The sequence below is a fragment of the Rhinopithecus roxellana genome, chromosome 8 (assembly GCF_007565055.1).
Source record: "Rhinopithecus roxellana isolate Shanxi Qingling chromosome 8, ASM756505v1, whole genome shotgun sequence".
Taxonomy (NCBI): Eukaryota; Metazoa; Chordata; class Mammalia; order Primates; family Cercopithecidae; genus Rhinopithecus; species Rhinopithecus roxellana.
Window position 1 is genome coordinate 1,899,974 of NC_044556.1, and position 68,869 is coordinate 1,968,842.

At 53.2% G+C, this 68,869-nt stretch overlaps 3 protein-coding genes across 6 annotated transcripts; 2 read left to right on the forward strand and 1 right to left on the reverse strand.

The window, feature by feature from the left end:
- The first annotated feature begins 658 nt into the window (after positions 1–658).
- NDUFB7 (NADH:ubiquinone oxidoreductase subunit B7) lies at positions 659–6,633 on the forward strand. The gene is made up of 3 exons (XM_010361563.2): positions 659–859; positions 5,786–5,954; positions 6,447–6,633. Exons 1-3 carry the CDS (start codon positions 748–750, stop codon positions 6,577–6,579), a joined length of 414 nt encoding a protein of 137 aa, XP_010359865.1. The 5' UTR covers positions 659–747; the 3' UTR covers positions 6,580–6,633.
- Positions 6,634–6,729: 96 nt separating this feature from the next.
- Positions 6,730–42,193, reverse strand: TECR (trans-2,3-enoyl-CoA reductase). 4 transcript variants are annotated; one of them, XM_010361565.2, is made up of 13 exons: positions 42,061–42,193; positions 10,035–10,085; positions 9,369–9,420; positions 8,923–8,967; positions 8,722–8,825; positions 8,528–8,643; positions 8,338–8,443; positions 7,867–7,939; positions 7,732–7,775; positions 7,600–7,657; positions 7,436–7,524; positions 7,047–7,092; positions 6,730–6,966 (listed from the first exon to the last, which is right to left on the reverse strand). In XM_010361565.2, the coding sequence occupies exons 1-13, from the start codon at positions 42,073–42,075 to the stop codon at positions 6,839–6,841; spliced, it is 927 nt and encodes a 308-aa protein (XP_010359867.1). In that variant the 5' UTR covers positions 42,076–42,193; the 3' UTR covers positions 6,730–6,838. The 4 variants fall into 4 exon arrangements, with proteins under 4 accessions (XP_010359867.1, XP_010359866.2, XP_030791033.1 ...); XM_010361564.2 differs by lacking the exon at positions 42,061–42,193 and adding an exon at positions 26,647–26,721; XM_030935173.1 differs by having other exon boundaries at positions 7,436–7,657.
- Positions 42,194–55,406: 13,213 nt separating this feature from the next.
- DNAJB1 (DnaJ heat shock protein family (Hsp40) member B1) lies at positions 55,407–59,211 on the forward strand. The gene is made up of 3 exons (XM_010361566.2): positions 55,407–55,832; positions 56,922–57,502; positions 57,803–59,211. Exons 1-3 carry the CDS (start codon positions 55,622–55,624, stop codon positions 58,031–58,033), a joined length of 1,023 nt encoding a protein of 340 aa, XP_010359868.1. The 5' UTR covers positions 55,407–55,621; the 3' UTR covers positions 58,034–59,211.
- The last annotated feature ends 9,658 nt before the right edge of the window (positions 59,212–68,869 follow it).

Sequence of the window (68,869 nt, forward strand, 5' to 3'; positions counted from 1 at the left end):
TATTGTGCCTTTTTTTTTTTTTTTTTTTTTTTTTTTTTTTTTGAGACGGACTCTGGCTCTGTCACCCAGGCTGGAGTACAGTGGCGGGATCTCGGCTCACTGCAAGCTCCGCCTCCCGGGTTCACGCCATTCTCCTGCCTCAGCCTCCTGAGTAGCGGGGACTACAGGCGCCCGCCACCTCGCCCGGCTGATTTTTTGTATTTTTAGTAGAGACGGGGTTTCACCGTGTTAGCCAGGATGGTCTCGATCTCCTGACCTTGTGATCCGCCCGCCTTGGCCTCCCAAAGTGCTGGGATTACAGGCATGAGCCACCGCGCCCGGCCGATATTGTGCCTTTTTAAAGAGAAATGTTAATGTTTTAGAAGAAAAAACTTTTTGGAAAATGATATGAAAAATAATTTTAATATGTGCTTTAGCCTCGGGCTACTAGAAGAGCCCCAGATAGGGTCGAGGGAGGCCTCAGTCCTACATCTTCCCCTTTTACTTTGCCCAGATGGATTTCCACGCTCAGGGAAGTCCCCTCTAGGGTCCAACCACATCCTGCGAGGGGACGCAGCACCTGTCCCGCCTCCGCCCGTCCGCGAGGTGACGCCAGGCGGACCGGAGAGATCCTCTGGAGTCCTTCATCTCTATGATCTCCACAGCGGCCTAAGCGACCCGGAAGCCGTGTCTGGCTGAGGGGTCAGTGGTTCCGGGTAGGAGGTAGGTGACCCTCGGCTGCTGCAGGAAACTGCAGCGACTGCAGCCATGGGGGCGCACCTGGTCCGGCGCTACTTGGGCGATGCCTCGGTGGAGCCCGACCCCTTGCAGATGCCAACCTTCCCGCCCGACTACGGCTTCCCCGAACGCAAGGAGCGCGGTGAGGCCCAATGCGCAGGCGCGACCAGAGGGCGTGGGGCGCGGGAGCCTGAACCCCCGAACCCCTGGAACCCCAAGACTGGGCTCTAACCTCAGGTGTTGTGTCTGGTTTTCGGTCTAGACTAGGAGTCCAGAGGACGTGCGTGACCCCGCCTGAGGGTGGAGGCATTCCAGGCCAAGGGCACGGCTTGAGCAAAAGCCAGGGTGCAAAAGTGAGACGACAAGTAGGGGATCGGGCAGGGATGCGGCGCGCAGAGCTCAGTCGAGTCTTTTTTTTTCTTTTGAGACAGAATCTCGCTTTTTCTTTCAGGCTAGAGTGCAGTGGCGTGGTCTCGACTCACTGCAGCCTCCACCTCCCAGGTTCAAGCGATTCTCCTGCCTCAGCCTTGCCAGTAGCTGGGATTACAGATGTGTACCACCACGCCCGGCTAATTTTTTGTATTGTTAGTAGAGACGGGGTTTCACCGTGTTAGCCAGGATGGTCTCGATCTCCTGACCTTGTGATCCGCCTGCCTCGGCCTCCCAAAGTGCTGGGATTACAGGCGTGAGCCACCACTCCCGGCCTCGGGCCGAGTCTTGGGAGACGTGGGAAGTCACGGGAGGGCAGGGACATGTTCATTGTACCCCTTTACTAATGTCGCTGCAATTGTGGTGCATGCACAAGAAAATAAGATTCGTGCCGCGAATACCATCCTGCAAAGTGCTTTGTTTTGCTTTAAGATGGGATCTTGCTCTCTTGTCCAGGCTGAGTGCAGTGGTGCCATCACAGCTCACTGCATCCTCGACCTCCTGGGCTCAAGCTATCCTCCTGCCTCAACCTTCCGAGTAGCTGGGACTATAGGAGCGTGCCAGGATGCCAGGCTGATTTTTTATTTTTTGTAGAGATAGGAGTCTTGCTATGTTGCCCAGGCTGGTGTCCAACTCCTGGGCTCAAGCGATCCTTCTGCCCAGCCTCCCAAAGTGCTAGGATTGCAGATGTGAGCCACTACGCCCGTAGGACGGTTTTTTGGTTCGTGTGTTTGTTTTTGCTTTTAATGTAGTAATATCACAGGCATACCGAGAGCCAGCTCTGGGCCACGTCCCACATTAGGAACCGCGGATACAGCAGGGAACTGGAAGAATGCAGGCACTGTCTCCAGAGAACTCACAGCACAGTGGGAAGGATGGTGGAATCAGGCAGGGTGGTGTCAAGGCAGGCTTCCAGTAGGCAGCGGCTGGAAACAAAGACGTGAAGGGTGGCCGGGCGCGGTGGCTCATGTCTGTAATCCCAGCACTTTGGGAGGCTGAGGCGGGCAGATGACCTAAGGTCAGGAGTTCGAGACCAGCCTGGCCAACATGGGGAAACACCGTCTCTACTAAAAATACAAAAATTAAGGCCGGGCACGGTGGCTCATGCCTATAATCCCAGCACTTTGAGAGGCCGAGGTGGGCAGATCATGAGGTCAGGGGTTCAAGACCATCCTAGCCAATATGGTGAAACCCTGTCTCGACTAAAAATACAGAAATTAGCTGGGGGCATGGTGGTGTGCACCTGTAGTCCCAGCTACTCAGGAGGCTGAAGCAGGAGAATCGCTTGAACCCAGGAGGCAGAGGTTGCAGTGAGCTGAGATCACACCACTGCACTCCAACCTGGGCAACAGAGCAAGACTCCATCTCAAAAAAAAAAAAAATACAAAAATTAGGCTGGGCACGGTGTCTCACACCTGTAATCCCAGCATTTTGGGAGGCCAATGCCGGTGGATCACCTGAGGTCAGGAGTTCGAGACCAGCCTGGCCAATATGGTGAAACCCCGTCTCTACTAAAAATACAAAAATTAGCCAGGTGTGGTGGTGCGTGCCTGTAATCCCAGCTGTCTGGGAGGCTGAGGCAGGAGAATTGGCTGGAACCCGGCAGGCAGAGGTTGCAGTGAGCCGAGATAGGGCCACCACACTCCAGCCTGGGTGACAGAACGAGACTCTGTCTGGGGAAAAAAAAAAAAAAAAAAAGATGTGAAGGGGCACGAGTAGGGGTTGACCAGAGAGAGGTGGCAGAGCCAAAACTTCTAAGCAGAGGAGGGACACAGTCAGGTTTGGTCAGTCAAAAGGTCCCGCTGTCTGCTGAGCGGGTGACAAGCTTGAGACAGACCTCTAAGCAGCCTGGATTTGAGAGAAAGTTGGGAGATGGTATAATCACTCCAGTGTCCTCACTCCAGGTAGTCCTTCCGCCCCAGCTGAACCTGCAGTCCATTGGTCCGTCCACCTCCCTCCCATTGCCTCACATACCTTGCTTTGCCCAAGATCAGCTTTGCAAACGCTAGCAACCCGCTGCCCTTCTCTCTCGCTTACTCTGGATAAACTCACCTCTTTCCCTTCCTTGGTGCCTATCCCCGTGCAACTGAACATGATGCGGGGGAGATAAGAAAAAAAGAGCTCTAAGCTAGGCAAAATGGCTCATGCCCAATGCTTTGGGAGGCCAAGGCAGGAGGAGTGCTCAAGGCCAGAAGTTCAAGAATAGCCTGGGCAACATAGCAAGACCCTGTCTCTACAATTATTATTATTATTATTTTTTGATTAGCTGGGTGTGGTGGCACATTCCTGGAGTCCCTGCTGACTGGTCTCCCGATTGGTTCTCCAGTGGACTCTTCATGCTGCCTGGCCTTTCTATTATCTCCCTCCCTCCCTCCTAGACCACTGTCCCCTGCCCTCTCTTTCCTCCTTTCCACCCCCTTTCAGCCAGTCACTTTGCTAACTGCAACATCCGCCTTCCTGGTTCAAGCAGTTCTCCCGCGTCAGCCTCCCGAGTAGCTGGGATTAGAGGTGCGCACCACCGCACCTGGCTCATTTTTGTATTTTTGGTAGAGACAGGGTTTTACCATGTTGGCAAGGCTGATCTCGAACTCCAAACCGCAAGTGATCCACCCGCCTCAGCCTCCCAAAGTGCTGGGATTACAGGCATGAGCCACCGCGCCCGGCCCATATTTATTTATTTGTTTATAGAGATGGGCTCTCACTCTGTTGCTTAGTCTGGAGTGCACTGGTGCGGTTACCACCCACTGCAGCCTCAAACTCCTGGGTTCAAGGGATCCTCCCAAGTAGCTCTGCCTTCTCTGTGTGCACCACCGTGCCCAGATAACTTTATTATTTTTTCTAGACATGGGATCTTTCTGTGCTCCCCAGGCTGGTCTCCCTGATACTTAAGCACTGCCAGACACGCTGTGGTGCTCTGTCTTCTGTCTGTTCTGTGTCTCCCTCCCAGGGCAGGGACACTTGTGTGTCGTGTTCCGTGCTGTATCCCCACCACTAAGCACACAGTAGGCGGTCTAAAGTCCTTGCTGCTAGCTGATTATAAGTTTGAGACAAAAGAGGGAGGAGTCTAGGATTGCCACCTGGAGCTCCAAGTGCTGATAGGGAACAGCCAGGGGCTGCAGGTGATACCCAGGCCTGGGGCTCAAGCGAGGTGTGGGGTGGAGGGACCACATCGGGCTCATCTACATAAGGGGTGGCAGCAGAGAAAAAGGCTCTCAGTCTGGACGCGGTGGCTAACACCTGTAATCCCAGCACTTTGGGAGGCCAAAGTGGGTGGATCACCTGAGGTCACGAGTTCGAGACCAGCCTGACTAACATGGCGAAACCCTATCTCTACTAAAAATACAAAAAATAGCCAGGCATGGTGGTGGACGCCTGTGGTTCCAGCTACTTGGGAAGCTGAGGACAGGAGAATCGCTTGAACCTGGGAGACAGAGGTTGCAGTGGGCTGAGATCTTGCTACTGCCCTCCAGCCTGGGTGACAGAGTGAGACTCCATCTCAAAAGAAAAGAAAAGAAAAGAAGAAGGCTGTCAGAACAAAGCTTAACGTAAGGCAGCCATAGAGATGGGAGGAAACCTGGGAAGGCGGGATGTGGGAGGAGCCACAGGAAAGAAGGAAGTGGGAGGCTGGGGTCCTGGGCTGTTGGGTGGCCCTGTGAGAGCCCCTGTCTGGGCAGTGAGAGGGTGGGACAGAAGCCAGAGAATGGAACAAGGGGCAGGAGAGGAGGACCTGGGCCTGAGTGGGATGAGACAATCACAGCTGGGAAGCAGAGGGGAGAGAAGCCAGCCTGGGATGACTGCCATTGAGATGTGAATATGTCTCCTCTCACTTGCGCAAATGGGAAAGAGCTGGGACCAAGAAAAATGTGGACGTCAGGAGGGCTAGGGAGGCTGGGTCTGAGGGAGGCAGCGGGGAACAAGTGCAGGATCGCCAGGCACAGGCTCCGGGGTGGATGTCCAAGGTTCCTCAGGCTCCCGTCAGCCTCCTGAAGGTTGATTTGTCCGGAGTCGGGTTTGCTAGGTGAGTGGGGCACTGGGACCCAGATACTAGTCCAGCTGTCTTCTGAGCCCACGCCTAAGGATCTTACAGGTACTGTTAGCTCAGTGGATGCTCAGGTAACTTCCATGACCTGACAGTCAGTTCTGAGGCTCAGAGAGAGGCCACGCCGCCGGCCAGTGCAGAGCTGGGACTCAGGCGGGTTGCAGACAAGAAAGGCTAGGAGTGCTGACTGGAGCTCCAGGTGCAGGTGGAGAGTCTGAGGGGGTACTCTGGGAGAAGGTGGATTCTGAGCTTGGACTCTGGAGAGCGGGGCTGTAGAGAGTTAGGGACGGGCATCCCTGCGGGAGGAGAGGCAAGGATCCAGCGCAGGATGTTGAGGTGCCTCAGGGTGATGGGGAGCCACCTTCTCCTATCTGGGCTTTGGTGTCTGGAGTTGCCTTTGTGCAAATTAGAAAAGGAGGCCCCTTCAGGACAGTGCGTCCGTCAAAGGCGTCTGCTATCCACTACCATCTGCCACCTGGATGTTAATGGGGGACACCCTGAGCTGTGGCTTCCTAATGCCGTGTGCCTCGGTCCCCTGGGGATCCCTGGAATTGGGGTGGGAGGCCTTCAGCCTGGTTGAGCCCCGTCCACTCCCTGCAGAGATGGTGGCCACACAGCAGGAGATGATGGACGCGCAGCTGAGGCTCCAGCTGCGGGACTACTGTGCCCACTACCTCATCCGGCTGCTCAAGTGCAAGCGCGACAACTTCCCCAACTTCCTGGCTTGCAAACAGGAGCGGCACGACTGGCACTACTGCGAGCACCGCGAGTGAGAACCCCCACACCAGCCCCCCAACACCCTCGGCCCGCAACACCCCACACCCCCAGCCTTCCACAACCCCGGCCCACCCAAGCACCCCATACCCCCGGCTCACCTGAGCCCCCTGCCAACCACCACAGCCTGCATGCCACCCAGGCCCTGGCCTCTGGCAGGATGTGGCTCCAGAGGCCAGGGACCTGAACTGCCACTGAGGTTTCTAGCCAGGCCCCACCTTAGTCCCAGAGAGGGCTTTCTAGGGGCCTGTTGGATGGGGACAGGGCAGGTGGCTGAAGCCACCTAGGGGAGTGGCCAAGCCCAGGTTCCAGTGGGAAGCCCTGCCATCTGCGTGGACAGACCCCAGACCTAAACCACAGGCACTCGGGTCTGTCGTCTTCAGAGGCCTCCCCCACAGTGCTGTGGGACAGCCCCTTTACTTCCCAGGGCTTGGAGGGCGTGTGCTGGCCAGGGACCCTGACAGCCCCTCTCGTGCTTTTCCCTCAGCTATGTGATGCGCATGAAGGAGTTTGAGCGGGAGCGGAGGCTCCTCCAGCGAAAGAAGAGGCGGGAGAAGAAGGCGGCAGAGTTGGCCAAAGGCCAGGGACCCGGGAAAGTGGACCCCCAGGTGGCCCTGTAGGGGGTGCACTCCCCACCCTATGGACCAGTCAAATAAAAGCCTTCAGGCCCCTCACCAGAGTCCACTCTTACGGCGCCAACGCGAGGGTGGGCAGAGAGCGAGGGGCATGTGGTGGTCCCCACCCCCGGACAGAAACACACACAGCCCGAGTCCGACAGGGGCAGGCGGGGTTTATTCCGAGTGCTGGAGAGCTGTGGGCCCCACTCCTCCCCCAGAATGCCACCCGGGTGAGGGGCTGAGCCCCAGCAGGGATGAGCGCTCAGAGCAGGAAGGGGATGATGGGCATGCGCAGGGGTGGGTAGTCCCGGAACTCCTTCAGGTAGCTGCGGTGCTTGCCCTTGGCCCAGATGGTCATCTGGGTGAAGCCCACCAGGGAGAACAGGGCCACTGCAGGAAAGAACAGGCGTCAGGGAGGAGCTACAGGCCTGGAGGGGCAGGGCCCCGCCGAGGGAGGGCGGCAGGCTCACCTGGGAGACACTGCGTCATGATGGCGAAACCGATCCAGGACCCCACCTGTGGGCAGGGGCGGAGGGTGAGGGTGGGCAGGGCGGGACAAGGCCCGCTGTTCCGCCAGCCTCGCACCCTGTGGCTGTTCTGGACTCAAGTCAGCCACCTCCCCCAGCCCCTGCTTTCTGAGTCAGGGATGGGAACCCAATTCCAGTGGAGGCGGGGCTGTATACTGCGAAAGCCCAATGGAACACGCCTCCCGGTGCCTACAGCAGGGAGGCCGCAGTCTCCACCTCCCAATGCTCCCAATGCAAAAGCAGCTGCCCAGCCAGGCGCCCCCTCCTAGGGGTTGGCCCCTCCATATGGGACTCCAAGTCCCAGGGCAGAGAGGGGTAAGGCATCCCCTCACCTCGTAGGTATAGTTGGGGCAGGACACCAGCAGGAAGAGCCACGTGAAGGGGTTCTTGGTGGGGTATGGGATCTTCCGGGTCTTGGACCCTGGAAGGCAAGACAGGAGAAAGTCAGAGCCCCTCACCCAGCCCAGCTGTCCCCCTGCCCCCAGCAGGCACTCACCAGCGGGCCGCAGGTCCCGCAGGGCCATGTGGATGGAGAAGTTGCCGAGCTGGCAGATCTGTCAGAGAAGCAGGATCAGCCTAGGGTTGCCCAGACTCCCCCCCAACCCGTCCCCACACCCAGCCTCCTTACCACAAAGATGGCGAGCGCCAGTTTCACCTGCTGAGCTCCATAGGCTGCAGAGGAAGCAGAGAGGGGAGGCCAATGAAGGGAGGACCCGGTGGGTGGGGGCTGTGGGGGAGGGAAGGACGGTCTGAGGCCACTTACTAGGGGGCGTGTAGAGAGGGTGGTTGATGTAATAGGCCATCCACGCGGCGAAGCCCCAGTAGTAGGTGCAGTTCTGAAAGGGAGCGGGGCAGGGATGGGACCTGGGCCAGCGCCGGGCAGGGCAGATTCTGTCTCATCCCTAGGGGCCTAGGAGCATGGTGGGGAAGGGCAGGAGGGGCCTTGGGGCGGGACTGGGGAGGATAGGCAGGGCCAAGGGGTGAGGCTAGAGCAGGGTTCTATGAGGGTGTAGTGGACAGGAGGGGCCTAGGGGTAAAACTGGAGCGGGGCTGGGGAGGACGGGCAGGGCCTAGAGACTCTGCAGGGGCGGGGCTGGGGAGGTTAGGCGGGGCCTAGGAGTAGGGCTCTGCGAGGGCGTAGTGGAAGATAGGAGGGGCTATGGGGTAGGGCTCGATGTGGACGGGGTGAGGCCGAAAGGCCGGGCTTAGGGGTGAGGCGGGGGCGGGCTCTCACCTTGAAGATGTTGCGCAAAGGCATGGTGCCATGGGAGAAACGGTGAACGAAGAGCGTCTCCAGCAGGCGCTTGACGTAGTGGAATGAGTGGCAGATGCAGGCGAGGCTGGTAGGGGGGAGCGGGCTCAGCTGGGGCTGGTCCAGCAGGTCTTCTGCCTTCCCCTACCCTCCTCCCGCCTGCCCCACTTACTGCACCACCGTGTGCCGACTGGACGTGAAGTCGTATTTGTGGCCATAGATGAAGGGCACTCGGAAGTAGAAGAGCAGGTAGATGAAAAGGGGCCCCGCGTACTCTGTTAGGAAGACCTGAGGGAAGAGGGAGGCAAGATGAGTCACCCAATGTGTCTGATGGGAAAGGAGGCCGTGGGTAGGGTCAGGACTCACCGTCACCCAACTGATCTGGGCCCCCAGGTCCCGGAAGTAGAGCGTGGCTGTGGTGCCCACGGGCAGCTTCTGTAGAACATCCTCATCCTTCAGGGACTTGCCCTCTGCAGAGAGGCGGGCCAGGGCTCAGGGGCTGCCCGGGCCTTCTCCCACTGCCACCCAGGAGCCTAGGGGGCGGGCTGAGCGGAGAGCTGTACTCACTGGGGTCCAGGCGGAGGGACTGGCGGGCGGGGTACCACTGCGGATCTGCGGGGAGAACAGGGCGGTCACAGCCCACAGACTGGCAGGGCTCAGCCGGTCCGCTGCCCAGTCGCTGTGCCAGCTTCTCAGGGTTCCCAGGGTGCAGGGACCCCAGGACTCCACAGCTCCTCCCACCCGGGGGCAAAGCCTCAGGCCTGTGCAGTTCCAGGACACAGGCCGGAAGAGCGCGGGCAGAAGCAGGATCTTGTCCTTCCCAGAGCCCAGCAAGGGCGTTCCTGCGGCGTGCCACGTGGGGGCGCCTGCCCCAGTCACGCCCCAGAAGCCTAGGCCACGCTCGGGCATCTCTGCAGGCCCCTGGGAGAGGGGTGCAGGATGGGATCCCTCCCACCCTAAGGTCCCTGGTCAGAGGGGTTGCAGAGGGCAGCGTGGCCAGGCCTAGGACTCACGGGTCTTGGTGAAGAGGTTCTTGATCTCCGCAATGGTGGCGTGGGGCTCCACCTGGAGGAAGCACAGGCGCAGGGACGTCAGCTCTGCGGGGAGCCCAGACCCAGGACGGGGAGGTAATGAAGGGGATGGCAGGCTTGGGGTTGGGCTGCAGCTATGGGAAGGGGGAAGGGCTGGGGTCTGGAAGGCAGAGGCCTGGACAATCAGGGAAGAAGCAGCGAGGGCCCTGCCAGTGCAGTGACAGCAGGGGTCTGGGGCTCCAGTTTTACCCTCAGCCAGCAGGCCCCCAGCCCAGCTAGTGACAGATTAAGCAAGGGAAGGCAAGCCTGCTTCTCTGGCCCTCCTTTCTACTCCTCACCCATGACTCCCCCGGGCGCAAAGGCCCTCTTTCCTCCCCAGGGACAGCCCAAGCCCCTTCCCCCAGGGGCAAGGCTCAGCAGGGGCAAGGCCACTCCTCCACCGCCCTCCCAGGACCAAAATCCCCGCAGGGTCTACTGAGACTCCCATGCCTCCACTTCCCCGCCACACCCAGGGGACGGGGCTATCTACCCTACCCCAAGTGAGGGCATACCCCTCCACAGGGCCCCACTGGACAGCTCCTGGGCTGGAAGGAGGGGGGTCTCGGGCCCAGGGCCCTTGGCCCAGTGCAGCCCATGTTCCGGTCCTACCTTGTCCAGGAAACACAGCTTCTCCCTTGTCTTTGCATCCAGAATCTCCACCTCGAAGAAGAGAACAGCCTTTTTAGGTTTCTTGGCCACCTTTGGGGGTGCGGGCCTGGGGAGCCCATTGAGGCCAGGGAGGAGACCTGGGGTAGCCTCCCGGGCCACCAAGTTCAAGCTCATGTCCATGCCGCCTGCCACCAGCCCTGCCACTCAGCTCTGCCCACGGTGGCCAGCAGCCCCAGCTGCCAGCCGTCAGCCCCCACCACCGACCTCCCCACGCGAAGCAGCCCTGGGCCGGGCAAGCGCGATCAAATTCTGCCGCGGTGCTGGAAAGGAGCCCGTGCCGGCCCTGGCACTGCCGGCTTCTGTGCCAGATGTAACCCGAGTGGCAACCACAGCCACAGCCCAGCTAAATATAAAACCACCCCGGACTGCGCCCCCCTCCCAGGAGCCATGCCACAGACCTTCTCTGAGGAGGGTTTAGGAGTTGACCCCCAGCAGCCAGGCTGCCCTGAAAGCAGTTTTTGAGTGGTCAGTCCCTCAACAGCACCAGCACAGGGAAAGCCCCAGGGGCAGGCATGGCGACACCTCCCAGCCCCCACCCTGCACAGAGCCAGCGGCCTGAGGAGAGTGAGAGGCCGAGAGGCCAGCAGGCCATGCAGGCCCCAGCTCGCAGCTCAGGCCTAGGGAGTTCACTGGGCTTGGAGAAATCCCAGCTATTTTGAGAATCCGCGAGACAGATCATCCACTTCCCCTTCGGAGCTGTAAGAGACACTTCGGATTATTTTCCTTGTGCATGTGTGTTACCAGGGAGGTGACAGATTCCGGAGTTATGGGTGCAGAGAGCCTCTCTCAGAGTGTGTAAAGGATCAGGGTGCTTGGAAGTTTTAGGCAAGCGCCTCCAGTCTGGGCTGATGAGGCCTCCCCGACCTTCCTCCCCACCCACTTCTCACCTTGTAGCCACCTGAGGCAGGCTTCCCACTGAGTCAGCCTAAACACTGCACCCTACCCAGGACCTGGACCCCGCTAAAGCCCGGCGCTTCCTGCGTCCAAGAGCCAGGCCTGTGCCAGCCCCTAAGGGAGGAGTCCGGCCCAGCCCTCCCTGAGCCCCCAGGCCAGTGATTAACAATGGGGGTGCAGAGGGGCAGGGCTGGAAGGAGACAGCCCCTGCAGATCTGACCCACCCTATGCAGGGATCAGTGCAATCCTATTACACAGGGGTCATGGCAAGCAGGCAGGCCTGATACCAAGTCAGCCACCGGCCAGCAATTCTTGGGGGACCCTTCCTACCCACAGAACCCCCAGCGGGGGCCCCCAGAGGCTGCCTGAGGAAAAGGAGCAGGACATAACACTCAGAAACAAACCTCTGGGCCGGGGCCATCCCAGGGCAGGTCCACCAACCCAGAGCCCAGGGAGACTGGGTCATGGCAGCTAGGGCCACCCTGAGGGAGAGGGCACCACGGTCAAGCCAGAGAAGGTGGGCACCCCTCCTGCACACTCCCAACGACAGTGGGAGACAAGGGGGCTTGGTGGCCTGCACTCGGGAACCGTAACCAGCCCTGCCTTGTAGTCCCTGGGGGACCCCAGGCATGTCGCCTCTCTCTAGGTCTCAGAAGGGGGCAGGTAGGAGGCGGACTACCTCCCAGGATTGCGAGGGTCCCCTGAGATGGTGCGTGGGGTGCACCAGGTGACCCCTGACAGACGGACGCACCCCATGGGATGGGAGGCATTGTTGCCTGGGGGTTTGGTTCAGATCCCCACTCCCCTGCTGACCTAGCGGTTCACCACACCATGGGGGCCTATTTCCCCAGCTATGACACACTCGCCCCCACTTCCTGGACAGGAGGGTGGGAATGGGCCCGGCAGTCAGGAAATTCTGGCCCATGGGGCCTCCTGAGTCCCTGCTGTCAACTCCAGGCACTGCCTGGCCATGTGGCCTCTAGGGGAAGGTTACTGAGCTCCTCCAAGCCACAGCGATAACAAGGCCAAAGAGCTGGCACATGGAGGGGCCAGAAAAAAGAGCTCGGTCACACCACGCGGGACGTCTGACCCCACCAAGGGGATTTGTGGGAGAGGGACAGAGGACAGGGGGCGGGATGCACGGGAAAGGGTTAGCACAGCAGGGCCCTGGGCGGGCACGCGGCCTGCCCTGTGGCTGCAGGTATATTAATAGTTCCCGGGCCCCAGACAGGCAGTGCCCACATGCTTCTGAGCCCGTGTGGCCCGCAGGAAGGCAGCCCGGCGTCCACAGGGAGAGGAGGCCTCTGAGTTCCTGCTGAACCACTCAACAGCTTAAAATACAACCAGCCCCTCTCCCTGTCCAGCCAGCTGCTAGGGGGAGGGGTGAAATCCTACCCTGCTCCCCCCAACCTGGGCACCGAACCAGGGCCCAGGAGGGAGAGTACGGCCATCGGGGTCCCGGCTAGCTGCTGGGAGAGGACGCCAGGCTGCGGCAGGAGGGGGCGGCCGAGAGAGGGGCCACACGCACAGCTGCAGCAGCGGCGCCCAGGCCAGCCTGAGCCCAAGGAGAGGAGACGCCCGAGCCTGCAAGGAGGTAAGCCCGGGCCGCAGGGCAGCGCCTAGGGGCCCCTAGGGACAGGAATGCCCAAGGCTAGGGCCACCTGGGCAGGATGAGTCCTCAGTGGGACGGCTGCCCCTCTCCCGTTTCCTGCCCCAAATCCCTAGCTCATCGGCCATCTCCTCCTAGAGAGACAGAAAGGCTCTGGGGGGGGGGGGGGGGGGGAGCATGAGACTTCTCCATACTATTTTTGCAATTCCCCGTGTCTCTATTTTTTTTTTTTTTTTTTTTTTTTTGAGATGGAGTCTCACTCTGTCGCCCAGGATGGAGTGCAGTGGTGCAATCTCGGCTCACTGCAACCTCCACCTCCCAAGTTCAAACGATTCTCCTGACTCAGCCTCCCGAGTAGCTGGGATTACAGGCACACACCACCACATCCAGCTCATTTTTTGTATTTTAGGAGAGATGGAGTTTCACCATGTTGCCCAGGCTGGTCTCAAATTCCTGAGTTTAGGCAATCCGCCCACCTGGCCCGGCCTATAATTATTTCTAAGTAACAAAGTTAAGTAAGATATTCCAGGTGGGGTAAAAGAAGTAAGTTACGCTAAGTGAGACAAGCCAGACACAAAGGGTCCCATATCTATGTCAAATGCCCAGAGCAGACGACAGGCCAGGGGCTGGGCGGGGGTGGGGGGGCAATGGGGAGTGGCTGCTGCTGGGTCTTCTTTAGGAGTGAGGAAAATGTTCTGGAACGAGACAGAGGTGGAGGCTGCACGATGCTGCGTGTGCACTCAATGCCACTGTTCACTTTTAAATCGGTTAGTTTCATGTTACGTGAATTTCACCTCAATAAATTATTTTTCAACGGGGTGTGGGGTAACAAACAGGCCCCAAGTACCCATCAAAATAAAAACAGTTGGATGGGAGGAGCAGGAGAGGTTCCCCACCCCCAGAGGACGGGCCGAATGTGAGACGTCAAGGCCTCCGCGACCCACATCCCACTGCCACCCCAACCTCTGCTCTGTGCCTGCCACACACACACACACACACACATATATATATACACACCTGCCCAGGCCTGAGGCCAGCAGGGGGCAGGGGCTCCCAGGGGAAGCCCAAGGCTGCAGAGGGCACAGGAAGCTGCTGAACAGAGCCCCAGGCAGGGGGTCCTGAGCACAGACAGGGAGACGGCAGGCTCTGGCTCCATCTCCAGGAGAAGCGGTGAGGCAGGGAGGAGAGGCAGGCCCTCTGAGGAAGCCCACAGAGCTACGGGGCTGGGAGGGGCTGAGATGCTCTGGGCGGATGAAGGGATACCTGTGGGAGGGGGCTACTGGTGTCAGCGAAGACGATGGGCAGGGAGAGGGCAGGAACCGGCAGGCAGGCAGGCGCTCTGGCCTGGGGCACGGGCTGGTGGCTCTGCCAGCCTGTGGCTCTGTGATGACAGTTCACTAGCCTGAGAGGAATTCTCACCAGGAGGCCCAAGATTCCCGGGCCAGCCAAGAGCAACTCGTGGCAGCACGAGGTCAGGGCAGGGCCAAGAGCCAGGACACAGGGTGGGGTGCGAAGCCCACCCTGCAGGAGAGGAGCAGGGGCAAGGTTTGTGCCTCCCAAGCCCGGAGGGGAGTGTCACAAGCAACAGGGCCCCTGTCTTCACTGTCTTTGTGATCATGAAGATATTACTAATGGGGTCAGGAGGAGTGAAAAGGGGGGCTCTCGTTTTCTAAGCACGTGTCACAGCTGCTGGGATTGCGCCCGCCTGGTGGGCGAACAACCCAGAGAAGCAGACCTGCCCATTTACTAGCTGTGTGGCCCTGGACAAGTTACTCAACCTCTCTGAACCTCCATATCCTCATGGCAAAGTGGGCTGCCCCCACCTGCCATCTGACAGGGTTACCGTAATCATCCCCAGTTTAGGATGAATCTTATTAAGAATAAATATGACTGGGCGCGGTGGCTCACGCCTGCAATCCCAGCACTTTGGGAAGCCAAGGCGGGTGGATCACGAGGTCAGGAGATCGAGACCATCCTGGCTAACATGGTGAAACTCCATCTCTATTAAAAATACAAAAAAATTAGCCGGGCGTGGTGGCGGGCGCCTGTAGTCCCAGCTACTCGGGAGGCTGAGGCAGGAGAATGGCGTGAACCCGGGAGGCGGAGCTTGCAGTGAGCCGAGATTGCAGCCACTGCACTCCAGTCTGGGAGACACAGCAAGACTCTGTCTCAAAAAAAAAAGAATAAATATGATGACTGGGCACGGTGGCTCATGCCTGTAATCCTAGCACTTTAGGAGGCCAAGGCGGGCGGACTACCTGAGGTCAGGAGTTCAAGACTAGACTGGACAACATGGTGAAACCCTGTCTCTACTAAAAATATAAAAATTAGCTGGGCATGGTGGTGCACGCCTGTAATTTCAGCTACTCAGGAGGCTGTGGCAGGAGTACTGTTTGAACCCAGGAGGCAGAGGTTGCAGTGAGCTGATACTGCACCACTGCACTCCAGCCTGGGAGACAGAGCAAGACCCTGTCTCAAAAAAATAAGTAAGTATGATTAGACCAACACTAGCAGAACAGCCATTCCAGGTGCACAAGGGGGCCAAGCCCTGGCAGGACCCACAGGCCCCTTCTCCCGGGACACTGACCATGCTCTTGAAGAGGCCCATCCACAGGAAGCCAGGGCCAGAGAGCTGGTGCAGTGACGCCTCGCCCAGCTGGCCACAGTGAATCCAAACCCTAACAATAGCGAGATACCTTCAGTGCAGAGGCCGAGCTGACCCGTCACCACCGGGATGACTGGCAGCAAGCGGCAGTGACTGCGACGCTCTCCACTGCCCCCTTGTGGCCGCACAGCCTCACTCCCGCCTGCTGGAAGGGCGCCCGCAGCAGCCGGCTCAGGCACAGTCCCAAAGCCGATGTCAGGGAGGGAGGGAGACAGCTCTGGTGCAGAACGGGACCTTAACCCTGGCCCTGCCACCAGCCAAGAGAGCTCAGGGAGCCTGCATTCGTTATCCATTCATTCATTCCTGCCTCCCTCCATCCCACATCCCAGGCCCTGTTCCAGCTCCCGGGATATGGCAGTGAAACACACCAAGCCAGCCTCTGGGGTTCATGGGACCTGAATTCTAGGCTGTGCGTGCTGGGGAAGCAGGGGGTGGGGGCAGACAGCCACTAGCATGTTTTGTCACCAAGAGTTGTGAACAAAACTAGAAGGCTGAGGGGGAGGTCAGATTTAGGTCCGATTTTTTTTTTTTTTTTTTTTTTTTTTGAGACAGAGTCTCGCTGTCGCCCAGGCTGTAGTGCAGTGGTGCGATCTCGGCGCACTACAACCTCCCAGAGGATGGCCATTTTAGAGTGGTCAGGGAAGGCCTTTCTGAGAAAGGGGCATGTGAACAAAGGCCAGTAAGACAGTGGGGGAACCAGTGCAGTCCAGGCAGAGGGAACAGTAAGTGCCAAGGCCCTGAGGCTGCACTATACCTAGCATGTCTCAACAGGAAGGAGGCCTGTGTGGCCTGAGCAGAGTCAGTCAGGGAGAGAGTGGGAGGAGGTGAGGGCAGAAAGATGATGTGGTGGTCTGTGCCACAGCTTTGTGGGCCACGGGGAGGACGTTAGCTTTTACTCTGAGTGAAGTGGCAGCCGTAGAGGGTTCTTGAGCAGAGGAGGGATGAGACTTGGCTCAGGTTCAAGACTTGGCTTCCCCAGCTTTACCTGCTTGCCACTGTTGGGTGGAAGAGCCTGGAGGAGTGAGGGCAGGAGCTGGGAGCAAGGAAGGAGCTGCAGAGAGGTGAAAAGTGGGCTGGGCGCAGTGGCTTACACCTGGAATCCCAGCACTTTGGGAGGCTGAGACAGAAGGACCACTTAAGCTCAGGAGTTCAGAACCAGCTTGGGCAAAATAGCAAGGCTCCACCTCTACAAAAATTATTTATAAAAATTAGCTGGGTCCGGCCAGGAGCAGTGGCTTGTGCCTGTAACCCTGGCACTTTGGGAGGCCGAGGCGGACGGATCACAAGGTCAGGAGATCGAGACCATCCTGGCTAACACGGTGAAACTCCGTCTCTACTAAAAATACAAAAAATTAGCTGGGCATGGTGGCAGGCGCCTGTAATCCCAGCTACTCAGGAGGGTGAGGCAGGAGAATGGCATGAAGCCGGGAAGTGGAGCTTGCAGTGAGCCAAGATCGCACCACTGCACTCCATCCTGGGCGACAGAGCAACACTTCGTCTCAAAAAAAAAAAAAAAAAAAAATTATCTGGGTCTAGGCACGGTGGTTCATGCCTGTAATCCCAGCGCTTTGGGAGGCTGAGGCAGGCAGATCACCTGAGTTCAGGAGTTTGAGATGAGCCTAACCAACATAGTAAAACCCCATCTCTACTAAAAATACAAAAATTAGCTGGATAGGGTGGCGCACACCTGTAATCCCAGCCACTTGGGAGACTGAGGCACAAGAATCACTTAAACCCAGGAGACAGAGGTTGTAGTGAGCCGAGATTGTGCCACTGCACTCCAGCCTGGGCAACAGAGTGACACTCTGTCTAAAAAATAATAATAATAATGAATAAATAAAAATACAAAAGAAATAGCTGGACATGGAAGTGGGCGCCTGTAATCCCAGCTACTCAGGAGGCTGAGGCGGGAGAATTGCTTGAACCCAGGAGGTGGAGGTTGCAGTGAGCTGAGATCGCACCACTGCACTCCAGCCTGGGCCACAGAGCAAGACCCTGTCTCAAAAAATAAAAATAAAAAATTAGCCAGGTGTGGTGGCTCGTACCTATAGTCCCACCTACTCCTCAGGGGCTGAGGCAGGAGGACCGCTTAAGCCTAGGAGTTCAAGGCTGCAGTGAGCCATGATTGCGTTACTGCATTCCAGCCTGGGTGACAAAGCAAGGCCCTGCCTCAAAAAAAAAAAAAAAAAAAACAAGGCCAGGTGCGGTGGCTCACGCCTGTAATCCCAGCACTTTGGGAGGCTGAGGCAGGCGGATCACTAAGTCAAGAGATCAAGACCAGCCAGGCTAACATGGTGAAACCCCATCTCTACCGAAACTACAAAAATTAGCTGGGCATGGTGGTGCATGCCTGTAGTCCTAGCTACTCAGGAGGCTGAGGCAGAAGAATCGCTTGAACCCAGGAGGTGGAGGTTGCAGTGAGCAGAGGTCGCGCCACTGCACTCCAGCCTGGGCAACATGGCAAGACTCCATTTCAAAAAAAAAAAAAACACACACACACACACAAGGCAGAGACAAGCGGTGAAATTCGGGATTCTGGACAGACTATGGAGGTGAAGGCAACATGGCCCGAGAGTGGAGTGGGTGTGGGGATGAGAGGTACAGGGAAGGAGGGAGGAGCAGGCACCACCTGAGCCCAGGCTAGAAGAGCTGAGCCTGCGACTCCTGCCCACCCTCTGGAGGCGCAGCCCACAGGCCTGGCGCACACAGCCAGGCACAGAAGGCCTCTGGAGCCTCAGCTTCCGCAGCTTCACAAACAAGCCAACCCTGGCGCTTCCCAGTCCCCTCCCAGCTGTAAACAAGCAGGCTCAATGGCCTTGCTGGCGGCAGAGTCCACATCACAGGACCCAGCAAGGCGCCTGCCCGCCCTCTCAGCCCCAGACTAGGGGCAGACCTGGGCCAGATGGGGAGCTTGGATTCTGGGCCGGCCTCACCCACCATGGCTTATGAACCTGCAACTTCTGTGTGTCCTAGGACTCGACTTGCCTGATGGTGATGAGTGAGAACAGCTACCAACAGTTATTTCACATTCCCTGCCCGGGGCTGGAATTGCCGCAGCTTCCCAGACGTCTCTCCTACAGCAGCTGGAGGGGAGCAGGAACCATTAACTCCGTTTCACAAATGAAGAGGCCAAGATCTAAGCAGTAAATCCCAGAGCCCAGAAGACCATGCGTGCATGTTCAAAGCCAGGCCATACCCCACCACACATGGGCCTCCAAGGCCCCCTCGCAGAGCTGATGCAGTGCCACACAGCCCACCTCTTGAGCTCAAAGCTCCAGCAGGCTTTCTCGGACCCCACAGGGGACTGCGCTCCCTGGCAGGAAGCATCTTCTCCCAAGTCTGGGGCACAAGAGGCCTGGCTGGAGGTGCGAGCCCTGGTCGGTGCAACCAGGGCCCCAGGTAAAGACACAAAGGGTCCGACAGCTCCTGCAGCTGGCCAGCCAGGCACTCACCGTCCCCATGCCGGGCACAAGCGCTGCTGCACTCATCGCCTGAGCTCCCTGTCCAGGCAATGCCCAGCACAGAGGTCGGAGGCCTGGCCCGATCATGCCCAGAGCCAAGCTGGCCACCTCACCCCCATCACCTTGCCCCCATCACAAATGCAGAGACTCCGACACATTCATCTGGACTCCGGCTCCGTGGGTTGGCCCGCTCGGCTCCCTTTCCTTCCCACTTCCAGAAATATCAAGTCAATCTGCTAATGCCAGGATGGCTGAGAAGACCTAGGGCTCAGCTGCCAGGAACCCTGCACAGGCCACGCCTGCTCAGCCAGAAATACCACCTTCCCCAGTGGCCTTGGCGTGTGACCTCGTTTCTCAGCGGCACCCGGGGGCGGCCGCACCTGCCTCCCCGAGGTGCCATGGCAGAAGCAGAATGTCACCGGGAGTGGGGAGGAAGCACTGAGAGATGCTGACCTCCCACTCCCAGGCCCCTGGACCACTCTGCTCCTGTCTCCCACCCCTGCTGGCAAGTCGAGAGGTGCCAGGGTCTCAATGCCAATGTCCCTAGGCTCTTGGATCCGAGGCCAGGGTCAGGTACAGAGACAGCGGTAGCCCGGGGCCCGGAGAAGCTGGAGTTGCTATTCCCACCCCGGGGAGCCCCAAGACAGCAGGGAGCAATCCAGCCTTGGAGGATGGTCATCGGACGCACGAGCTCCTGGCTTGGGCGATACAGCCACAGGAGTCGGAGGACGAATATGGCACAGGACAAACACAGCGGGAAGTCGGAAAACCTGGGTCTCAGCCCTGGGCCTGCCCCCATTCTCCGTGGCACCCATGGCCTACGCCCCTCCCTGGGGCTGTGCCCTCGGGCCTCCGAGGAGCACTGGCCCACGCAGAGCAGCACTGCTCTGGCCTGTTTCATTCAGATGTGCCACCAACAGTGACATCTGTCAGATGCTCACCCCGTACTTAGGACTGTGCTGAGACCACCACCCAGGCCTCACCCAGGCAAAGGACTCTGATGCCTGTTAAGTGGCTCGGAAAACTGGGGCTTGGGAACGAGGAAGGCCTTGCCCGAGGTAAGTGGCCTGCAAGTGCAATGTGAGTGTCCACCCGGCTTGCTCAGGCCCAAAAGCTCCTACAACAAAATAACGCCTCCGTTCTAGAGAGCAGGGCTATATGCAACAGAGAAAGGAAAAGGCATGCCGGGCACGGTGACTCATGCCTATAATCCCAGCACTTTGGGAGGCCAGACGGGGAGGATTGCTTGAGCTCAGGTGGTCAAGGCTGCAGTGACCTATCACTGCACCACTGCGCTCCAGCCTGGGGGACAGATGCCATGCTTTCTCAAAAAAAAAAAAAAAAAAAAAAAAAAAAAAAGAGAGAAAGAAAAAGGCCGGGCACAGTGGCTCACACCTGTAATCTCAACACTTTGGGAGGCCAGGGTAGGTGAATTGCTTGAGCCCAGGAGGTCAAAGCTGCAGTGAGCTATGACTGCACCACTGACTATACTCCAGCCTGGGTGACAGATGAGACCCTATCTCAAAAAAAAAGAAAGGCCAGGCACGGTGGCTCGCACCTGTAATCCCAGCACTTTGGAAGGCCAAGGCGGGCAGATCACTTGAGGTGAGGAGTTCAAGACCAGGCTGGCCAAGATGGTGAAACTCCATCTCTACTAAAAATATAAAAGGCCGGGCGCGGTCGTTCAAGCCTGTAATCCCAGCACTTTGGGAGGCCGAGGTGGGCGGATCACAAGGTCAGGAGATCGAGACCATCCTGGCTAACACAGTGAAACCCCGTCTCTACTAAAAAGTACAAAAAACTAGCCGGGCGAGGTGGCGGGCGCCTGTAGTCCCAGCTACTCGGGAGGCTGAGGCAGGAGAATGGCGTGAACCCGGGAGGCGGAGCTTGCAGTGAGCTGAGATCCGGCCACTGCACTCCAGCTTGGGCGACAGAGCGAGACTCCGTCTCAAAAAATAAATAAATAAATAAATAAATAAAAAATAAAAATACAAAAATTAGCCGGGTGTGATGGCGCACACTTGTAGTCCTAAGTACTTGGGAGGCCGAGACAGGAGAATCGCTTGAACCTGGGGGCGGAGGTTTCAGTGAGGCGAGATCACGCCACTAAACTCCAGCCTGGGAGACACAGCAAGACTCTGTCCAACAACAAAAAAAAAAAAAAAAGGAAAGGAAGAGAGAAAGAGAAAGAAAGAAAAAGAGAGGGAGGGAGGGAGGGAGGGAGGGAGGGAGGGAAGGAAGGAAGGAAGGAAGGAAGGAAGGAAGGAAGGAAGGAAGGAAGGAAGGAAGGAAGGAAGGGAGAGAAAGAGAAGGAAGGAGAGAAAGAGAAGGAAGGAAGGAGAAAAGAAAGAGAAGGGAGGGAGGGAAAGAAAGGAAGAAAGAGAGAAAGAGGAAGAAAGAAAGAAATAAAGAAATAAGGGTAAAACCAAAACAAAAAACAAAAAACACACCACCACCACCCTGGATGCAATCCTCCTGCAGACACTGAGGACTGAGTCTCTGCCTGGCCTGAGGACCCAGTCCGCTGGCCTCTGCCCCACAGCCTCACACAGCCAGGCTGTACCAGAGCAGAAGGTCTATCAGCAACTCATACCACAGGGGGGCCCAGGCAGGGTTTACAGCTGGGCAATGCCCCCTGCATGTTTTCCTGTCACAAACTAAGACCGTCAATGGGCCTGGAAAAGCAGGGGCATGTCCTCAATGCTGAGAGGCACTGCCACAGGGGGCGGTGTTAGACCTGCCTTGCCTGTCTGCTTCTCCAATTAGTAAATGGGTGTGTCTGCAAGAGGATCTAACACAGGGACTGCTTATGAATTAGGGAATTCCTGCAGCCTGGGCAACATGTCACAACTCTGTCTCTTACACAAAATATAATAATTGGCCGGTTGCGGTGGCTCATGCCTGTAATCTCAGTACTCTGGGAAGCCGAGGCAGGTGGATCACCTGAGGTCAGGAGTTTGAGACTAGCCTGGCCAACATGGTGAAACCCTGTCTCTATAAAAATTAGCTGGGCATAGGGGTATGGGCCTGTAGTCCCAGCTACTTGGGAGGCTGAAACAGAAAAATCGCATGAACCCAGGAGGTAGAGGTTGCAGTGAGCTGAGATCATGCCACCACACTCCAGCCTGGGCGACAGAGCAAGACTCCGTCTAAAAAAAAAAAAAAAAAAAAAAAACAAAAAAAAAACTGATGCTCCTGGCCACTGGGGCCAACCCTCAAGGAGCTCCAGTGCAAGAACCAACCACCCAACTCCCCGGGTCCCAGACCCCTGGGGAATGGTACAGAACTGCATCTCTGCACCCACGGCTGGGTGGCAGTTGGTGACCACACCTGGGTCTCTCTCCAGCTCAGGGCAGGAAGGCGCTGTCGGACCAGAAAGCTGGAAGGGGGCCAGAGGCTGAGCCCTGCGGACACAAACTGACTGAAGGAGCCAAGCCCCTACTGCCCGAGTCCAGCAGACAGGTTAGTCCACCCCCATGAGCTCAGCTTGCCAAGTAGCCTAGACTGGGATCTATGTGGCTGGCCTTATACAAGCGGCAGCAGCTAACACCACCCGCCCACTCACAACCAGCTAGGCACTGAGGCTCATCCTCAACACGAATCATCTCCTTTGCAATGTATTCATCCTCTTTTGCAGATAAGGAAACTGAGGCTTGTTTGTTCACTGACACATGCCAGGCACTGTTAAGAACTTTGGGGTTCAGCTATAGAAGGAAAGACAAAAATCCTTGATCGCATGAAACTGACATCTTAGCAAAGAAAGAATGACAATGAAATAAATCGCTATATGTAATATATTCAAACGTGACATGTGACATGGAAAGAAGAAAAAAAGGAAAGCGGACAGGGAGTGGCAGCTGATGGGGACAGGTGTACAGTTCATTTTTTATTTATGTTTTATTTTTTGAGACAGAGTCTCACTCTGTTGCCCAGGCTGCAGTGCAGTGGTACAATCTCGGCTCACTGCAACCTCCGCCTGCCAGGTTCCAGCGATTCTCCTGCCTCAGCCTCCTGAGTAGCTGGGATTACAGGTGTGTGCCACCATGCCCAGTTAATTTTTGTATTTTTAGTAGAGATGGGGTTTCACCACGTTGGTCAGGCTCGTATCAAACTCCTAACCTCGTGATCCACGCACCTCGGCCTCCCCAAGTGCTGGGATTACAGGCATAAGCCACCGCGCCTGGCCTACAGTATTTTATAAAGTGGCCAAAAGCAGAGTGCAGGTCAGGTACACTGGCTCATGCCTGTAATCCCAGCACTTTGGGAGGCCAGGGCAGGAGGATCACTTGAGCCCAAGAGTTTGAGGCCAGGCTGGGCAACACAGCGAGACCTCTATCTCTACAAAAACTATTAAAAGCCGGGTTAGAAGGCCGAGGGTAGATCACAAGGCCAGGAGTTCAAGACCAGCCTGGCCAATATGGTGAAACCCCGTCTCTATGAAAAATACAAAAATTAGCTGGGCGTGGTGGCACATGCCTGTAGTCCCAGTTACTTGAGAGGCTGAGGCAGGAGAACTGCTTGAACCCAGGAGGCGGAGGTTGTGGTGAGACGAGATCGTGCCACTGCATCCTAGCCTGGCGACAGAGTAAGACTCCATCTCAAAAAAAAAAAGTCCAATTAAAGGTTGTAGAAATAATTCTGTGAAGATAATGATGGCTTAGACAAAGTGGTCAGCAAACTACAGCTGAGAGGGCGACTCTGGTCTACTGCCGGCTTTTGAACAAACTAAAAATGGTTTTAACATTTGTTTTATCTTTTAAAAAATAAATGAAGTTTTTACCATTTTTAAGCGGGTGGAAAAGAAATCAAAGAAACCTATTGCATGACACGTGAAAATTAAATTCAAATTTCGGTGGCCATAAATAGAGTTGTATTGAACATGCCATGCTCACTGGATGACATCTATATGTGATATATTCATATATGGCTGCCACTGTAGTGGTATCACTGCCACTAAGATGTCTGAGATGGTTGGATGCGGTGGCTCATGCCTGTAATCCCAGCACTTTGGTAGGCCAAGGTGAGCAGATCACTTGAAATCAGGAGATCGAGACCATCCTGGCTAACATAGTAAAAGCCCATCTCTACTAAAAATACAAAAAAAAAAAACGGGCATGGTGGCGGTCACTTGTAGTCCCAGCTCCTCAGGAGGCTGAGGCAGGAGAATGGCATGAACCCGGGAGGCAGAGCTTGCAGTGAGCTGAGATTGAGCCACTGCACTCCAGCCTGGGCAACAGAGCGAGACTCCATCTCAAAAAATAAATAAAAAATAAAATAAAATAATAAAAAATCCACATGGAGAGATCCAGTTCATTGAGAAGCACCAGCTGCCACCACCCTCCCATCCTGAATCAGACAGAAATATCTGAGTGTGCAAACTCAGTGCTCTGCAAACTTTTTGCTCCTAAAATAATTTTGCAAATGTTATATACACCCCCAACATTTTTAAGGTGACATCTAGTATTTTTTACCTAAGCTTTAAGAGTTGCCAAAGATGTCATTTTTGGCCTACTGTCGGTATTAAAAGTTTTACATATTTACAGGGCCCTGTTAAATCTATCTACAGAGTCTAAATGCTTTGGTAATTTGAACCCTACCATTATCCCTTTAAAAAAAACTAAGAGGTTATGAATAAGCTCTTTAACATTTGCTCTCTTTTTGCTTTGAAGTTGGTTTCTGTTCTCCTCCTTCATAGGATCTTATTCTAATACATGTTTATGACTGAAGGTTAGCACTAATTACCCTATCACATTGAATTGAAATTTAATTTTTAGGCTGGGTGCAGTGGCTCACGCCTGTAATCCCAGCACTTTGGGAGGCCAAGCACTTTGGGAGGCAGACCACTTGAGGTCAGGAGTTTGAGACCAGTCTGGCCAACACAGTGAAACCCTGTTTCTACTAGAAATACTAAAACTAGCTGGGTGTAGTGGCGTGCATCTGTACAGTCCCAGCTACCTGGGAGGCTAAGATGGGAGAATGGCTTGAACCTGTCCTCAGAGGCGGAGGCTGCAGCAAGCCAAGATCGCGACACTGCACTCCAGGCAGGGCAATAGAGCAAGACTCCGTCTTAAAAAAAAAAGGAAAAGAAAAAAAGAAATTTAATGTTTAAGAAATATTTCAGTGGGCCGGGCGCGGTGGCTCAAGCCTGTAATCCCAGCACTTTGGGAGGCCGAGACGGGCGGATCACGAGGTCAGGAGATCGAGACCGTCCTGGCTAACACGGTGAAACCCCGTCTCTACTAAAAAAAATACAAAAATCTAGCTGGGCGAGGTGGCGGGCGCCTGTGGTCCCAGCTACTCGGGAGGCTGAGGCAGGAGAATGGCGGGAACCCGGGAGGCGGAGCTTGCAGTGAGCTGAGATCCGGCCACTGCACTCCAGCCTGGGCGACAGAGCGAGACTCCGTCTCAAAAAAAAAAAAAAAGAAATATTTCAGTGACCAAAGGTTCTAAGCATAAAAAGAAAAATCCAGGCTAGACATGGTAGTGCATGCAGCCAGTCAAGACAGTGAGAGCCCTGTTTCTATAAATAAATACGAAAAAGAAAATTTCTTCAGGAGGTTGCTCACTACAACCCCTCCCTCCCGGGTTCAAGCAATTCTCCTGCTTCGGCCTCCCAAGTACCCAGGATTACAAGAACTTGCCACTGCACCTGGCGAATTTTTGTATTTTTAGTAGAGGCACGGTTTCAGCATGTTGACCAGGCTGGTCTTGAACTCCTGACCTCAAGTGATCCACCCACCTCGGCCTTCCAAAGTGTTGAAATTACAGGTGTGAGCCACCGCACCTGGCCTAGGGTGGAGTTTTCTTAGAGCAAAAAAAAGAATCCCAACTCTAGAATTACTTCTGAGTTAGATGCCCAAAAACTTTCACTGCGATCCATGATCGGAAATGTCTGTAATGATTTCCCAGCTGAGTAGCCCCCTAGCCCCGCCCCCATGATTTTTCTGAAAGCAGATTTGTGACCACCCCAGGTGCAGCAGGACTCGGTCCCCAAGGACGAGCTAGCCTGGATCACTTCCTCACCTTCCAGGCAGGTCCCCAAGAGTCAAGTGGCATGGCGGCGGGCATGACCTGGCCAGGGAGGGAGATCAGGGTCCCAACTCCTAGTCCAGTCATGTCCTGGGGTCTCTATGTGGCCCACAGGAGCGCTGATCAAGCCTTGAATGGAATACTGAGCCACTCAGCTCTGCCTGAGGGGGGCTGCAATTACCTGCTGCGTTGTGACCCATTTCCAATGTTCCTCAGGGACAGCAGGAAGAAGCCGGAGAACCCACACAGCCCATTCCCAAGCCGCAGCCCTTTCCAAAGCACAGCAGGGAGGTACTTGTCACACGGAGACCTACAAAGGGCTCAACCGTGTGCAGGGGTGTCTGTCACTCCCAAAAACCTTTTCTGCTAACTGTGCAGTTTGCAGTCGCCATGCAAGCAACCAACATGGACTGTGCCTCTTGCTGCGCCGGGCCTGCCTGTGCCAGCTGCTGGGCTCGGTGATGAATGGCAGTCAGGCGGGTCTACATGTGACAGGAGCATGCGGGCAGTGATCCAGGGGCCGGGATATGACAGTGTGCACGACTGAGAGAGGCCATCCCCCCCGCCCCCCAGGCTTGCTGGTGCTCAATGGGACGTGAACAAAGCACCTATTACATAATACAGGGTCACGATGTACCAGGCGCTGTGGAGAGAAGACAGCAGGGCAGAGGGCCCAAAGGGCCACAGTGGGTATGCCCAGGAAAGCCCTGCTGAGGAAATGGGATTTCAGCAGAGGGCCAGCATGAGGCTCCCTGGCGGGGAATGCAAAGGCCCTGAGGTAGCACAGAGCTTTGGGGAAGTGGGTGACACCCGAGGCTGGAGCCAAGTAAATTATAGGGGGAGCAGCTGAGCAGCAGGCTGGAGCGGAGCCAAGACAAGTGCTTTAGGTTTTACCCTTGAGCGAAGAGGAATCGCTGGAGTGCCACAGGCTGCTTGGGTTTCTTGAAGAATCATCTCTCTGCTGGGGACAGAGGAACAGTAGGGGAGCAAATGTGGCTTCGGAGACAGCGGTGAGAGGCTTGGAAACAACCCAGGGCAGAGACCCAGGTGGCTTGGACCAGGGAGGGAACAGAGGAGGGAAGTAGTGAAAAGGACACCCTAGTTCCTAGATTGAGATGTCACTGGTTCGAGATGTCACTGGTTCAAAATGAGCCACCTGACGGGCGTGGTGGCTCATGTCTCTAATCCCAGCACTTTGGGAAACAGAGGCAGGAGGATCACTGGAGCCCATGAGTTCAAGACCAGCCCAGGCAACATAGCAAGACCCTGTCTCTACAGAACATTCTTAAATTAGCTGGGCGTGGTGGCATGCACCTGTGGTCTCAGCTACTTGGGAGGCTGGGGCACAAGAATCCCTTGAACCCAGGAGTTGGAGGTTGTAGGGAGCCGTGATCGTGCCACTGCACTCCAGCCTGGGTGACAGAGCGAGACCCTGTCTCAAAAAAAAAAAAAAAAAAAACAGGAATGGCCAAACTCCACAGCAGCAAAAGATGAGCCAGGTTCAAGGAAGAGCAGAACCCTCCACTACTGTCATCAAGGATATGCTATAAGCTCAGGACCCACCCTCAAGGCCAGACCTGCCAGTCCCGCAGAATGGCCGCACCCCCTGAGATCATGCGAGCACCCTGTCCTCATCAGCTGCAGTGACTTTTGAGGGCAGACATCAATTATACGGCTAAACGCCTGAACCTGTCCCGTGCTTTGCTCTGCAGGACAGTGGCCTCTAACCAACATTCACATACTCATTCCACAAGTATCCAGAGACCCTCCCCAGGGCCAGGGGTTACAGGGTACAGCCAGGGGCTTACACAAACATGCCTTATCAGAAGGTGCCAAGTGCCGTGTGGAGAACTCAAACATGAGTGGTGACAAGGTGATGAGTATAACCTGGGTGAGTCAGGGGCAGAGGCCTCTTGGAGGTATTTTGTCACATTCAGACCAAGACCACACAGCCAGCCTCTCCAGAAACCGTCCCCACACCAGTATTTGGATAGGGATTCTCCAGCTCTGTCCTCTGTGGATCCCCCATCCCTGGCTGGGAGACTGTTAAAACTATTCTCTGGGCCCAGCGCGTTGGCTCACGCCTGTAATCCTAGCACTTTGGGAGGCTGAGGCGGGAGGATCATCTGAGGTCAGGAGTTCGAGACCAGCCTGGCCAACATGGTGAAACTCCGTCTCTACTAAAAGTACAAAAATTAGCCAGGCGTGGTGTGGTGCATGCCTGTAATCCCAGCTACTCAGGAGGCTGAGGCAGGAGAATCGCTTGAACCTGGGAGGCAGAGGTTGCAGTGAGCCAAGATCGTGTCATTGCACTCCAGCCTGGGCAACAAAGGAAGACTCTGCAGGGGTGGGGACGATTATCTGAAACAAGTAGTATACCGACAATACACTGTTTCCAACTATACATGTCTCCTCAGGAATTCCAGTATCTGCACACATACCCCCACCCCACCCTCTGCAATCCTCCAACCCTACCCAGCTCCTGAGAAACGTTCATTCAGCAGCTCCACCCACCTGCCCACCTCCTAAGTTAGACACTTGAGGTGTGTCTGGAGGAACAGCTTCTCCCCACAAGGAGTCTCGAGGCTCAGCTCCATGACTTCAGCCTGTTTCCAGATGGTTCCTGAAGCCCCAGGGCTTGTGTTAACTTCCCACTCCCACCCCCAACTTGGCCCCCACCCTGAGGACAAGCCCAGTTCCCACGCTCTGGCCAGTGATCCCTGTTCACTTTCAAATGGGGGGGAAAAAAGGAATTTAGAAGGACCCAGGAGACTGCACAAAGCCCTGCAGTCTCTCAGGCAGTCTGTGAATGGCTGCCTCAGCTTATATAAGAGCCTGGTTAGAGCAGGGACAGGGGCAGGTCAGTGTGACACAGCTACAGGGCCACAGAGAGGGCCTTCACACCTTGCAGGGCTGGGAACACTCATGACCCACGTCCAGCCAACCATGTAACTGGGGTGAGTCGATCCGCTCCCGGTAAACCCCACATGCAATCCACGGTACGCTTCTCAGAATAAGGAGCAAGTGCTCTGTGCATTTTTACTACAAACACCATGGTGGCTGGGCATAGTGCCTCAATGCCTATAATCCCAACACTTTGGGAGGCCAAGGCGGGTGGATCACCTGAGGTCAGGAGTTTGAGACCACCCTAGCCAATAGAGCGAAACACCGTTTCTACTAAAAATAAAAAAATTAGCCAGGAGTGGTGGTGGACGCCTGTAATCTCAGCTACTCGGGAGGCTGAGGCAGGAGAATCGATTGAACCCAGGAGGCGGGGGTTGCAGTGAGCCGAGATTGCACCACTGCACTCCAGCCTGGACCACAAAAGTGAAACCCCATCTCAAAAACAAACAAACAAACAAACAAAATACACTATGAGGGTCCCCTAAGGATTTAAAAAATGAACTGCCCTCCAGTAGGGAATCTTTTAGGTAAAATCAGCAGAATGTGGTCGGGCATGGTGTCTCACACCTGTAATCCCAGCACTTTGGGAGGTCAAGGCAGGAGGATCACTTGAGCCCAAGAGTCGAAGACCAACCTGGGCAATATAGCAAGACCCCGTCTCTACTAAAAACAATAATTCATAGGTAATTGAATAAAACAGGAAAGGGACTTTCATTGCCATCAAAATGAGGCAGGGCACAGTGGTTCAGGCCGGTAATCCCAGCACTTTGGAAGGCCGAGGTGGGTGGATCACTTGAGGTCAGGAGTTCAAAACCAGCCTGGCCAACATGGTGAAACCCTGTCTCTACTACAAATACAAAAGATAAGCCAGGTGTGGTGGCACATTAGCTGGTAATCCCAGCTAATCGGGAGGCTGAGGCAGGAGAATCGCTTAAACCCAGGAGGCAGAGATTGCAGTGACCCAAGATTGTGCCACTGCACTCCAGCTTGGGTGACAAGAGAGAAACTCCATCTCAAAAAAAAAAAAAAAATGAAATGAAGTCTACAGGTCTCTCTGGGTGGCTACAAAGCCCTGCCCTGTCAGCCTCATCCCTCAACGTGGGACATCTGCAAACCCCGGGCTCCATGCCTCTGCACGGAACACCACTCGGTTCCCTCTGCCTAGAACACCATTCTCCTCCCTGGACCCCAAAGACCTTGACCTTCAGGCCTTGGCTTAAATGAAAGGATCTTGAGGGCAGAGAAAGTGGTTCGTTCTCCCCAGGATTCTTAGCATTGATAAGGGGGAAAAAAATATGTTGGAACGAATGAACTAATGAATAAGTGACGGACTGGAAAAGAGAGGCAGGGCCCCATGACGGGAAAAGGCCTGGACCAGCAGAACCTGCCCACAACCTGTGTGGTGAGGGGCAGGCCCCAGTGTTGTCTTGGCAGCTTCCATCTCAGAAGGGCCCCTGTGCCAGGAGGGTTGAGATGATGGGGAACAGGACAGCCACAGGCAGGATAGGCCCAGGGCTTGTGGCCAAGAGGCCAGAAGAAGCTGGTTTCCAGCCAGGCACGGTGGCACACACCTAGAATCCCAGAGCTTTGGGATGCTGAGGCAGGAGATCACTTGAGCCAAAGAATTCAAGACCAGCCTGGGCAACATGGTGAGTCTGTCTCTCTACCAAAACAATCCTTTAAAAATTAGCCAGGCACTGGCCGAGTATAGTGGCTCATGCCTGTAATCTCAGCACTTCGGGAGGCCGAGGTGGGCAGATCACTTGAGCTCAGGAGTTCAAGACCAGCCTGGCCCACATGGTGAAACCCTGTCTCTAATAAAAACACCAAAATTAGCCAGGTGTGGCCTGTAGTCCCAGTTACTCAGGAGGCTGAGGCAAAAGAATGGCTTGAAACCGGAAGGCGGAAGTTGCAGTGAGTCGAGATCATTCCACTGCACTACAGCCTGGGCAAAAGCAAAACTCCAACTCAAAAAATAAATAAATAAATAAATAAAATAACAGCCAGACATAGTGGTACACACACCTGCAGTCCCAGCTACTTGGGAGGCCGAGGAGGGCAGATCACTTAAGATCAAGAGTTCCAGGCCATCCTGGCCAACATGGTGAAACCTCACCTCTACTAAAAATACAAAAATTGTGGCCAGGCATGGTGGCTCATGCCTGTAATCCCAGCACTTTGGGAAGCTGAGGCAGGTGGATCACCTGTGGTCAGGAGTTCAAGACGAGTTTGGCCAACACAGTGAAACCCCATCTGTACTAAAAATACAAAAATTGGCTGGGAGCAGTGGCTCACGCCTATAATCTCAGCACTTTGGGAGGCCGAGGCGGGTGGATCACAAGGTCAGGAGATCGAGACCATCCTGGCTAACACAGTGAAACCCCATCTCTACTAAAAGTACAAAAAAATTAGCCAGGCAAGGCGGCATGCGCCTGTAGTCCCAGCTGCTGGGGAGGCTGAGGCAGGAGAATGGCATGAACCCGGGAGATGGAGCTTGCAGTGAGCAGAGATCACGCCACTGCACTCCAGCCTGGGTGACAGAGCAAGACTCCGTCTCAAAAAAACCAAAAAAACAAAAATTAGGGGGGTACGGTGGTGGGCACCAGTAATCCCAGCTACTCAAAAGGCTGAGGTAGAAGAATGCTTGAACCCCAGAGGTGGAGGTTGCAGAGAGCCAAGATCACACCACTGCACTCCAGTCTAGGCGACAGAGCGCAAGACTCTGCCTCAAAAAAATGTATTTTTTAAAAAATAAATAAAAATACAAAAATTAGCCAGGCATGGTGGCAGGCACCTGTAGTCCCAGCTACTCAGGAGGCTGAGGCAGGAAAATCCCTTGAACCCGAGAGGTAGAGGTTGCAGTGAGCCGAGATCCCACCACTGCACTCCAGCCTGGGCAACAGGGCAGGACTCCGTCTCAGAAAAAAGAAAGAAAAGAAAAGAAAAGAAAAGAGAAAAGAAAGAAAAGAAAAGAAAGAAAAGAAAAGAAAAGAAAAGAAAAGAAAAGAAAAGAAAAGAAAACACAACCCAAGCCCAGATGGGCTGCGAAGGAGATGAGTGGCGTGGCGGGGTGACAGGCAAGGGGATGGACTCAAGATTGGATGGCCAAGGAAGGTCTCTCTGGGGGACATGGAAGCTGAGTGCTCAGTAACAGGAAGGGCCAGGCATGAGAAAAGCAGAGGGAAGCACATCGGGGGCCGAGGGAACAGCATGTACTCAGGGCAGGAACGTGGCTTTGGGTATCTGCAGAGAGGAAAGACAGTAGCGCAGTGACAAGTGAGGAAAGCAGGGGACAGATGACAAGAAGCCTCTGAGGGAGGGTTCTGAGTCATGGCACACTAAGATCCTCTCACTCACAGGCAAAAAGGCCTTCTGCCTGTGGCTGGGTGAGGGACAGACAGCCAGCAGGGAGCAGGAACAGAAGATGCATGCTCCTACTGAGGTAGCTGTGATAGGCACCTGGTGGCCAGACTGTCTTCCAGCCTCCATTTCCTGGGATGATTCTTTGTCATAAGAGATCAAAAACTGGCTCTGAGTGTGTTGTGACTTCCCTAAGGGTCTTCCCATGAGGAAAGAAGGAGCTGATCATCTCAAAATGTGACTTGTGGCCAGGTGCAGTAGCTCACGCCTGTAATCCCAATACTTTTGGAGGCCAGGACAGGGAGATAACGAGGTCAGGAGATCGAGACCATCCTGGCTAACACGGTGAAAACCCGTCTCTACTAAAAATGCAAAAAATGAGCCAGGCGTAGTGGCGGGCGCCTGTAGTCCCAGCTACTCGGGAGGCGGAGGCAGGAGAATGGTGTGAACCCGGGAGGCGGAGCTTGCAGTGAGCCAAGATCGCACCAATGCACTCCAGCCTGGGCGACAGAGCGAGACTCTGTCACACACACACACAAAAAATGTGACTTGCATGGTGTGTGACGTTATATCAAAACTGAGGCACTGACATCTGGGTTTCTTCCTCTGTCTTCTGGGCATATATTTGGCATCAGTCTGTCTCCTGGCACCTGGTGGACCTTCTTCATTAAGTTATGAGGCCTTTCTCAGCCAGGCACTGGTGGCACACGCCTGTAATCCCAGCACTTTGGGAGGCCGTGGCGGGCGGATCACGAGGTCAGGAGTTCAAGACCAGCCTGGCCAAGATGGTGAAACCCCGTCTCTACTAAAAATACAAAAATTACCCAGGCACGGTGGCGCACGCCTGTAATCTCAGCTACCTGGGAAGCTAAGGCAGCAGAATCGTTTGAACCCAGGAAGCAGAGGTTGTAGTGAGCCGAGATTACGCCACTGCATTCCAGCCTGGTGACAGAGTGAGACTCCATCTCAAAAAAAAAAAAAAAAAAAGTTGTGAGGCCTTCCAAAGAGGTCAGATGCCAAAAGCATCTCAGGCAGCCCTGGGGATGCCGATCTGTCCTTACCTGCGTAACGTGGGTCCCTCTCTGCTTAATGACGTTTACCCTGCCTGTGGGCCACCAAGCGTGCTGGGAACTTCACACTCCCCTGCAGGCCTCCAGGTGTCCTTATCCTGGTCTCACAGGTGACAAAACTGAAGCTTAGGTTAAGTCACTATCCCAAGGGCAGAGTGGGTGGCCTCCAAGTCCTACACCACCACCACATGCTTCATTCTTCCCCCAGTGCATGACCCACAGCAAAGCCCACTATGATTCTAGAAGAATCCCAGCTCTGCTACCCACTAGCTGTGGACAAGTAGCTTCACTTTCTGCGCCTCAGTTTCTCCATCAGTCAAGTAGAGATAAGAACAGCATCTATTTCTTATGTTTAGTATGAGAGTTAGATATGTTACTAGATAAGAAGCACCGACACTGCGGGGCGCCGTGGCTCATGCCTGTAATCCCAACATTTTGGGAGGCTGAGCTGGGCGGATCACCTGAGGTCAGGCGTTTCAGACCAGCCTGGCCAACATGGTAAAACCCCGTGTCTACTAAAAATACAAAACCTAGCCGGGTGTGGTGGCGGGCGCCTGTAATCCCAGCTACTCGGGAGGCTGAGGCAGGAGAATCGCTTGAACCCGGGAGGCGGAGGTTGCAGTGAGCCGAGATCGCGCCATTGCACTCCAGCCTAGGGGACAAGAGCGAGACTTCGTCTCAAAAAAAAAAACACCACTTAGAATTAAGCACTATATTCACCGTAATTTACTAGGACGATTACTATGTTCTGGCTGCTGCGGGAAATGTCCCAGGTATTAAAATATTCTCAGCTGCCACTGTCAATACCAGCAAGAAGGTGTTAAGACCCAGCCTGAACTTGACCAACTAGCTCAAGGTCTCTGGCCTTTCTCACGCAGCCAGGCTTGTCAGTGAAAGTGCAGGATTCCCGACCAAACCCAACCACCTTATCAGAGCTGCAAGGCCTTTCCAAGCACCGCCCTTACTCAAGGCTGTCCACACTCCTCTGATCTCCTCAGGAACCAGTTAGTCCAGAGGGCTTTGCTGGACCCAGCTGGTGGAGCCTCTAAACTCACCTGGGTGCGGCTGAAATAGCTACTCCACCTGGCACACACCAAAGCCCACAACACATCCCGTCCCACTTTCTTGCTACTCGGTCCCGCCTCCCCTTCCCGGGTCCCACGGCTTCCTCCTTGCCCCGCCTCCTCTTCCTGATCCCCACCTCTTCCTCCTCAGCCTCGCCTCCCCATCCCTGGCCCCGCCTCTCACATCCCGGCCCCGCCTCTTCCACCTCGGCCCTGCCTCCTCCTCCTCCTCAGGACACGCCTTTTCCTGCTCAGCTCTGCCTCCCACTCCTTGGGACCCGCCTCCCCCTACTCGGCACCCTTCCCCTTCCTCAAGCCCCGCCTCCTCAGCCCCGCCTCCCCACATCTGCCCTACCGTGTCCAGAGGTGAGTAGGGTCGCACTACTTGTCAAATGTTAGCTGCTGCAAGGTGCTGCACCAAGCTGAGGCTTTTCCAGGCAAGTATCTGCTCATCCAATGCTCACCAGACCAAGAACCCCTTCAAACAATAATAACCCTGGGATGCAGGGACAACTATCCCAGTCAATATGAACATCGGGCAGGAGACAGGAAGGGGCTTGGGCTATAGCGCTTGCCACTTTCCGTGGTGTAAAGACCCTACCTGTGACTTAGCGATGTCAGCCTGCTATCCCTGAACATAAAGTTGGGAAGATGCACACCATCAGACAATGCGAGCCGGGTCTCGCACACCCAGGTGTCATTTTAAGGATGAAAAAGCTAGCTCAAGGTCAGTCGCGGGGGTTCACACCTGTAACCCCAACTCTTTGGGAGGCCAAGGCGGGAGGATCACTTAAGGTCAGGAGTTCGAGACCAGCCTGGCCAATATGGTGAAACCCCATCTCTACTAAAAATACAAAAATTAGCCAGGCGTGGCAGTGGGTGCCTGCAAACCCAGCTACTCAGGAGGCTGAGGGAGGAGAATCACTTGAACCCAGGAGGCAGAGGTTGCAGTGAGCCGAGATGGTACCACTGCACACCAGCCTGGGCGACAGAGGGGGTACTCTGTCTCAGGAAAAAAAAGAAAAATACAACTAGCTCAAGAGGCTAAAGAACTTGCCCATAGGCTCCAAACCTTGTCAGTGGCGGTTAAGCATATGAACCCAGCACTGATCCAAAGCCCGCAGGCACTGCCACCTTCCCAGGAAGAGTATCAATCATCAACACTGCCCAACCCAAAGGGGAACTGGCCTGCAGCCCTGGAAAAGGCCTTCTTCTCTGGGTCTCAGGTCCCTCATCTGTAACTTTACAGAAGTTAAACAAGAAAAACTCCCTCAAGCCTGGGGCTCTGAGATTCTGAGTGCCTACAGCAGAGAAATTGCCTAAGTACAAAGCTATGTCCAAGGGAACAGAAGGGACTCCACCAGGAGAATCTGCCCAGTGAGTCACCATCTGCTCAAAGCAAGAAGCCTGCAGGAGGCCGGGCGCGGTGGCTCAAGCCTGTAATCCCAGCACTTTGGGAGGCCGAGACGGGTGGATCACGAGGTCAGGAGAGTGAGACCATCCTGGCTAACATGGTGAAACTCCGTCTCTACTAAAAAATACAAAAAACTAGACGGGCGAGGTGGCGGGCGCCTGTAGTCCCAGCTACTCGGGAGGCTGAGGCAGGAGAATGGCGTGAACCCGGGAGACGGAGCTTGCAGTGAGCCAGGATCCAGCCACTGCACTCCAGCCTGGGCGACAGAGCGAGACTCCGTCTCAAAAAAAAAAAAAAAGAAGAAGCCTGCAGGAAAATCTGAAAAGCCCAAGATCCGCCCCCCACCAACCCCGTCAGGAATTTGGCCTGAGTCCGGCTAATATAGGAAAGGTCTTTACAGTTCACCACAGCTCAAGGCTCGCCACTTTGTTTTTTTGTTTTGTTTTTTTGAGACAGAGACTCACTCTGTTGCCCAGGCTGGAGTGCAGTGGCACGATCTCGGCTCACTGCAACCTCTGCCTCCCAGGTTCAAATGAATTCTCCTGCCTCAGTCTCCCAAGTACCTGGGATTACAGGTGCGTGCCATGATGCCTGGCTAACTTATATTTTTATTGGAGAGGGGGTTTTGCCATGTTGGCCAGGCTAGTCTCGAACAGCCTGACCTCAGGTGATTCTCCTGCCTCAGCCTCCCAACGTGCTGGGATTACAAGTGTGAACCACTGCACCCAGCCAAGGCTCATCACTCTCAATCCTGCCCTTACTGCAAGGGGCAGCTCATCTGATTTTAGGGCAGAGATCCTCTCCCAGCAGTCCACACTGACCCACAGCATCTCACCCTCCCTTCAGGGATGCTCTGTCCTCTGAACACAGCAGGACAGCTGTCCTAGGACATCATCAGCAGAGAAGCCATCAGCATGGAAAAAGCTGGAGTCAGACAAACCCAGGTTCAGCTCCCCAGCTTCCAGGCTCTGTGACCTTGACCAGCTTAGTTTACCTCTCTGAGCTTCAGCTGCATTATCTGTAAAGTGGAACACTAGTTCCCATCCTGACCAGGTACTAATAAGACTCACCCCTGGGCGAGGCGCGGTGGCTCACACCTATAATCCCAGCACTTTGGGACACCAAGGCAGGAGGATCGCTTGAGCCCAGGAGTTCGAGACCAGCCTGGACTAACATGGTGGAACCCCATCTCTACCAAAACTACAAAAATTAGCTGGGCGTGGTGGCATGCACCTGTAATAACATCTACTTGGGAGGCTGAGGCAGAAAAATCACTTGAACTGGGGAGGTGGAAGTTGCAGTGAGCTGAGATCGTGCCACTGCACTCCAGACTGGGTGACAGAAGGAGACTCCGTCTCAAAAAAAAAAAAAAAAAAAGAAAGCATCCTAAACGCGGGTTGTGGGGACCCCAAGAGGCTGAGGCTTCCTCACCTCTGGGTACTCAGCTGCGGGAAATGGGCAGTGACCTGAACAGCTGGCGGCTGAAGAGACTGATTTTCTCTGGAATTAACAGGCTCATTTACAAGATGTAGTAGCTGTTTTTCCAGTTGCTACTGGGCTCATTGCTTTGAGTCTCATCTGCAGTGGCAAAAACAGCAATAAAATAAATACATATACATACACACACACACACACACACACACACACACTACTGTGTCCTAGGATAAGCAGTTCACTTACCGACCTGGCTCTGACCCCAAGACAATGCCAAGGCCTGCTCTGGCATTCTAAGACGAGGGTTTCAGCCAAGGCCTGGAGGTGACCTGTTCTAGATAGAGGCTTCACCTCAATCAGGCCACAGAATGGATAACTTTTCCTCTCAGATCAGATGAGATTTGGCAGTGATATGAGACTACTATGGAACATCCACCAATCTCCCCTCCTGCTGGGATCCCAACTGCCATGATATCAGTCCTCAACCAGACATGAATTCATTGTGTGACAGTCAGCACGTCCTGCACCCCTCTGGGCGTTACCTCTACCAACTGTAAATTACACTTCATAATCCCCAAGGTCTCTCCAGGAGCCAAGAAAGTCTTTTGAAGGGGGCTAACCTCTCAGTGGACAAGAGACTGCTTGAGGGTGGGAAGATGGATTTAGTCCCAAGCAGAAATAGATTTTTTTTTTTTTTTTTTGAGACAGTCTCGCTCTTGTCACCCAGGCTGGAGTGTAATGGCGCAATCTCAGCTTACTGCAACCTCCGCCTCCCGAGTTCAAGTGATTCTCCTGCCTCCGCTTCCCAAGTAGCTGGGATTACAGGCGCCCACCACCACACCCGGCTAATTTTTTGTTTTTTGTTTCTTTTGAGACGGAATCTTGCTCTGTCTCCCAAGCTGGAGTGCAGTGGCGTGATCTCGGCTCACTGCAAGCTCCACCTCCCGGGTTCACGCCATTCTCCTGCCGCAGCCTCCCGAGTAGCTAGGACTATAGGCGCCCACCACCACGCCCAGCTAATTTTTTGTATTTTTAGTAGAGACAGGGTTTCACCGTGTTAGCCAGGATGGTCTCGATCTCCTGACCTCATGATCCTCCCGCCTCAGCCTCCCAAAGTGCTGGGATTACAGGTGTGAGCTACCACGCCCAGCCTAATATGTGTATTTTTAGTGGAGATGAGGTTTCATTATGTCGGCCAGGCTGGTCTCGAACTCCTGACCTCACGTGATCTGCCCACCTTGGCCTCCCAAAGTGCTGGGATTACAGGCATGAGCCGCTGTGCCCAGCTGGAATATACCCTTTATTTATTATTACTTTTTTAAAACGGAGTCTCGCTGTGTCACCCAGGCTGGAGTACAGTGGCATGATCTTGGCTCATTGCAACTCCACCTCCCAGGTTCAAGTGATTCTCATTCCTCAGCCTCTGAGCCAGTAGCTGGGACTACAAGGTACGTGCCACCATGCCCAGCTAATTTTTTTGTTTTTAGTAGAGACAAGGTTTCACCATGTTGACCAGGCTGGTCTCGAACTCCTGATCTCAAGTGATTCACCCACCTCAGCCTCCCAAAGTGCTGGGATTACAGGCATGAGCCACCTCGCCAGGCCAGAAATACATTCTTTGATGTAGATAAACCTTTTCTCAAATTGCTTGTTAAATGTGAGTGAAAGCATCTTTTCTATTTTTATTGACCTATAATAAACACATGCAGTTAAACTAATCTGCTTGCTATGTAATCCGCTGGGCCAGGAGACAACTGCTTCTCCCACCCAGAAGCCCTGTCACTATCGCCTCCATGGGTACTTGGCAAAGGTTGGCAGAGAATAACAAAGAATGCAGCAAAACATCAATTTATTATTTTCCTCCAAGGTCACTTTGAACAGTGAGTTTGAAGATTTTCCCTTCTTTTTTTTTTTTTTTTTTTTGAGACGGAGTCTCGCTCGATGGCCCAGGCTGGAGTGCAGTGGCCGGATCTCAGCTCACTGCAAGCTCCGCCTCCTGGGTTTATGCCATTCTCCTGCCTCAGCCTCCTGAGTAGCTGGGACTACAGGCGCCCGCCACCTCGCCCGGCTAGTTTTTTGTATTTTTTAGTAGAGACGGGGTTTCACAGTGTTAGCCAGGATGGTCTCGATCTCCTGACCTTGTGATCCGCCCACCTCGGCCTCCCAAAGTGCTGGGATTACAGGCTTGAGCCACCGCGCCCGGCTTTTTTTTTTTTTTTTTGAGACAGACTGTCACTCTCTCGTCCAGGCTGGAGTGCAGTGGCATGATCTCAGCTCACTGCAACCTCTGCCTCCAAATAGCTGAGATTACAGGTGTGTGCCACAGCACCCGGCTCAATTTTGTATTTTTAGTAGAGACGAGGTTTCTCCATGTTGGCCAGGCTGGTCTCGAACTCCTGACCTCAAGCGATCCAGCCACCTCAGTCTACCAAAGTGCTCAATTACAGGCGTGAGCCACCATGCCCAGCCAAAGCTCCCCCTTCTTTCTGGGAGAGAAAAGGATTAAAAGTATGGTAGAGCATATTCTCCAGTCCAAGCCTTGGGCTTCAGGCTGTGCCTAGCTTCCTGAAACAAAAGCGCTCACCCCCAGGGTGCTCAGAGGCCTACTTTATCTGACTGTTAACTAGCAAAACTAAACCAGCTACATTTTGCAAAATGCCATATGGATGTTCCAAACTGCATGTTTCAAGCTTGACGTGGTGGCTTTTTTTTTTTTTTTTTTTCTTGAAACAGGGTCTCTGTTGCCAAGGCTGGAGTGCAGTGGCCTGATTTCTGGCCTCACTGCAGCCTCAACCTCTTGGGCTCAAGCCATCCTCCTGCCTCAGCCTCCCGATTAGCTGAGACTACAGTAGTGGGACTACAGGTTTAGACACAGAGTTTGAGAGGGGAATCCATATCAGAACTTTATTCTAGAATGAAAACGTAAATGACATTATTAGAGATTATTGAATACAAACCTCCTCATTCTTGATACCATGTCAAAACTTACAGGATTTCTGGGTTAAAGGCTTCTAAGGGGCCAGGTGCAGGGGCTCACGCCTGTAATCCCAGGACTTTGGGAGGCCAAGGTGGGTGGATCACCTGAGGTCGGGAGTTCAAGACCAGCCTGACCAACATGGAGAAACCCCGTCTTTACTAAAAATAAAAAATTAGCCGGGCGTGGTGGCTCATGCCCGTAATTCCAGCCCCTCGGGAGGCTGAGGCAGGAGAATCACTTGAACCTGCGAGGTGGAGGTTACTTAAACCTGGAAGGTGGAGGTTGCAGTGAGCCGAGATCGCGCCATTGCACTCCAGCCTGGGCAACAAGAGTGAAACTCCGTCTAAAAACAAAACACAAAAAAACAAAGGCTTCAAAGGATTGTGGGTAAATTTCCAAAAATAATAGCAATAAAGGGGGCAGGAGATAGAGGTAGTAATATTCGACTTGTGAATAAAAACAAACAGCCAAGCATGCTAGCTCACATCTGTAATCCCACTACTTTGGGAGGCCGAGGCGGGGAATCACTTGAGGTCAGGAGTTTGACGCCAGCCTGGCCAACATGGTGAAACCCCCGTCTCTACTAAAAATACAAAAAATTAGCCGGGCATGGTGGCAGGCACCTGTAATCCTAGCTATTTGGGAGGCTGTGGCAGGAGAATCGCTTAAACCCAGAAGGCGGAGGTTGCAGTGGGCCAAGATTGTGCCATTGCACTCCAGCCCAGGCAATAAGACCGAAACTCTGTCTCCAGAAGAAAAAAAAAAAATTCTTTCTACGTATCCAGGGTATCTAGAGTAGTCAATTCATTGAGACAGAAAGTAGAATGGTGGTTGCCAGAGGTGGCGGTGAAGAGGAATGGGGAATTAGTATTTAATGGCTACACCTTCTGTTTTGCAAGATGCAAAGAGTTCTGGAGATGGGCGGTGGGGGTGGTTGCACAACAACGTGAATGTTCTTAATGCCACTGAACTGTACACTTAAACATAGTTAAGTTGGTAACTTTTATGTGTATTTTGCCAGAATTTTTTAAATTGGAGGGGAAGTGAGAAACAAGAAATCGCTCGACCTGCTGTTTTTCGTTTGAGGACCAGCATGGCATAGTGGCTAGGAACTAAGACCTTGGCGTCCTGAGTTCCCCTATCTGTTTTGCATTTACTAGCAAGGGGCCTCTGAACAAGTCACTTGATATCTCTGAGACTTTATTCATCCTTACAAACAGAAGTAATAATAGTTCTTATACAAGGTAACAGAATCTCACCAGCACAACAGTAAGCACTTGCTAAATTGTTCTTATTTTGAATTCTGGTAACAAATTTTATTATTTGATGATAGTTACTTAAAAGTCAGCAATAATTCAAGGACAATTGGTTGAATTATTAATATTATATTATCATCTAGGGCGATAAGCACATCAAAAGGCTTCGTTTTAGGGGAAAAAGTGACCTAAGTTAGGAGTCAGAAGACATGGGCTTCAAGAGTGGCTGTGGGTGGTAGAAGATTTCTCCTTGATGACACACAAGGGTTGACGGAGATGACCTTAGATAACCAGAAAGCAGGATAGGCTTCGCTGCTCTGCGAAAGCCAGCAGTGGAGCTGCACCTCCCTCACCGCCTAAGTCTCCCGGGAACGTCCCGGGCGAGGGAAGGGGTCCAAAGGTCGTACATAAAAAGACTGATTGCAAAGCCCCTTCCTACGCTGGTGGCGGCGGCGTGGCGCAAGATTTGTGCAACACTCCCTCGGATTGGGAGCAAGGGTCCCGCACCTTCGTGGCTCCCATGACAAAGTCTGCAACTCAGCCCGCTGGGGGAGCTACAAGGAACCTGCAAGCGTCCCAGCCCCTGCAGAGACCCCCCCCAAAAAAAGCACCCCCAAAACAGCCTGGGTTGCAGATTTATAAATACCTCCTCCGCACATGCGCATTGGAATTTACGAGTGGCCCGGGGCGCAACGCTTGTCCACTGCGCCTGCGCCGTCCGACTCTTCCTTCGGGGCACAGGACCAGAAAGTGGGGTCCCGTGGTCCCGCAAAGAAGGAAAAACAATGGGTCAGCAGTGGCCACACGATCCCTGTTTCTCGCTTCTTACCTCGTAGTGCTTCATGGCTCCCTCCCACGGCGGCTACCGCTCCGCGGCTGCTGCTGCCGAACTGCGCGGCACAGCACAGGATACCTAGAGCTCTCGCGACCGCTGCGCTAGACTAAACACGACTCTGCGTCCGCCCCGCCCCTCCCGGCCGCGCGCGCCCCGTCGGCCAATCAGGCCACGAGGCGCCCACCTTAGCCCCTGCTCCTTGGGGCCGGTCCGAACCAAGACTAGGGCTAGCACCAGGCGATTGACCAATCAGCTTGCGAGAGCCACCGAAAGGGGCGTAGCGCCTGTAGGAGGGGCTAAAGAGAAGGGGCTTGACCATCCGCCAATCCAAAGGAGGCCTCTGCGCCGCGCGTCCCTTTGCCACGCCCCCTGATGGCGTCGCTGTGGAAACCAAGGTAAGCGACCGTTAGGCCAGACGGGGAGGCGGGGCAAGAAGTTGAGTGACAGGCAAGGCAGCATCCACATGACAGGCGGCGCCGACGGGGTAAATTCTGAGGTGGGAGGCTCCCGGGGTACAGCGGGAACAGCAGGAGAGGGCTAGGGACTGGGGTCGCGGGCTGTGGAGTCTGGATGGCGATGCCACTACGGGAGGAGACTCTTGAGTGGAAGGGAAGGAAGGGGGAAATGGGGTGGCGAAAAGCTCCCCATTTGGAAACCCCCAACCTGCAACCTTGAGCCCCAGCCCCATTCTGGGGGTGGCTTCACTGCCGTTTTTAATGAAAGCCCCCGCCCCACTTTGTTTTTTTGTTTTGTTTTGTTTTTGAAACACTTTCATTGTGTCCCCCAAGCTGGAGTGCAGTGGCACAATGACGGCTGACCGCAACCTCCGCCTCCTAGGTTCAAGCGATTGTCATGCCTCAGCCTCCCGTGTAGCTGAGATTACAGGCGCCCGCCACCACGCCCGGCTAATTTTTGTATTTTTTTAGTAGAGAGGGGTTTCGCCATGTTGGCCATGCTGGTCTTGAATTCCTGACCTCAGGTGATCCTCCCACCTTAGCCTCCCAAAGTGCTGGGATTACAGGGGTGAGCCACCGCGGCCGGCCCCCTCCCCACTTTGCTCCGCCCTATGGACAGGGGAACTACATTTGTCTCTGCTTGACTTGGTCCAGAATGCTGTCTAGTGGCTCCAGGGGGCCACTGAGCCCTTGAAATGGGGCTGGTCTAGGCCAGGCACGGTGGCTCACGCCTGTAATCCCAGCACCTTGGGAGGCCAAGGGGGGCATATCACCAGGTGAGGAGTTGGAGACCAGCATGACCAATATGGTGAAACCCCGTCTCTACTGAAAATACAAAAATTGGCTGGGCGCAGTGGCTCAAGCCTGTAATCTCAGCACTCTGGGAGGCCGAGACGGGAGGATCACGAGATCAGGAGATTGAGACCATCCTGGCTAACACAGTGAAACCCCGTCTCTACCAAAAAATACAAAAAAACTAGTCGGGCGAGATGGCAGGCGCCACCTAGTCCCAGCTACTTGGGAGGGTGAGGCAGGAGAATGGCGTGAACCCGGGAGGCGGAGCTTGCAGTGAGCTGAGATCCCACCACTGCACTCCAGCCTGGGCGACAAAGCGAGACCCGTCTCAAAAAAAAAAAAAAAAAAAAAAAAAAAAAGGCCGGGCGCGGTGGCTCACGCCTGTAATCCCAGCACTTTGGGAGGCCGAGGCAGGTGGATCACAAGGTCAGAGGATCGAGACCATCCCGGCTAACATGGTGAAACCCCGTCTCTACTAAAAATACAAAAAATTAGCTGGGTGTGGTGGCGGGCGCCTGTAGTCCCAGCTACTTGGGAGGCTGAGGCAGGAGAATGGCGTGAACCCCGGAGGCGGAGCTTGTAGTGAGCTGAGATCACGCCACTGCACTCCAGCCTTGGGCAACAAAGTGAGACTCCGTCTCAAAAAAAAAAAAAAATTTAGCCATGGTGGTGCACACCTGTAGTCCCAGCTAATCGGGAGCCTCAGGCAGAAGAATCTCTTGAACTTGGGAGGTGGAGGTTGCAGTAGGCCAAGATCTAGCCGCTACACTCCAGCCTGGGCGAAAGAGCAAGACTCTGTCTCAAAAAAAAAAAAGAGAGGAAGAGAGAAAACAGAGAAAAAGGAAGGAAAGAAGGAAGGAAGGGAGGAAGGGAGGGAGGGAGGGAGGGAGGGAAGGAAGGAAGGAAGGAAGGAAGGAAGGAAGGAAGGAAGGAAGGAAGGAAGGAAAGAAGGAAGGAAGGAAGGAGAGAGAAATGGGACTGGTTCAAATTGAGATGTGCTGTAAATAAAAAACACATAAATTCCTGGCCAGGCACAGTGGCTCACGCCTGTAATCCCAGCACTTTGGAAGGCTGAGACAGGCGGATCACTTGAGGTCAGGAGTTCAAGACCAGCCTGGACAACGTGATGAAACCCCTCTCTACTAAAAATACAAAAATTAGCAAGGCGTAATGGCGGGCGCCTGAAATCCCAGCTACTAGGGAGGTTGAGGCAGGAGAATCGCTTGAACCTGGGAGATGGATGTTGCAGTGAGCCAAGATCACACCATTGCACTCCAGCCTGGGCAACAGAGCAAGACTCTGTCTCAAAAAAAAAAAAAGACTTCCGACAGGCAAAGGAACAAGCAGTACCTGGCACACTTCTTTACCTCCTCTCCTTACTGTTGTTTCCAGATCCTGCCCCTGAGTTTTCATGAGCTGTTGAACCATCTGGAATTCACAGGCCTGTCATGAGAGACACGATGAGAAGTCCTTAAAGGTAGATCGCTGATTCACAGGGGAGCAGGCAGAGCCAAGGGTGAGTCAGTGCTTGGAACTCAGTCATCCAGATTCGGCTCTGGAAACTTCTGAAGCTGTAGCCTTTGGGGATCCCTGACTGCGAGTACAGGAAGCCAACGCTATGCGGTCTTCAGGAAACTCATCATCTTTTTCACTGGCACTATCTGGGAAAAAACAGATGAAAACATGAAGGTGTTTTGTATGTGTGCTTTCAAAAGCAAGGATCTGGCCAGACGCAGTGGCTCACGCCTGTAATCCCAGCACTTTGGGAGGCCGAGGCAGGCAGATCACCTGAGGTCAAGAGTTTGAGACCAGTTTGGCCAACATGGCGAAACCCTGTCTCTATTAAAAACACAAAAATTAGCTGGGTGTAGTGGCAGGCACCTGTAATTCCAGCTACTCAAGAGGCTGAGGCAAGAGAATCGCTTGAACCCAGGAGATGGAGGTTGCAGTGAGCAGAGATCATGCCACTGCACTCCAGCCTAGGGTGACAAGAGTGAAACTCTGTCTCAAAAAAAAAAAAAAAAAAAAAAAAGCAAAGATCTTTTTCTGGTGGCAGTTTTGAGTTTTGAGGCCCTCGATGTCATGACAGGCCCCACTCCCTACCCTTCTGGGGTGCTGGTGGAGAGTATTTGCTTTCAGGACACAAGTTAATTTTTTGGTAGAGATGGGATCTCATTATGTTGCCCAGACTGCCCTGGCCTCAAGTGACCCTCCCTACTCAGCCTCCCAAAGCGCTGGGATTACAGGCATGAGCCCTCCCAGTCGGCCTGAGACCACAAGTTAAAATCCTATCGTATTGAGTTACCTGAGGTACTTGATTGTGAGGGGCCGTGGGGATAGGGTTGAACCCCTAAGACCCAGCCACGTGTTGCTCCTTCACCAGTTATGCAAATTTGCAACTTACTGTAATGTGATCTGAAGAAGTGAGTCTTCTATCTCTGGGCTGCAGCCAGATAGGGCATGATAGTGTACGAGTAGGTGTCATTTTGAAGAGATTCTATACATATTCCCATAAACTCAGAACAGTTTGGAAATTCCCTTTTGAGACTGCTTTTCTGAGCCCCACACTTACTCAACAGGCACCAAATCATCCTCGTGCACCTACTATGCTGCGTGTCAACCGGAACAGACAAAGAATTTCCACCCCCTCCTCACCCATAAGAAGCTGGCAGAAAGGCAGGATCCAGCCTCCAAAGTAGAATTCCTCTTTGTTTTTGAGGGGTATTGCAGGCTCGAGGAACCCCTTGTTTGCCCATCTGGCTTCCAGTAACCAGGCTGTCAGCAGAAATGAAATCCACCCCTGGAATGAAGACTGGCCACTTTGTTCAAGTCACTGAGGACACTGTACTGTGGCCCACTGACAGTGCCTGTCTGTAGGGAAAGCTAGATCCTGCTGGTGTCTTCACAGTCCCGGCAGTGGCTGATTCACAAAGGTGACTGGTAGATCTGTTGGGTGCTTGCTGAGCTGACTGTAACTAGCTCCTTTATTAAAGTAATTTCCAAGGGAGAAACTGCAAGAGATGGCCAAAGCTGTGACAGCTTCCAAGGATGAGCTTTTGTGGACGTCAGGTTTGGGGGAACCCGAGATCATTTGAATGCCAGAGATGTGATGTGTTTGGTAATGTCGTGTCTCACAAGCTCCTTTTGTATTTCCCGTGGGCAAGTCAGGTCGGATCTTGACTTTTTCCAGAACCTGGCTTGGCTGGTTTGGGGTGTGTGTGAATGAGCTGGCTCGCCAGTGTGTGAGGGGATGTGAAGCTGGGACTAGACAAGCCAGGGCTGGTTAGCAAGTTTCTGCTGTGTCAGGAATCCCAGAAAGAAGTTTCCCAAGCCCTATCTTGTCTTGCCTGGGTTGTTTGGTTTTTCTCCTTCTTTGCTTTTTTTTTTCACTGAAGTGTAATTGACATGCAGTAAAATTCACCCATTTTAGTGTATAGCTCTGATAGCTCTGAACACATACAGTTATGCAACCACCACTACAATCAAGATACAGAACATTTACATCAACCCAAAAAATTCTCCAAACTACTCCATTTGTTGCAGGTCCCAGCCCCTGGCAAGCATTCATCTGCTTTTTGTCCTGATACTTTTGCCTTTTCCAGAAGGTCGAGTGAAATGGAATCACGCAGCCTTTTGAGCCTGGCTTCTTTCACCCACATAATGGATATGAGGTTCATCTGTAATGTTGCTTTTTTGTATCTGTAGCTCGTTCCTTTTTATGGCTGAATAGTATTCCATTGTGTGGGTGGATCACATTTGTTTATCCATTCATCCATTGAAGGACAGTTAGGGTTTAACTGCTGTTAGTAATAACTAATAAAGGCTCAGCAAACATTCGCTCATGTTTTTTTGTTTTTTTTTTTTGTTTTTTGAGACAGAGTCTTGCTCTGTCACCCAGGCTACAGTGTAGTGGGACAATCTCAGCTCACTGCAACCTCCACCTCCCGGGTTCAAGTGATTCTCCTGCCTCAACCTCCTGAGTAGCTGGGATTACAGGTGCGCACTCCCACACCCACCTAATATTTGTATGTTTAGTACAGACTGGGTATCCCCATGTTGGTCAGGATGGTCTTGATCTCTTGACTTTGTGATCCACCCGCCTCAGCCTCCCAAAGTGCTGGGATTACAGGCATGAGCCACCGCACACAGCCATGAATTTTTCTATGTGAACAAAGGCTTTCATTTCACATGGGTATTCCACTAGGAGTGGGATTGCTGGCTCATATGGCTATAGTGCTTTTGAAGGTCTTTTTTTTTAATTTTTTTTTTGAGAAGGAGTCTCACTCTGTTGCCCAGGCTGGAGTGCAGTGGCACCATCTCAGCTCACTGCAAACTCCACCTCCCGGGTTTAAGTAATTCTCCTGCCTCAGCCTCCCAAATAGCTGGGATTACAGGCGCACACCAACACTCTTGACTAATTTATGCATTTTTTAGTAGAGATGGGGTTTCACCATGTTGGCCAGGCTGGTCTCGAACTCCTGACTTCAAGTGATCCACCTGCCTCGGCCTCCCAAAGTGCGAGATTACAGGCATGAGCCACGGCACCCGCCCTGAAGATCTTTTCAAAATTTATTTGATTTTTATTGATTTTTGAAACAGGGTCTCACTGTCTCTCAGGCTAGTGTGCAGTGGAACACCCGTAGCTCACTGCAGCTTGGAATTCCTGAGCTCAAGTGATCCTCCCACCTCAGCCTCCCAAGTAGCTGCCATGTGCCACCATGCCCAGCTGATTTCTTTTTTAGTCTTTTTAGATATGGGATCTCGCTATGTGGGCCAGGCTGATCTGGAACTCCTGGGCTCAAGTGATCCCCCTGCCTTGGCCTCCAAAAGTGCTGGGATTACAGGTGTGAGCCACCACACCTGGCCTGAAGGTCTTTTTTTCAACAGGTGAAGAGCTGAGGACAGGAGTAATGCAATTTTCTTAGAATTAAGGCTTTATGGGCCCCACGCAGTGGCTCACGCCTGTAATCCCAGCACTTTGGGAGGCCGAGGCGGGCGGATCACGAGGTCAGGAGATGGAGACCATCCTGGGGATAACAGATCCAGGATGTTATGTTTAGTAGAGAAACCCCATCTCTACTAAAAATACAAAATTTTAACCGGGCATGGTGGCAGGCGCCTGTAGTCCCAGCTACTCGGGAGGCTGAGGTGGGAGAATGGCGTGAACCTGGGAGGGGGAGCTTGCAGTGAGCCGAGATTGCCCCACTGCACTCCAGTCTGGGTAACAAAGTGAGACTCCATCCCAAAATAAATAAATAAATAAATAAATAAGGCTTTATGATCATCTGAGTCACATTATACACAAGCTGAGTGTCTACTGTAAGCATTCAGTATGCTAAACACTTCAGCATTTTACTCACTGAGTGACCCTAGGGAAGTCACATGACCTCTCACAATCTCCATCTCCCCACCTGTAAAATGGGTGTAATGATAGCTCAACCTCAAAGGGCTGTTGTGACAATTATATGAGTTAATATTCATTGAGTACTTGGAACAGGTTTGGCCATGTCAGTGTTAAATGTTATCATAGGCCAGGCACGGTGGCTTATGCCTGTAATCCCAACACTTGGGGAGGCCAAGGCCAGGAGATCACTTAAACTCAGGTGTTTGAGACCAACCTGAGCAACAAGGCAAAACCCCATCTCTACCAAAACTATAATACAAAAAATTAGCCAGGCATGATGGCAGGCACCTGTGATCCCAGCTACTCAGGAGACTGGGGAGGGAGGATCATTTGAAGCCGGGAAGTGGAGGTTGCAGTGAGCCAAGGTTGTGCCACTGTGCTCCAGCATGGGTGACAGTGTGAGACCTCATCTAAAAAATAAAAATTGGCCGGGCACGGTGGCTTAAGCCTGTAATCCCAGCACTTTGGGAGGCCGAGACGGGCGGATCACAAGGTCAGGAGATCGAGACCATCCTGGCTAACACGGTGAAACCCCGTTTCTACTAAAAAATACAAAAAACTAGCTGGGCGAGGTGGCAGGCGCCTGTAGTCCCAGCTACTCCGGAGGCTGAGGCAGGAGAATGGTGTAAACCCGGGAGGCGGAGCTTGCAGTGAGCTGAGATCCGGCCACTGCACTCCAGCCCAGGCGACAGAGCGAGACTTGGTCTCAAAAAAAAAATTAAAATTAAAATTAAAAAAAATTTTAAAAGCAAGGCCGGGTGTAGGGCTCACTCCTGTAATCCCAGTACTTTGGGAGGCCAAGGTGGGTAGATCATGAGATCAGGAGTTTGAGACCAGCCTGGCCAACATGGTGAAACCCCTGTCTCTACTAAAAATACAAAAAGTGGTGGTGCGCGCATGTAATCCCAGCTACTCAGGGAGGTTGAGGCAGGAGAACTGCTTGAAACTGGAAGGTGGAGGTTGCAGTGAACTGAGATCACACCAGTGCACTCCAGCCTGGGCAACAGAGTGAGACTCCATCTCAAAAAAAAAAAAAAGAAGTGGCCGGTGCAGTGGCTCACGCCTGTAATCCCAGCACTTTGGGAGGCCAAGGCCGGTAGATCATGAGGTCAAGAGTTCAAGACCAGCCTGGCCAACATGGTGAAACCCCGTCTCTACTAAAAATACAAAAATTAGCCAGGTGTGGTGGCGGGCGCCTGTAATCCCAGCTACTTGCGAGGCTGAGGCAGAGAATCGCTTGAACCCGGGAGGTGTAAGTTGCAGTGAGCCGAGATCGCACCACTGCATTCCAGCCTGGGTGACAGAGTGAGTGAGACTCCATCTCAAAAATAAAAATAAAAAAGATGCTATTATCATGTTCATTTCCTGGCTCCTCTCAATTTCATCCACATAGCAACATCAGCAGGGTAAAAATCTACTCTTTTTTTTTTTTTGAGACAGAGTCTCACTATATTGCCCAGGCTGGAGTACAGTGGTGCGATCTTGGCTCACTGCAACCTCCACCTCCCAGGTTCAAGCCATTCTCATGCCTCAGTCTCCTGAGTAGATGGGACTACGGGCGCATTCCACCACTTTCACCACCAGCTAATTTTTGTGTTTTTAGTAGAGACAGGGTTTCACCATGTTGCACAGGCTGGTCTCAAACTCCTGACCTCAAGTGATCCACCTGCCTCAACCTCCCAAAGTGCTGGGATTACAGGCATGGGTCACTGTGCCTGGCCTAATCTACTCTTATCTCCAATTTATGGAGGACAGACCTAATGCTCCCAAAGATCAAGCAGGTTGTGGAAAATCACACAGGTAGGGAATAAGTAAACACTTGGTCCAGGATTTGAACTAAAGCAACTGTCCTCAGATTCACTTGCGTAGTTCCTATATCAGTCAGGATTTTACCAAAGAAACAGAGCCAGAGCCAGTAGGGGGGAGGGAGGGAGACAGAGACAGAGTGTGTGTGTGTGTGTGTGTGTATGTGTGTGTGTGCAGAGATTTATTTCAAGGAATTGGCTTGCATGCTTGTGGGGGTGGCTAGACAACGCCAAAATCTGCTGGGTGGGATAGCAGGCCGTAAACTTAGGCAGGAGCTGATGCTTTTTCTGCTGGGAAACCTCAGTGTTTGCTTTTAAGGCCTTTCAGTGTTGGCTTTTTTTCTTCTTCTTCGAGATGGAGTCTTGCTCTGTCACCCAGGCTGGAGTGCAGTGGCCAGATCTCGGCTCACTGCAACCTCTGCCTCCTGGGTTCAAGTAATTCTCCTGCCTCGGCCTCCCGAGAAGCTGGGATTACAGGCGCCTGCCACCACGCTCAGCTAATTTTTGTACTTTTAGTAGAGACGGGGTTTCACCATGTTGGCCAGGCTGGTCTCGAACTCCAGACCTCGTGATCCGCCTGCCTTGGCCTTGCAAAGTGCTAGGATTACAGGCGTGAGCCAGCACACCCGGCCTTTGTGTTGGCTTTCAAAGCCTCTAGACTGATTGGATGAGGCCTACTTACATTCTTACATCCTTGAGTGTCATGTCCCGTTTTTAAAGTCAAGCAACTGTAGACGTGTTAACCTGACCGCATCAACACATTAACTTCACAGTAACACCTAGATTAGTGTTTAGTTGAATAACTAGGTTCTAGAGCTTACCCACACTGACACAACAAACAACTATCACAGCTTCTCCAAGAGCCCAATATCTGCTGAAGTTTACACAGAGACCGTTTTTTCAGTAATAGTCTGAAGTTCTCAGTCAGTGTTCACGTCACAGTACCATGTCTATTAGGAGAGAGTTACTGGGTTTGTTTGTTTAATTTCCTGGCTCCTAGAACTGACTTAAAAAAAAAATTAAAACTTCCCAAACTGGCCAGGCATGGTGGCTCACGCCTGTAATCCCAGCACCTTGGGAGATCAAGGTGGGTTGATCACCTGAGGTCAGGAGTTCAAGACTAGCCTGGCCAATATGGTGAAACCCCATCTCTACTAAAAATACAAAAATTAGCCAGGCATGGTCGCAAGCACCTGTAATCCCAGCTACTTGGGAGGCTGAGGCAGGAGAATCACTTGAACCCAGGAGGCGGAGGTTGCAGTGAGCCAAAATTGTTTTTTTTTGTTTTTTTTTTTTTTAAGTACTTTTATTTATTTATTTATTTTTAATTTTTTTTTTTTTTTTTTTGAGACGGAGTCTCACTCTGTCGCCCAGGCTGGAGTGCAGCGGCCGGATCTCAGCTCACTGCAAGCTCCGCCTCCCGGGTTTACACCATTCGCAGTGAGCCAAAATTGTGCCACTGCACTCCAGCCTGGGCGACAAGAGTGAAACTCCATCTCAAAACAAACAAACAAAACTTCTTGAACATGACCCACGCTTACTCAAGGAGGGGAGAGTTCCCAGCCCTAACACTGACCCCAAGCACAAAAACATCCCTTGCGCAGTGTTTTTGGCAACATGTTGCCCTCCAGTGTGGCAAAAAACTTTATTTTTATTTTTATTTTTTGAGACTCTCACTCTGTCACCCAGTCTGGAGTGCAGTGGCGCAATCTTAGCTCACTGCAACCTCTGCCTCCCGGGTTGAAGCAATTCTCCTGCCTCAGCTTCCAGAGTAGCTGGGATTACCAGCGCCTGCCACCACGCCTGGCTAATTTTTGTATTTTTAGTAGAGACAGGGTCTCACCATGTTGGCCAGGCTGGTCTCGAACTCCTGACCTCAGGTGATCCACCCGCCTCGGCCTCCCAAAGTGCTGGAATAACAGGCTTGAGCCACCGCGCCTGGCCTATGGTGAGAAACTTTAGAACAACCAGAAAGGTCCATCCAGAGCCATGTTAAGGTCTTTGGAGGCTGCTGCATTTGTAATTCTAAATTAAATTTACATTATAAAATAATAGCTTGTGGCCGGGCGCAGTGGCTCAAGCCTGTAATCCCAGCACTTTGGGAGGCCAAGATGGGCAGATCACGAGGTCAGCAGATCGAGACCATCCTGGCTAACATGGTGAAACCTCGTCTCTACCAAAAAAAAAAAATACAAAAAACTAGCCGGGAGAGGTGGCGGGCGCCTGTAGTCCCAGCTACTCGGGAGGCTGAGGCAGGAGAATGGCGTAAACCCGGGAGGCGGAGCTTGCAGTGAGCTGAGATCCAGCCACTGCACTCCAGCCTGGGCAACAGAGTGAGACTCCGTCTCAAAAAAAAAATAATAATAATAGCTTGTAAGTATAAAGTCACAAGCTCTGGGTTTTTCCCCATAATGCTCCTGATAGTTATTTAAGTTTTTTATGGGGAGGCTCAGGGTCTCACTGTCACCCAGGCTGGAGTGCAAGTGGCACAATTATAGCTGACTACAGCCTCAAATTCCTGGGCTCAAGCGATCCTCCTGCCTTGGCCCACTGAGTAGCTGGGACTACAGGCCCACATCATTGCACCCAGCTAATTTTTTTATTTTTAATTTTTTTGTATAGATGGGGTCTCACTATGTTGCCCAGGCTGGAACTCCTGGCCTCAAGCGATCCTCCCGCCTCAGCCTTCCAGAATGCTGGGATGACAGGCATGAGCCACTGTGCCCAGCCTAGTAACTTTTTAAAAAATATCAAGTTCTCTCTCCCCATAATTGCTTCAGGACGCCTGCTCAAGTATGGTTCTCAATGTCTAGGGAATTTCAGCCCCATCCTCCCGGGTTGCCCAGTTCTAGTCCAGAGTTCTTGCTGATGCAGTTACCTCAGAGGTCAGTGAGTGGGCAGAGAGAACCAGATCCACCTGCTGGATGCTCCTGATAGTTATTTATGTAACTATCCGCCATGATGCTCCTGATAAGTATTTAACTTTTTTATGGGGAGGCTCAGGGTCTCACTGTCACCCAGGCTGGAGTGCAAGTGGCGCAATCATAGCTGACTGCAGCCTCAAATTCCTGGGCTCGAGCGATCCTCCCGCCTCGGGAGGCAGGAGGATGGTCTTCTTCCTCAGGAGTCCCTGTCTGCCCAGGGGCAGCTGTCACTGGAAGCGTCTAGCTGTGATACTGCCAGGAATGGGGTGATGGCTGAAGGACCCACCACTAAGAAAATGGTTAGTCACCTCTTTGACAATGCTTCCTCTGTGCCATGTCTGTTCTGAGCACTTTGCAAATGTTGACTCATGTAAACTTCAAAGCCCTCATGATGTGGGCACAACTGCTATCCTCATTCCTCATTGTGCCCATGAGGAAGCTGAAGCCAGCAATGGCTAAGTAACTAACCCAAGGTTACCCAGCCGGGAAATGCTGGAGCCAGGAATAAGCCCAGCTATCTGGTTCCAGAGTCAGTGCTACATGGCTCTGACCTCCCAGGCAGTTCTTCCAGGAACCTCCCTCACTTCCCAGGGCCCTTCCTAGGTGGAACCCCTTTCTGAGCCTCCTTTTCCCATCAGCCCTGTCCTTGACCGAGGCACGCCAGACTTTCAGAGCCAAACGCGATCATGTTGCCTACAATTGAGGAAACAGAGGCCTTGAAAGGTGTGTGATACACCTATGTCCCCGCCAGATCATAAAGGTAGTTGGGGGAGAAAAAGAAGCACGTGTGTAAGAACGGGGACTGTTTATGAGGTTCTCACTGCATTCCAGGCACTGGAGACCCAATGCAGACAGGACCTGGACCCTGCCCAGGTGGCGATCTCAGACTGGGACGGAGGACACATTGAAAGCCAAGAAACAAAATCAGTTTCTAATTTAGCAGCAAGTGCTCTTGAGAGAGCAGTAAAGTGAAGAAGGCGGGACTGGGAGGACCTTGGGAGGTGAGCTTTCGTCCAGATCCTCACCTCGCTTTAGGAGGTGAGAACAGAGGCAGTCTTCTGTCCCAACATCCTTCTCCCCACAGTTGGGAGAATAGCGTTGGTGGATTGTTTGTTCATTTTGTTTTATTTTACTTATTTTGTTTATTTATTTTATTTTGAGACAGAGTCTCGCTCTGTCCCCCAGGCTGGAGTGCGGTGTTGGGATCTCGGCTCACTGCAACCTCCGCCTCCCCGATTCAAGGTATTCTCAGGCCTCAGACTCCTCAGTAGCTGGGATTACAGGTGCGTGCCACCACGCCCGGGTAATTTTTGTATTTTTAGCAGAGACAGGATTTCCCCCATGTTGGCTAGGCTGGTCTCGAACTCCTGACCTCAAGTGATCCGCCCACTTAGGCCTCCCAAAATGCTGGGATTACAGGCGTGAGCCACCGCGCCCGGCCTGTTTGTTCATTTTAAAAAGAAACGGAGTCTCCTTATGTTGCCTAGGCTGGTCTCCAACTCCTAGGCTCAAGAGATTCTCCTGTCTTGGCCTCAGGAAGTGATGGAAATTACAGTCGTGAGGCTCCGTGTCAGGTTCTCTTATTGCCATATTGTAGAAAGAAAGAGACCCTTGGGTTAGGCAGACTCGGGTTAGGTACTTCGTCTGGCGTCACCCAGCGGAGGCCCACCACAGGTCCCGCGAGACAAGCGCTGGAAGGTTTATCACCTCCTGGGGAAAGCACAGGGTAGTCCCAGGCCCCACCCCTTCCCGGAACATCACCTTCGAGACGGCTCCTGGCCCACTGACCCAGGCGGAGGGCGGGACGCAGGGTCGCTGGGGCGGTGCAGAGAGTGAAAGAAGGTCGCGATTGGCTCGTCCCGGAAGGTGGGCGGGGCCTCCCCCGACCTGTGCGCGCGCCGCGGGGAGGCGTTGTCGAGGGCGGAGCGGGAGGGGGCGTGGCCCCGCGCGGGCAGCCGTTGACGGCAAAGCCCCGCCCCGGATGTCGCTTGTCGCGGAAAGGGTGGCGGCGATTGGCCGGCGCCGCGGGCGGGGGGGCGGGGCGGAAGGTTCTGGAGGGGGCTGGCGGGCTCTGGAAGCTTCCGCCGGACGGGTATATAGAGTCCAGGACCGGGCGGCGGCGGCGGAGCCGGGGGACGGCGACAGCGGGTCGGCGGGCCGCAGCGGGGGGCCATGGGCAAAGACTACTACCAGACGCTGGGCCTGGCCCGCGGCGCGTCGGACGAGGAGATCAAGCGGGCCTACCGCCGCCAGGCGCTGCGCTACCACCCGGACAAGAACAAGGAGCCTGGCGCCGAGGAGAAGTTCAAGGAGATCGCCGAGGCCTACGACGTGCTCAGCGACCCGCGCAAGCGCGAGATCTTCGACCGCTACGGAGAGGAAGGTGTGTGCGCGCCGCCAGGGGCGCGGTCCCGCCGTTTGACAGGGAAACCGAGGCATACCGGCCCCTCTCGGCGGCCCCCCGGGAAGGATGCCCCGGGCCCGGGGGCCGAGCTGCCCCGCCCTCCGGCCGCTCGGGCCTCCGCCCTTGGATTGGCGGTCGTGCGGTGGGAGGAGGAGCCTTGGCCCAGCCGCTCGCCCAGAAGCTTCTAGCATGTCTGGGGCTGCCCCTCCCCGGGCGCCTCTTCCCGCGGCCCCGAGCAGCCCCGGGGTGCGGTGCAGGGGTGTAGAGGAGCCGGGGGTGACGACGGGGACGGCACGGCGGAGCCTGCTGCGGACCCGGGCTCACCTGGGCTTAGCCGGCGGGGTCCACAGGGCGGCGCCTCCGGCTCAGCTGCGGTGCGCGGGGCTGTAAATGCAGGCGCCGACCCCGCTCGCGGGCCTGGGGCCTGGGCTGGGATGATTTCCGGGAAGTGATGACCTGGTCCCGGCCGGGCACGCAGGAGGCAGCAGCCGCCTAGGTGCGGAGAGCTGGGCCGCCTGGGGGTTGAAGGGGAAGGAGAGCGGGGCTTTTGGTCCCTGTGCCCCTTGATGACTCAGGCTGGCTTCTGGGCTTGATCTGGAACTGACTTTTTATGCCAGGATGGTGACAGTGAATGCTAGTGTGAGGGTTTAAAAACTCTCCATCTTTTTTTTTTCCTTATTTTTATTCTTCGTACACATCAGTAGTCCTAAAATGTTGAAAGTAAATACCGAAAGCCGACCCTGGACCGTGTGTCTTTAGCCATCCCTTGGTGACATTGCCAGAAGGATGGGTCAGTCCAGGAGTGGCAGGGCCCAGGTGACACCTGTAGGTGGACACCTCACCGCATGAGTCCTTTTCCACTGTCAGGCTACGCGGAAGTACTTGGTGGTGGGGGGGCGTCTCTGCTGCTGCAGTGAGAGGTAGAAGCTTGGGGTTCTTCTTTGTTCTCCCCTGGCAGGCTAAAAAAAGTTCCTCCCCCATGGCTTCCAAGCTTTTTTTCCCCGTAAGGGAAGCTCGAGAGGGAGTCTGCTGTTCAGCCATCTGACTGCTTCTAATTCTGCTTTTCAGGTCTAAAGGGCAGTGGCCCCAGTGGCGGTAGCGGCAGTGGTGCCAATGGTACCTCTTTCAGCTACACGTTCCATGGAGACCCTCATGCCATGTTTGCTGAGTTCTTCGGTGGCAGAAATCCCTTTGACACCTTTTTTGGGCAGCGGAACGGGGAGGAAGGCATGGACATTGATGACCCGTTCTCTGGCTTCCCTATGGGCATGGGTGGCTTCACCAACGTGAACTTTGGCCGCTCCCGCCCTTCCCAAGAGCCCACCCGAAAGAAGCAAGATCCCCCAGTCACCCACGACCTTCGAGTCTCCCTTGAAGAGATCTATAGCGGTTGTACCAAGAAGATGAAAATCTCCCACAAGCGGCTAAACCCCGACGGAAAGAGCATTCGAAACGAAGACAAAATCTTGACCATCGAAGTGAAGAAGGGGTGGAAAGAAGGGACCAAAATCACCTTCCCCAAGGAAGGAGACCAGACCTCCAACAACATTCCAGCTGATATCGTCTTTGTTTTAAAGGACAAGCCACACAATATCTTTAAGAGAGATGGCTCTGATGTTATTTATCCTGCCAGGATCAGCCTCCGGGAGGTAAGGTGCCAGGTGGGGCGGTGTCTGTAGAGAGCGATGGCAGCTCTTTGAAGCAGTTTATTTAGGATTTGCTGAACATATGTGTTGGGTGTGTGGCGCTTGCCAGGCTTGGGGCACAACAGTGAACAGGACTGATCAGGGTGCTGTTCTGGAGCTTTCATGGTGGGGACATGTAGATTTGGGGGCCAGGTGTTGGCTGCAGAGGCCTGATGAGTCTTACTCTATGCCAGATGGTCTCTGGGCAAGAGCTGAGCCTCTTGAGCCAGCTTCCATCTAATGCTTATCCCTTTGCTTTTCAAGGCTCTGTGTGGCTGCACAGTGAACGTCCCCACTCTGGACGGCAGGACCATACCCGTCGTATTCAAAGATGTCATCAGGCCTGGTATGCGCCGAAAAGTTCCTGGAGAAGGCCTCCCCCTCCCCAAAACGCCCGAGAAACGTGGGGACCTCATTATTGAATTTGAAGTGATCTTCCCCGAAAGGATTCCCCAGACATCAAGAACCGTACTTGAGCAGGTCCTTCCAATATAGCTGCCAGAGCTCCCCACAGACTGACCAGGGACCTTTCCAGAGCTGAAGGATTTCTGGACTTTTCTACCAGTTGTGGACCATGAGAGGGCGGGAGGGCCCAGGGAGGACTTTCATACTGCTGAATGTTTTCCAGAGCATATATTACAATCTTTCAAAGTCGTACACTAGACTAAAGTGGTTTTTCGAGCGATAGGGCATCAGGTGGTGGGAACAGCAGGAAAAGGCATTCCAGTCTGCCCCACTGGGTCTGGCAGCCCTCCCGGGATGGGCCCACATCCTCCTCCTCCAGTCCCTGTCCAGGGGTGAGAGGCAGACCAGCAGCTAGACTTGATCTCTCTGTGTCCCTTTGCTTCTGACTGGTAGATAATGTCGACCTGCTGTCTTGGTTCCCAGATCCTGTACACTCCTCTGTTTTCTGTTGTGTGATCAGTTCGTGATTTATTCTGTATTTGTCTCCCATGTCTTGCTCTTCCCCTGGAGAATTCTGTCCTCTCTTTGGCCATCTCAAATTGAGAACCTAAACTATTCCTGCAGAACTGCCTGGCTGGCGCCCACAAGCAATACCTCTTGTTCCAGCAGGACCAAGGGAACCAGCCTCCAGCAAGTGACTCCAGCAAGTGCAGCCACCTCTGCCTTGAGTGTCTGGGAGCCTGGCCCCAGCAAGGGCCCTCCTGACCTCTGGCTGTAGTGAAGCTGAATGTCCTCACTTTGTGGGTCACACTCTCCATTTCTGTAAGGCAATCTTGGCACACCTGGGGCTTCCCAGTGGCCCAGGTAATTTTTTGTTTCATGGACTATGGACTCTTTCAAAAGGATCTGATCCTTTTGAATTTTGCACAGCCCTAGATATAATCCCTTTTGATAAAAGGGTCTTTGCTTCTGATTACAGGAGCACTGTGGAACGTCTGTAAATATGTTATTTTATAATTCCATGTATAGTTGGTGTACACTCAAATAAAACCTGTCCCCGGCAGCCACTGCTCTCTGTATAGGGCCATAATGAAATTCTGAAGAAATCTTGGGGAGGGAAGGGGAGTTGGAACAAATGTCTGTTCACTGGAGGCCAGTCTGGTGCTCAGACCTTTAGACTCATTGTAAGTTGCCACTGCCAACATGAGACCAAAGTGTGTGACTTGTCAATGCAGCGCGACAGCATTAAAGACTGATGCTAAACCTCAGGGGAGCGGTCCTGCGACTCTGTTTGAGGGTTCTGCTGGTTTTGGGGGTGGATTGGGGACCTGGGCATCCCTCCAAATGCAGTCAAGGTGGGAGGGTGGGATGGGCGGGAGGCAAGTACCCTGCAAGGGAAAGGTAAGTCTCCCTTCCTGGGCCATAAGTGGGTTGGGAACTTCCACCCAGACTCTGGGTCCAGGAAACCAGAGCCTTGGCCTTGGGGTTCGTTTTTTGGTGAAGGTTGCAGTCAAAGTAGAGGTGCGGGGAGGCAGGGCCTGGCTCCTAATTCCCCTGCCTTTCTTCAGGGCCCTTGGCTTTTTCAGTGGACCTTGGCTCTGGGGCCAAGGGGCCAACCCAGGGTTTGGCCTCTTAATTCCCTATCACTCCTCTCCTGCTAGAACGGGCTGGGTGTCCTGCAGGCTGGCCACACCAGAGCTCGAGGCCCTGCCCAGGACTGGGTGCACCCTAGAGAAGACGTTTCCTGCCTTGGCTTTATTTGCAGGCCACTGAAGCTGCTTTTACTTTGTAACTTTTTTAAAATAACTGGTTTAATTATAAGGTAAGTAGTTACTCAGGCTTAAAACAAGGTATTGCTGCTTTGATACAAAGTGTTCTAAAGTGGAAACACTGTATATAGACCAGGAGCAAGTGGCTCAGGCCTGTAATCCCAGCACTTTGGGAGGCCAAGGTGGGCAGATGACTTGAGCTCAGGAGTTTGAGACCAGCGTGGGCAACACTGTGAAACCCCATCTCTGCAAAAGTAAAAATTCAGCTGGGGGTGGCAGTGTACACCTGTAGGCCCAGCTATTTGTGGGACTGAGGCAGGAGGATCACTTGAGCCCAAGAGGTGGAAGCAGCAGTGAGCTGTGTTCGTGCCACTGCACTCCAACCTGGGTGACAAAGTGAGATCCTGTCTCAAAGAAAACTAAAACACAATATCCAAAAGTCAAACTGGGCCAGGCGCAGTGGCTCACACCTGTAATCCCAGCACTTTGGGAGGCCAAGACGGGCAGATCACCTGAGGTCAGGAGTTTCAGACCAGCCTGGCCAACATGGTGAAACCCCGTCTCTATTAAAATATACGAAAAAATTAGCTGGGCGTGGCGGCACATGCCTATAGTACCAGCTACTCAGGAGGCTGAGGAAGGGGAATCACTTGAACCTGGGAAGCAGAGGTTGCAGGGAGCGAAGATCCCACCACTGCACTCCAGCCTGGGTGACAGAGCAAGGCTGTGTCTCAAAAACAAAAGTGTCAAGCTAAGAGTTGCTTTCCCTTTCCACTGAAACAGTTTAAGCGCTGAAAACAGTCTGGGGCAGCCCTGCCAGTCCAGGAGAACTTTCTGCGATGACTAGAATGTTGTATGTACCATTTATTTAAACATCTTATAAATTCAATAAAAATCAGTTCCTCAGTCCTGCCACACTTCAGTTGCTCAGCAGCCACACATGTATGTGGTCAGTAGTAACTGTTGGACAGACTCAAGTCTAGAGGGCTATTCCCCAAAGACATTGCAGAGGTGACTTTGAAGAGCAGCCACATTAAGCCAGGAGACCACCCCAATCAGGAGGTGACCCTGGAATATCAGAGCTAAGAGATGTTTACCAAGGTATCCCAGGCACCAAGGTCACATTTATTGCAGAACTGACCTGACCTCATTGGTGACACAAATCCCAGGGCTGCCATCCCCACCCCCAAGTCTCCATTATACATCAGGTCCCTGTGAACTGCATACTGAAGTGTCACAAACACAAAAGTGCACAAAGCCTTAAGGTATGGAACTTCACAAAAAACACGGCCCAGCAACCTACCGGGTAGCAGTGTGAGGAATGGGGCAGTGGGATTTTGAGGGCAAAATCTTAGTGGTAATAGGACCCAAAGACCTCTCACACATGCATTTTTTTGCTCAAAAGCCACTACTTGGCTTATCTTGGTCAGATATCTGGTGCACCCACATGCAAACTTTTCCCAAAGTCTTGGGCTTTGTTTTTCAGATAGAGTCTCACTCTATCACCCAAGCTGGAGGGCAGTGGTGTGATCTTGGCTCACTGCACCCTCCACCACCCAGGTTCAAGCGATACTCAGCCTTCCGAGTAGTTGAGATAACAGGCGTGTGCCACCATACCCGGCTAATTTTTGTATTCTTAGTACAGAGATGGGGTTTCACCATGTTGGCCAGGCTGGCCTCAAACTCCTGACCTCAAGTGATCGGCACCCCCTCAGCCTCACAAAGTGCTGGGATAACAGGCGTGAGCCACCATGCTCAGCCTTTTTTTTTTTTTTTCTTTTTTTGAAGACAGGATTTCACTCTGTTGCCCAGGCCGGAGTGCAGTGGTAGGATCATAGCTCATTGCAGCCTCAAACTCCTGGGCTCAAGCAATCCTACCTCTCAACCTCTTGAGTAGCTAGGACTACAAGCGTTCCACACCACACCCAGCCAATTTTTCTAATTTTTGTAGAGATGATTTGTTGATATGTTGATATCTTGGTAACTTCTTTTTTTTTGGTGGGGGTAGGGGGACGGAGTCTCCCTCTGTCACCCAGGCTGGAGTGCAGTGGTGCAATCTCGGCTCACTACAACCTCCACCTCCCAGGTTCAAGTGATTCTCCTGTCTCAGCCTCCTGAGTAGCTGAGACTACAAGCACGTGCCACCACGCCCAGCTAATTTTTGTATTTTTACTAGAGACGGAGTTTCACCATGTTGGCTGGGATGGTCTCAATTTCTTGACCTCGTGATCTGCCTGCCTTGGCCTCCCAAAGTGCTGGGATTACAGGCGTGAGCTACTGCGACCTTCCTTTCTTTTTTTTTTTCTGAGACAGAGTCTTGCTCTGTTGCCCAGGCTGGAGTGCAGTGGTGTGATCTCAGCTCACTGAAACCTCCGCCTCCTGGGTTCAAGCGATTCTCGTGCCTCAGCCTCCCAAGTAGCTGGGATTACAGGTGTGTACCACCATACCTGGTTAATTTTTGTATTTTTAGTAGAGACGAGGTTTCACCATGTTGGCCAGGCTGGTCTTGAACCCCTGACCTCAAGTGATCCACCCGCCTCGGCCTCCCAAAGTGCTAGGATGACAGGTGTGAACCCAGACTGGCCAATATCTTGGTATCGATATATTGCTCTGGCCTCAAGTGATTCTCCCACCTTGGCCTCCCAAAGCTCTGGGATTACAGACTCAGCCTTGGATTCCCCTTGAATGGATTTATTTTACTTTTCCATGCTGCCTCTCTAATCAGGTCTCAGAGCTCCTTCCATGACAGTACCATGCAATTGACTCATTCGTTCACCCATCTGCATTACAATCCATTATACCAGCAGTGTTTTATTTTTATGTAATCATAGGACAGCACCCAATAGGTCCATTTGGCCTATGGTGAAAAGCTGAGTCCTCCCATCCCTCTCCTGGCCCTGAAGTTCCCCATCCTACTGCACCACAATAGACAAAGCATTGGCATCACAGATTTTTTTTTTTTTTCCTTTTCTAATTTTTGAAAGAGTCTGGCTCTGTCACCCAGGCTGGAGTGCAGTGGCACAGTCGAGGCTCACTTCAACCCCTGCCTCCCAGGTTCAAGCGACCCTCCTGCCTCAGCTTCCCAGCTGCAGGCGCGTACCACCACACCTGGCTAATTTTTGTATTTTTAGTGGAGACAGGGTTTCATCATGTTGACCTAGGCTAGTCTCAAACTCCTGACCTCAAGTGATCCGCCCACCTCAGCCTCCCAAAGTGCTGGGATGACAGGCGTGAGTCACTGCACCCGGCCTTTTTTTCGTTTTTTTTTTTTTTTAATTTTGTGCTTCCTCCAAGAGATGAGTCTGTGCTTACATAAGCATAAACACAATTTCTAAATTTTCAGTTTTATTTTTTGACTGTGTAATCACAATACAACACTGGAAAGGATACAGAGAGTGAAAGTCCTCCCTCCCACCCTGCCATCCGATCCCACACCCCCGAACCGGGTACGAATGTTCCCAGTCTCTCCCGCGCCTTTCCTGAGATGCTGCAGGGAATACATTTTTCTTTTTTTAAAACACAAGGAGTACATACTGTACATTCTGCTTTTTTTTTTTTTTTTTTTTTTCCTCGCACAAGATGCTGTGACATAAAGAGCTTCCTCATTCCTGTTCTATTCCACACCTTTATTCTGGCAGGCCCACCCAGATGGGTGTGAAGACCTGAGTTAGTGTTTGGCAACCCCTGACTCCTCTCACATAGTTCTTGCTTCCGGATTTGAGTCCTAGTTCCATCACTTTCTTTTGTTTTTGTTTTTGTTTTTTTCTTTTCTTTTCTTTTCTTTTCTTTTCTTTTCTTTTCTTTTTTTTTTTTTTTTTTTTTGAGACAGAGTCTCACCCTGTCACCCAGGCTGGAATGCAATGGTGCCATCTCAGCTCACTACAACCTCTGCCTCCTGGGTTCAAACAATTCTCCTGCCTCAGCCTCCTGAGTAGCTGGGATTACAGGCACTCGCCACCACGCCCGGCTAATTTTTGTATTTTTAGTAGAGACAGGGTTTCACCATGTTGGTCAGGCTGGTCTCGAACTCCTGACCTCAGGTGACCCACCCTCCTAAAACATTGGCTGAGCGTTAGCCAGGTGTGGCGGCTCATGCTTTTTCCACCTCTTTGGGGGGCCGAGGCGGGCAGATCACTTGAGGTCAAGAGCTCAAGACCAGCCTGGCCAACAGGGTGAAACCCCGTCTCTACTAAAAATACAAAAATTAGCTGGGTGTGGTGGCAGGCGTCTGTAATCCCAGCTACTCAGGAGGCTGAGGCAAGAGAATCGCTTGAACTTGGGAGGTGGAGGCTGCAGTGAGCCCAGATCCTACCACTGCACACCAGCCTGGGCAACAGAGAAAGACTCCGTCTCAAAAAAGAGAAAAAGAAAAAAAAAAGCAGAAGAAACGGGAAACAGAAGTGCAGCTCAGCTCTCATAGAGATGCTGTGGCATCTGGGTGAGGTAGTACATTTAGGAAGCAAAAGAACATAGCCATGAAGAACCCAGCTTCTGGGGTGAGGGGGTGCCAAGTCCAAGTTCTGCTCACCACATTTCTTTGAACAAATGACAAAACCTTTCAGAGCCTCAGTTTCCTCCCATGTATAACAGAACTAATCATACATCGCAGCCCTTCCTTTCTCACTCTCCTGGAGCTAGAACTCAGACAGCTAATCCCTGAGAAGCGCTTTATCCAGGCCAGGAATAGAGCAAGTGTGAATAACATTAGCAAATATATCTAAAGCACTTAGCAGAAAACCTGTCCCAGGCCAGGTGGAGCAGGTCATGCCTGTAATCCCAGCACTATGGGAGGCCAAGGTGCATGGATCATTTGAGGTCAGGAGTTCGAGACCAGCCTGGCCAAAGTGGTGATACCCCATCTCTACTAAAAACTAAAATATTATATCTAAAAGTCAAGCTGGGCAGGGCACAGTGACCCGTGCCTGTAATCCTAGCACTTTGGGAGGCCAAGGCGGGTGGATCACCTGAGGTCAGGAGTTTCAGACCAGCCTGGACAACATAGTGAAACCCCATCTCTACTAAAAATACAAAAATTCGCTGGGCGTGGTGGCAGGCACCTGTAATCCCAGCTACTCGGGTGGCTGAGGCAGGAGAAGTGCTTGAACCTGGGAGGCGGAGGTTGCAGTGAGCTGAGATTGCCCCACTGCACTCCAGCCTTGGCAACAGAGCAAAACTCTGTCTCAAAAAAAAAAAAAAAAAAAGGAAAGAAAAAAGAAATCTCAATGCACCAGACTTCCACTAAATACTAAAAATGGGCCAGGTGCAGTGGCTCATGCCTGTAATCCCAGCACTTTGGGAGGCTGAGGCAAGAGATCACCTGAGGTCAGGAGTTCGAGACCAGCCTGGCCAACGTGTTGAAACCCTGTGTCTACTAAAAATACAAAAATTAGCCAGGTGTGGTGGCAGGCACCTGTAATCCCAGCTACTCTGAAGGTTGAAGCAGGAGAATCGCTTGAACCTAGAAGGTGGAGGTTGCACTGAGCTGAGATGGTGCCACTACACATCAGCCTCGGTGACAGAGCAAGACCCCGTCAAAAAAAAAAAAAAAAAACACCTAAAAATGGCACAACACAAACAAGAAGCATCTATCTATATTCTCTATTAAAATCTAGGCCTTGGCTGTGTGCGGTGGCTTGTGCCTGTAATCCCAACACTTTGGGAGGCTCAGCCGGGTGGATCACCTGAGGTCAAGATCTCACCACTTGCACTCCAGTCTGGGCGACAGAATAAGACTCTGTCTCAAAAAAAAAAAAAATTCTAGGCCTTAAAGAACATGCATTCATCTTCTGTCCCACAGACCTGAGAGCACTTTTTTTTTTGAGATGGAGTCTTGCTCTGTCACCTAGGCTGGAGTGCAGTGGCACAATCTTGGCTCACTGCAACCTCTGCCTCCCAGGTTCAAGCGATTCTTCTGCCTCAGCCTCCCGAGTAGCTGGGATTACAGGTGCGTGCTGCCACGCCCGGCTAATTTTTTTGTATTTTAGTAGAGACAGGGTTTCACCGTGTTACCCAGGCTGGTCTCGGACTCCTGAGCTCAGGCAATCCATCCGCCTCAGCCTCCCAAAGTGCTGAGATTATAGGCGTGAGCCACCACGCCCGGCTGAAAGTACTTTCATAGTCTGTTGACATCACACTTGCCCGAGAGGAAGCGGAGCCTGATTTCTCAAACTCCGTGATTATTAGGTGAGACACCTTCCCTCTTTGTCAGGGGAGCAGGAGGGATAACTGCAGGAGAATACTAAAAAACGTCCCCCAGTTTCTGGCAACTGCGAGTTCCCTTGAGGTCACCAACTACATCCTAATAATCTGCATCACCAGTTGCCTGAGTGACGCTTGCCTGAGAACTGACCCTTTGAGTGTTTGTTAAGTGAGTAATTAAGTGACAAAGTGATTCAGACAAGAGGACCTGCAACATTTTTCCTATGATAGTTCATGTCACTGTATGTGCAGAGGAAGGATGACCCAGCCCTGGGGTCTGCTGGTAGTCCCCACCACCCTTCACAGGGACCCCACCCCCATGGCCCAATTCCTTCAGCTCTCTTACCAGGGAGAAGCAGATATTCACTCGGGGAGAGCCCCTCTTTCCTGAGGGACCTGTTTCTTTTCTTTCTTTCTTTTATTTTATTTATTTATTTATTTATTTTGAGACAGAGTTGTGCCCTGTCATCCAAGCTGGAGGTCAGTGGTATGATCTCAACTCACTGCAACCTCTACAGAGCTCCTAGACTCAAGCAATTCTCATGCCTCAGCCTCTTGAGTAGCTGGGACTACAGGTGCCCACCACCAAGCCCAGCTAATTTTTGCAATTTTAGTAGCGACGTGGTTTCTTTTCTTTTTTTTTTTTTTGAGACGGAGTCTGGCTCTGTCGCCCAGGCTGGAGTGCAGTGGCCGGATCTCAGCTCACTGCAAGCTCCGCCTCCCGGGTTTACGCCATTCTCCTGCCTCAGCCTCCCGAGTAGCTGGGATTACAGGCGCCCGCCACCTCGCCCGGCTAGTTTTTTGTATTTTTTTAGTAGAGACGGGGTTTCACCGTGTTGGCCAGGATGGTCTCGATCTCCTGACCTCGTGATCTGCCCGTCTCGGCCTCCCAAAGTGCTGGGATTACAGGCTTGAGCCACCGCGCCTGGCCAACGTGGTGAAACCACGTTGGCCAGGCTGGTCTTGAACTCCTGACCTCAGTTGATCCTCCTACCTTGGCCTCCCAAAGTGCTGGGATTATAGGCGTGAGCCACTGCGCCTGGCATGGGGGACCTGTTCCTACTTCATGATTTGCAGACTAGTCTATGGGCACAGTTCCTGAGGGACACCTCAGTGCTAGGCCCAGCAGATGCGCCAAGCAGAAAATTTGGCCATCTGGGGTAGAGGAGGGAGGAGGGAGCTTGTGAAACTCACAGTCTCCCAGGAAACACACCTGTGGGTTTCAGTTTCCTAGGGCTGCCACAACAAACTGGGTGGCTTCAAACGACAAGTAATTTGTTGCTGTTGGTGGTGGTGGTGGTGGTGTTGAGGCAGAGTCTCACTCTGTCGCCCAGGCTGGAGTGCAGTGGCGTGATCTCAGCTCACTGCAGCCTCCGCCTCCCGGGTTCAAGTGATTCTCCTGCTTCAGCCTCCCAAGTAGCTGGGATTACAGGCACATATCACCACACCCAGCTAATGTTTTGTATTTTTAGTAGAGACAGGGTTTCACCATTTTAGCCAGGCTGGTGTCGAACTCCTGACCTCAGGTGATCTGCCCACCTTGGCCTCCCAAAGTACTGGGATGACAGGCATGAGCCACCACACCCAGCCTGCTTGTTTGTTTTGAGACAGGATCTCACTCTGTTGCCTAGGCTGGAAGTCAGTGGCACAATCACAGCTCACTGAAGCCTCAATCTCTTGGGCTCAAGTGATCCTCCTATCTCAGCCTCCCGAGTAGCTGAGACCACAGGCATGCACCATCATGCCAGAGTAAATTTTTTTTTTTTTTTTTTTGAGATGGAGTCTTGCTCTGTCACCCAGACTGGAGTGCAGTGGCGGGACCTCGGCTCACTGCAAGCTCCGCCTCCCGGGTTCATGCCAGGGTAATTTTAAAATTTTTTGTAGAGACAGGGTCTCACTGTGTTGCCCAGGCTGGCCTTGAACTCCTGGGCTCAAGCGATTTTCCTGTGTTGACTTCCCAAAGTGCTGGCATTACAGGCATGAGCCCCTGTACCTGGCATTAACAAGTGGGGACGGCTTTCTTCTGGCTACTGGTGGATTCAGCAATCCTTAGCCTTCCTTGGGCTTGTAGCTGCATCGCTCCAATCTCTGCCACTGCCCTCCTGTGGCCCTCCCCTCTGTGTGTCTCTGTGTCTTCTCCTTTTCAGTCTCTTGTAAGGACACCCGTCATTGGATTTCGGGGCCAGTCACCCTAATCCAGGATGATCTCATCTCGAGATCCTTCACTGAATTACATCCTTGAAGACACTCCAAGTGAAGTCACATTCACAGGTTCTGGAATGTGGACATATGTTTTAGGGTGGGGCATCGTTTAACTCATTAAACTGACCCAGCCACTTCCCATAGACCACAGCGTGGAGGGGAAGATGCCTGGCAGGCCTTGGACACACAGGCCAAGGCACAGGAGCTTGTTAAGGTGCAGGGAGGGGCTCCTGCAGCCGAGACCTGGGGATGAGGCCCCCAGGCTGGGGATCCGGGAACCACTCCCCAACAGGGCCATCCACACACACACAAACACAGCCCTGGTGTGGCTGGAACCAAGAGAACAGGAGACAGCAGGGCAGGGTGTATCTAGGAAAGAGACAGGCCAGGCCCTGCGTTCTTGAGTTGGAAAAGAAATTGAGAGTTAGGAGGGACAAGGCCCGATTTGCTTTTACCCAGAAGTCAGAGCCGGGACCTGAGTGGTTTGCCTACATGGAGCCCCAAAGTTCCCCAATAATATTATGCTGGACATCAATGTAGCCAGCCGTGACAACTGAAAAAAAAAAAAAAAAAAACACTTTGGCTTACAGGAACGGGTTCTTTGGGGGCACATGGCCTCCTGGGGGGAGGTCCTCCAAAGAGAAGGGAAGTGAGACCTGACTTGGGTGCTCACGGGCGCCCCCGTCCTCTGTGCTGAGAACTGACTGTAGGTATGAAGGCAGAGCGGGAGGACCAGGACCAAAGCCACTCACTCCAC

Excerpts from the sequence above, each read along its gene's own strand:
- NDUFB7 (XM_010361563.2), top strand. The coding sequence starts at position 748 with ATGGGGGCGCACCTGGTCCGGCGCTACTTGGGCGATGCCTCGGTGGAG. Across the intron at positions 860-5,785 it reads CCCCGAACGCAAGGAGCGCG|AGATGGTGGCCACACAGCAG; the intron begins GTGAGGCCCAAT and ends CACTCCCTGCAG. Across the intron at positions 5,955-6,446 it reads CACTACTGCGAGCACCGCGA|CTATGTGATGCGCATGAAGG; the intron begins GTGAGAACCCCC and ends CTTTTCCCTCAG.
- TECR (XM_030935172.1), bottom strand. The coding sequence starts at position 26,706 with ATGATTCTTCAAGAAACCCAAGCAGCCTGTGGCACTCCAGCGATTCCT. Across the intron at positions 7,093-7,435 it reads GCCCCAACTATACCTACGAG|GTGGGGTCCTGGATCGGTTT; the intron begins GTGAGGGGATGC and ends CCCTGCCCACAG. Across the intron at positions 6,967-7,046 it reads CATGACGCAGTGTCTCCCAG|TGGCCCTGTTCTCCCTGGTG; the intron begins GTGAGCCTGCCG and ends TCTTTCCTGCAG.
- DNAJB1 (XM_010361566.2), top strand. The coding sequence starts at position 55,622 with ATGGGCAAAGACTACTACCAGACGCTGGGCCTGGCCCGCGGCGCGTCG. Across the intron at positions 55,833-56,921 it reads CGACCGCTACGGAGAGGAAG|GTCTAAAGGGCAGTGGCCCC; the intron begins GTGTGTGCGCGC and ends TCTGCTTTTCAG. Across the intron at positions 57,503-57,802 it reads CCAGGATCAGCCTCCGGGAG|GCTCTGTGTGGCTGCACAGT; the intron begins GTAAGGTGCCAG and ends TTGCTTTTCAAG.